Source organism: Sorex fumeus, unplaced genomic scaffold, assembly GCF_029834395.1.
Source record: "Sorex fumeus unplaced genomic scaffold, SorFum_2.1 ptg000030l, whole genome shotgun sequence".
NCBI classification, from domain to species: Eukaryota; Metazoa; Chordata; class Mammalia; order Eulipotyphla; family Soricidae; genus Sorex; species Sorex fumeus.
The window spans coordinates 11,917,356-11,982,766 of NW_026606087.1; the positions used below are offsets into that span (position 1 = coordinate 11,917,356).

Here is a 65,411-nt window from a genome sequence, read left to right on the forward strand (position 1 = left end):
TTACTTTTGGGTATACTTTTGTTTTTCTTATGTGCCATTTTTATTAGAAACTTGCATTTGTAATAAAACCTGTGTGATTAGAAGCAGTAAGCATATAGCAGAAATAATTACAGCCTCCCAGACCACAGTAGTGCTGAAGGTAGGAATCATTTTGGACTTTCTGATGGATAGTTAGAGTCAATGAGATTCAAGTTAGTGTAAGGGAGTACAATATCATATATAGTCTGAAAGTAGACAAGAGCAAGATGTATGCATCACTATTGAAGCATAGTATGATTTATTTATATTTGTAAAGATCATTCTGACGTCACTGTCACTGTCTCTATCCTCCCATTATTCATCAATTTTCTTAAGCAGGCTCAGTAACATCTCCATTGTGAGGCTTTGTTGTTACTATGTTTGGCATATCGAATATGTCACGGGTAGCTTGCCAGGCTTTGCGGTGTGAACGAGATACTCTCAGTAGCTTGCCGGGCTCTCTGAGAGGGGCAGAGGAATCGAACTCGGGTTGGCCATGTTGGCTGCGTGCAAGGTGAAAGCCCTACCCACTGTGCTATTGCTCCAGCCCCATTTTGATGTAAGGGAGAAAAAAAGATTATAGTAGGACAAGAATGAAAAGATTAAGTATCTACTGGGAAGCTAGCATAGAGCATGATTGACAAGACTGAGATACTTGAGGGCAGACCAAGAGAAGCACACATGTTTGAAATAAGTACATAAACCTAATAGAATTTTCTTGAGGGAGTAAAGCAAGAAGAGAAAAAAGTTTACATTTAAACTTTAAGTTGGGCTGGAGCAATAGCACAGTGGTAGGGCGTTTGCCTTACAAGTGGCCAACATGGCCGACCCGAGTTCGATTCCTCCGCCCCTCTCGGAGAGCCTGGCAAGCTACCGAGAGTATCTGGCCCGCCTGACAAGCTACCCGTGACGTATTCGATATGCCAAACACAGTAACAAGTCTCACGATGGAGACGTTACTGGGCCCGCTCAAGCAAATTGATGAACAACAGGAGGACAGTGTCTGACAAACTTTAAGTTTAATTATGTGTGGTAATTTATTATCCCAAGAGCCAGTTAGCCTGACACCTTTGACTTTGTCCCTGCAGAGTAATTGCAGAGAATAAATCAGGTAAGACTATTCAGGTAGCCTCCAAAGTCGCGAACAATAGATGTCTTGGTCTTTTTAATCAACACAACCTCCATACTCCTCCTTCCTCCAGTCACATATGCCGTATGTAATGAGTTAGTACAAAGAACAAAGACATTAAAGATACTACTGAATGTTGGTTGGTGCAGCGTAGGCATAGGGGACATGAGTATATAAGCAGTAGGGTTGAGATTGTGGAAACGTTCTGCTGCTTTTAACAGAATATTCTCATAAGGCTATGTGTGTTAAGACTCCTGTTAAGTCTTTTACAGGACTATGTTTGTTCTCTATCTCACTTGACTTTTCATGATACTGTCCATATTAACAGGCCTACACTTAAAGTATGAATTCCTACAATTAGGTTTGTGAGTGGTGATAAAATTAATTTAGGGTTTTTTTTTCTTGAATGAGGGAAGAACAGATTGGTAGGAGAACTAATATATTTTGAATTAAACTTGAAATTTCTATTTGGAGTGGCAAGTAAACAATTCGATACATCAATCTTTGGTTATGTAAAGATACTAATATCTTTAAGATTACGAAGTAGATAAATGTTTTTCAAACCAATTCAACTAGATGAAATGACTTGGGAATACATTATTTAAAGGAATGAAAAGGAGATTCATTTGATACTATAAAACTTCAAATTTAGATAAAGAAAAGGATTCAATAATAAGGAATTAAGAGAGTTGGGGAATCTAAGTGAGAAAGAAGAGAAACCTAGAGGGAGTGTATCTGGAAGACAAGCTAAGATAGTTTCAAAAGAAAGAGTGATCAACTGCGCAAGTATTGCTGATGGGTAGAAGTAGGAGAATGCTCCTCCACTATTTGGAGCATCAAAAGTGACTGACAAAGAATGTTTAACTGTAAAACAAATCTGAATATGACTGATCTAAAATAAAAGCAGAAAATCAACATAGAAACGGGAATAGGCAAAGCTAAGGAATTTTCTAGTTTGAAAAAAAGCCAGAAAAGTTTGTCACAAACTACAGGAAATGGCATCACAGAAGAGTTTTTCATGGCGGGATGATGAGACTATTTTAGTATCTTTATTTTAATGATCCCAAAAAAGGAAGAACATGGTTTCATGTTAAAGGGATCCTGCAGGAGGGGTCAGTGTTTGATAGACAGCTATGAAAATGAAAAACAATTTGAAAATGAGAGAATATGCAGTTTGGTGGGAGGTTTGAAGCCCAGGAGATAGAGGTTGCCTTTGTTATTGTTACCTTTTGTTCAGCCTCTCATTGTTCACTTCACTTGAGATTAAGAGTAAAAACCTCAACACTCCATTTTAAGAAAGGAATCTCGGCCTTGGATGCAGTTTAGTGATAGTGTACTTGTTTCACATGTGCAGCCCAGGTTTAATTCCTGGCACAGCAAAGGGGGGGAAAATTGAAGACAAAAAAGGGAGTCTAAAAGAGAAAAGAATCAAGAAGAAACAAAACTGAATATGGTAAATATAGTAGTATACTTTGTTCTGGAAGCCAGAGTTAAGAATTATAGCCATGTCCACTTGCTGACATACCAAATTCCACAGGATGGGTATGTCGTTCCTAACGTTCTCCCTTCCGAAATCCGACACGCCATTTTGTTGGTAAAGAAGCAAACAGCACCCGGCCCAGACAAGGTCAGACCTGAACACCTGAAGAACCTGCCGTCAGTACTCATCAATACACTGGCTCGGCTCTTCACTCGCTACCTGTCTGAATGCAAGGTTCCGTCCCAATGGAAAACCAGCAGGACCGTACTACTGTTCAAGAAGGGAGACATCCATGACATTGGCAACTATCACCCGATCTGCCTATTGTCTGTCATCTACAAGTTGTTCACTCGAGTCATCCTGAATAGGATTGGCAGAACACTAGATGAAGGACAACCATGCGAGCAAGCAGGGTTCCGCAAAGGATTCAGCACCATCGACCATATCCACACGGTAACCAAGCTCATTGAGGTTTCTCGGGAGTTCAAGATGCCGCTCTGCTTAACGTTCATTGATTTAAAGAAGGCCTTTGATTCTGTTGAGACGGAAGCGGTCATTGAAGCCCTAGCCAATCAGGGCATTCAAGCCCAATACATCAGGATCCTCCGTGAGCTGTATTGCGGATTCACTACCAGGATCTCACCATTCTACAAAGAAGTGATCGTTGATGTCAAGAGAGGGGTGCGGCAGGGTGATACCATTTCACCGAAACTCTTCAGTGCCACCCTCGAGAACATCATGCGACGACTGGAATGGGAAGGAATGGGAGTGAAGATAGATGGTCGGCAACTACACCACCTCCGCTTTGCTGATGACATTGTTTTAATAACACCAAACATCAGCCAAGCGGCACAAATGCTGGCCGACTTTGACCGTGAGTGTGGAAAGGTAGGACTACAGCTGAATCTTACGAAGACAATGTTTATGAGAAACAGCCTTGTTCCTGACGCCCCATTCGCTCTCAATGGAACGACCATCTCCGAATGCAACAGCTATGTGTACCTAGGTCGAGAGGTCAACATGAGAAATGACCTGGCACCCGAGCTGCGCAGGAGGAAGAGAGCGGCTTGGAACGCCTTCAAGAACGTCGAAGAAATAGCTAAGAGGACGAAGAACCTCCGGCTCCGGGCACATCTCTTTGATTCCACTGTTCTTCCTGCATTAACATATGCCTCAGAGACCTGGGCTCTACGCAAACAAGATGAGAACGCCATTCAGGTCTCCCAAAGAAGAATAGAAAGAGCTATGCTTGGAATAACACGTTTCACTCAAATGAGAGAACGAATCCGGAGGTCTGACATCCGTCGACGATCAAGGATCAGGGACGCTGTCTCATATGCCAAGGTGTCGAAAATCAGATGGGCTGGTCACGTAATGAGATTTAAAGACGACCGTTGGACTAGAGCTGTTACTGATTGGATTCCACGGGATGTCAAGAGACCGCGTGGCCGCCCACCTACCAGATGGTCAGACTTCTTTGTCAAGATCATGAACGATCGGTTTGAGGCCCTCCATGTTCCCGGAGCGAAGAGATGCCATTGGGCTACACTAGCACGCGACAGGGACAAATGGAGACGTTACTGGCGCCCGCTCGAGCAAATCGATGACTAACGGGAAGTTAAGTGATTAAGTGATTACAAATCAAAATATAAGTTGAATGCATTCCTAATAGTTTGCAGTGAGCTTTTTTGTTTTTAAATGTTTTTGTTTTCCAGGGGATGTGGGCTCCCAAGAATTCTTCAGAGGACCTAGGACCTTTTTTGGTGTTGGTTGATACACGGTCTTTTAACTGCTTATTAAGGCTAGGGCCTGAGAATACAGTGAAGCTCAGGCCTGTGGTGCAGTGCCGAAGATTACCTAGCTATCCTGGTGGTGCTGGGGGCTTGTGACTAAGCATTACAAGAAAAATAACAATTTGGAAAAAAAAAAACCTTTATTTAGCCATATCAAGATAAATTGGAAATTTGTTTTCTAATGTAAATTTGAATTCTTAAGTGATTAAGTTAAAATGAAATTAGAAATTAGTTCTAAAATGTAAGTTCAGGGGCGTCTCCGTCCACTCTGCAGGTTCGCGGCCAAGAGCGTCTCAGCGGGTCAGCGGCCTCCACAGGCCCACTCCGGGATTGGAAGATGGTCAGACCTCAGACCGAACAGCACCATCACCGCCGGCATCTGCGGGGCCCTTTTCCTCATTTACTTTGACCGCAAGAGATGGAGTGACCACAATTTCAAGAACCTGTGGGAAGCCAAGAGCCCTCTCATAGACGCTGGCTGTGGTTCCCATGTTAGGGACATTGGTGACAGTCTCCCAGGGACTTCCTGACCTCAGCAGATGTCTGATCCATAGCCACATACATTAGGCTGACAGTTATCTTATCTGGCCTTATCTATAGTGACCTCCAGGATGCATCTACTGCCCTAAGACCCTTTGATATACAAATGTAAAGCTCAGGATCCATCTACTACCTTAACACCCTTTGATATACAAATGTTTACCTTGAATGCTATGTAAAACTCTTGTTGCTAACCTTACCATGTATGGTTATATTGCGTCTGCTTGTGACTGGGCTATCCCAGACCCTATATAAACAGCCTATATCCCTCAATAAAGCCTGTCCCTTTTTCTCTCTGTTTCTAAACTGTACTCTGTCTCTTGTGCCTTGTATTCATTCAGTTGGTCCCTCCTTGCACCATCAGATCAATCCTCGGGCAACTCCGAGGGCCAGAGAGTGGTTAGCCAACACCCGCCCCCCCCCCCCCCACAAGAACCAAATGCGAAAACAAAGAAAGAAACAATAGCTTGCTAGCTTGCTAAGGAGAGAGCTGGGCTTTCTAAGTTACCTGACCTTAAAGATGCTGAGGCTGTTCAAAAATTCTTCTTTGAAGAAATACAGCTTGGTGAAGAGTTACTAGCACAAGGTGAATATGAGAAGGGTGTAGACCACCCGAGGAATGCCATTGCTGTGTGTGGGCAGACACAGTAGTTGCTGAAAGTGCTACAGCAGACTTTTCCACCGCCAGTGTTCCAGATGCTTCTGACCAAGCTTCCAACAGTTAGTCAGAAAATTGTCAGTGCTCAGAGCTTGGCTGAAGATGATGTGGAATGAGAAACAAATGTCAAGTTAGTAATCTCAATTAAAAAATATTTTAAACTTTTAACGCGGAAGATGAACAGCTCTGGGGAGAATATGGCAGATATATTTTTTGTGGAGAGTCATACACTGAAATCTACCAAAGTTTAGTTTTACGTTGTGTAGATACATTTGTCTCATTTATTTTTTCCAGTGAAATGTGTATTTTGATTGAGAGCTTTTCATTTTATAAATACACTATGAGTTACTGAAACACCATTGATTTTTGTTTATTCCTAAAATGTGTGATAAGGTGAGCATACAGTCTGACATAATTTGCATTAAAAATAATCTATTCATCAAATTTTGAAAAATAGGAAAGCACAGTAGAAGAGAAAGCTGAAGAATGCACATTTTTCAAGCTGAAGAATGCACATTTTTCAAGCAAAGTATGTCCTGCTGTGTATCCAAAAATGGGTGGAAACTTGGTAAGTGTCAGAGCTCAGCAGTGAAATCTGTGAGGCCATTTTATCCATATGATCTCTGAAATAATGTGAGGTGTGCTGCTATGCTGATTATAATTCCCATCCTGTGTCTTTCTTTTTTTTTATTTTTGCTTTTTGGGTCACACCTGGTGATGTTCAGGGGTTACTCCTTGTTCATGAACTCAGGAACTACTCCTGGCCATGCTCAGGGGACCATATGGGATGCTGGGGATTGAACCTGGGTTGGGCCGAGGGCAAGGCAAACACCCTACCCGCTGTGCTATCACTCCAGCCCCTCCTGTGTCTTTCTTAAATCAATGAATTTAAAGGTGTTCTGGGTTTTAGATGAATATGTATAGTTATAACAGATAGCACTGTAATTAGATCTATGCACCTTTCTGATCTAGCCATGTGAACTTTGCTAGTTACTCTCTGTCCAGTTAAATTTTCTTGTTTATAAAATGGTCTGCTGATTCAGAGAATTGTTCTTCTCAGCTTCTACTTCTAATTTGTTAACGTGGTTCTGTCGGCATCTTCAAATCCAACTTTACCCTCAGGGGTAGGTATACTTGGGCAATTAGACCTTGCCAGGGGAGGGTTCTGTTTTTTTTTTAATGCTCTGAATTTTGCATGTTTGCCCAACTTCTATTTTTGAGTTGATCTTATTTTTAAAGGTATGACAGATTGGGGCCAGGGAAAGAGTTCAGGGGTGTGCAGGAGTTAAAGCACTTCATATGGTGGCCCCTGTTATGATTCCTGGCACTGTAGGTGGTCCCTGAAGCACAGCACCAAGAGTGATTCCCAAACACTGCTGACTGTTGCCCAGAGAGTCCAAACCCCATGCCCAAAAAAAGGTGTAGGTGACACTAATTTTCACTGAAATCATAAGGTTCTTCACTTATCTTGTAAATTAATTTGGAATTTTGTCTTTAAGTTAACTGGGATGATAGTGCTTGTAATTTTTTTCTTTGCATTTATATTCAGTGTATTTCCTTAATCTTTTTCCTGTTTGTTTCATTTATCTTGTTGGTGAGAACAAGGTGTAGTCTTGTAGCTGAATACTTGTAGAGAATGGAGCTAATGAGACCTGTGATTTTCAAAATGACATTCAGCATCAGATCTGAGAATAAAGACCCTCAGTGTCATCTGTGAATTGATCAGCAAATAAATAAATAAATAAATAAATAAAATGCAAGTTCAAATTCTTAAGTGTTTAAGTAAAAGTGAAGTGTATAAATTTTTGCCGAATAGAGAATAGAATATTGCATCCTAATATTAAAGTTGAATATTAGCATGCAGTATTAAGATGTAATAAAAATTTCTATTTTCAGTTAGTAAATTTCTCTATAAAATAAAGTGACAAGTAGAAAACTTTTATTATTATAGCTAAAACAAATGTTAAATGTACCTAATCTGTAACGAGCTAGAATAGTTCAATAAGAAAAACAAATAAACTGTGCTGACTAAAATAGCACTGCAACACTGTAGCACTGTCTTCCCACTATTCATCAGTTTTCTCTAGCAGCACCAGTAATGTCTCCAATGTGAGACTTATCGTTACTGTTTTTGGCATATCATATATGTCATGGGCAGTTTGCCAGGCTTTGCAGTGCGGGCGGGATACTCTCTGTAGCTTGCCAGGCTCTCCGAGTGGGGTGGAGGAATCGAACCCAGGTCGGCTGTGTGCAAGGTAAACACCTTTTCCACTGTGCTATACACACTTAAACGTTATACATAATAAAAAAGTAAAGATTCTCTATCTTAATTTTAAAATGGGAAAGGGTCGAGTTAAAATAATTCACATGTCAGTGGACATGCAAATGTTTAACATTGAAAAAATAAATTTCTCATTTTTTATCAAGAATATTGAATTAGCTTTTCAACTTTGATTGGTTTTAGTAATTTCACTTATAAGAATTTATTCTAGTGGAACATGGCCATATACACAAGAGATAAAATATTGTTACAGATATTAATTTATTTATGCAATTTTGCAGTGCTGAAAATCACAGCTCAGGGCTATATATATGCAAGACATGCAGTTCACCACTGAGCCTCAGTCCCAGCCCAACACTTGTTTTTATACACAACCCCCCCATACACGCTGAATAATATAATAAAGAACCCATAAAATGTAGCAACATGCCACTATGTAAAACCATTTTCAATGTTGTCTATATAAGAGTTAAGATTTATTACATACATACTTATCATTTAGTATTAATAAGAGCAGGTGCTATGAACGTTACATTTATACTTGTTAACTGCTTTAACACTCACACTATTAAGTAGGTCTTATTCTACTCTGAAAATTTGTAGTTTATAGATGTGCAAAACTAGCTACAGAGAGGCAAAGTAACAAACATGCTTCAAGCTATAGGTGGATATGTAGCAAATTCAAACCTTAATATTTTGACAGTTGACCTCAGACTCTTGGCCACTATACTGGCAGTGTTATCTACATTTGATAGGTATTACTGTTGCAATATCTACATTAGGTAGATATTATTTACTGTATAGTATTAGTTTAAGAAATATTTTACATACACCCATATCAATTCATTAAAAAGTATACCTTTTACTTTTTGGTAAAAAAAAAAATAACTGAAAAGAGTATATTTCATAATGAATTAAAAACATCTCAATATGTGTAGAATAAATTTAAATGTCTGTATAATGAACTTTTACTTTATTTCTATTGTTATTTAATTTTTAAAGAAATTAATTTTAGTGTTGAGACAAAGCATTGCTATTTATATTTACAGCTGAGGAACATCACTCACCCTATTAACAAAGAAAGAAAAGTTACTAACAGAATTTAACTCAAAATCTTTAAAATAAATCATGCAATGAAATTTTAAAGGGAATTTGACAAGGGTAGTTACATTCCTTCAATTTTAAATTAAAAGTTATTTTACACTTTGGTGTTGGAGTCCATGAGTTTCTGCTCTTTGAAAAAAGATTCTGTGACAGGTTTAAAACTTTGATTCAAATCACAAACCCTTAAACACTTCCTTGTGTTGGCAACATGTATTTTTCCAGGACCCTCCTCAAGGCCCCCATGACCTCCTTATTCCTCAGACTATAGATGAGGGGGTTTAGGGAAGGGGTGACAATAGTGTAGAAAACAGAGATGATGTTGTCCTGCTTAGTGCTGTGCAGGGAACTGGGCAGGACATACATGAATGTGGCAGCTCCATAGAACATCCCAACAACTGTGAGGTGAGAAGAGCATGTGAAAAGGGCCTTCTGCCTCCCCTCATTGGAAGGCATGCGGAGCACAGTAAACAGGATTAGCGTATAGGAGGCTAGGATAGCAGCAAGAGGAGGCAAGAGGAAGGTTACACCCATGACATACACCAGGAGCTCATATCTGGATGTATCCGCACAGGCCAATTTCAGCAGAGGTGGGATCTCACAGAGCAGGTGGCTAATCTTCCGTGACTTGCAAAAAGGATAGTGCATAGTATACAAGGTATATACTAAGGCACTGAGGCATGCCAGGATCCAGGATGTGGCCACCATGAGCCAACAGATCTTTGGTCTCATGAGGACCATGTAGTTCAGAGGATGACAAATGGCCACATACCTGTCATAAGCCATGAAGGCCAGGAGCAGGTCCTCTGCACCCCCCAATGTCAAGGCTAGAAACATCTGAAAGGCACAGCCCCCAAAGGAGATGGTGTTTTCACCTCGCAGAAAATCCACGATGGTCTTAGGAGTGACCACGGATGTGAAGAGGAGGTCCATGAGTGAGAGTTGCCCAAGTAGGAGGTACATGGGCACATGAAGCCGGGCATCCAGTGTGATGACCAGGAGCAGCAGACTGTTGCTGGTCAGGGCCAACATATACAAAGCAGTGAATGTGGCACAGAGCAGTTCAGGAAACCCGCTGTCATTAAGGATTCCCACCAGGATGAAGCCACTTCCCAGAGTAGAATTCCAGGGCTCCATTCTCAATCACTTCTTTGGTTGCCTAGAACCAAATGGATTCTCAGTGAATGTTTGGTACAATGGTTTTTAGGATATGTTCACAAAACATGGTTTTATAATATCTGAGGCGCCTGAGGATGGAGAATACAAAGACATGATGTCTTTCCTACAGATGACTAATTTTATCTCTAGTAATTAAGAGGTTTTTTTAATTACCTTAATTATATCTTTTAAGAAATAACAAAGGGACAAATAGGCATCAAAGTTAAAGTACCTGAATGGTAAGTGATTAAATCATAAAAAGTTTCAAATTTAACTTGATCACATAATTTTCTAATAAGATGACATCATTATCTCTTAATAATAAAACAATATCCTAGCACCCACATTTTAATTATTTTGCCTATTTTTATATGTAATATTTGAATAGTAATTTAAATACTGAATCTTTTACACAGACCAAATATGAATGTGAAATTCAAAAAGCAGAACTGTTATTTCAGTAAAACACATCCACTACTTTTTTTCATATAATTTATTTCACATTTCTTTCTAGCTGTAGAGACTAAACTCTTTGAAAGAGCCTAGTTAGTCAACTTCTCATAACCAGATCCACTATCTTCCAGTATCTGAAGAAAGAGATTCTAAGCTGCTACTATGATATGGTGTATTTGAGATGGCATTGTTTTTAGAGCTAAGGCTTTAGAATCAATGAGAACACAGGTGTTTTTCTAAATTTTAGTTTAGTTTAATTTTTTAAAGCAATTTATGACGAATAGTATGAGGGAACTCAGGAAAGGTACCAGACAAAACAATAGTTCAGGAAAATCAGTGCTTAGATTTAGGAAAAAATGACAAGAGAATATTGTAGTCAAACTTGTAATCTTAGCTTCACTCCTTTATGCTTGTCCTAAATCCTTGCTCCCTTTTCTGAAGTTCAAGAGTATGCACACAGAATCACTAGATTAAAGGGCCAAAGGAATAGGAGGGAAAAGGCTCTTCTTCCTCTGAAAGTTACTAAGAAGTGTGGTGTCCTGTGTAGAAAGAAGTTAGAAAAAGGAGAAAGACATGAAGAATAGAGTTTTCTGCATCTTGGGAAGTGTACAGAAAAATTCATCTTTGAACATGGGTTTAAAATCACTAGCCCCCCAAATTTTATATCTACTTATTTGCATTATCTGGAGCAATGGCACAGTGGGTAATTCGTTTTCCTTCACGTGGCCGACCCAGGTTCGCTTCATTTGTCCCTCTCAGATAGCCCAGCAAACTACTGAGAGTATTCCACCCACATGACACAACCTGGCAAGCTCCCCATGGTGTATTCAATATGCCAAAAACAGTAACAAGAAGTCTCACAATGGAGACATTACTGGTGTCTGCTAGAGCAAATTAATGAACAACTGCAGAACAGTGCTACAGTACTACTTATTTACACAGGCCCACAGACTGATTTTTGAAAACCACAGTTTTCAACAACAGTAAGTGGACCTCTCATAGCCACCGCCACATTGACTTACCCACAAGCCCTGCTCTCCAGATTTATGAACTAAATCTCTAGTTGATGCAAGCCTAGCAGCTGAAATTCATGGACACACTGGTTCCTGACACTGTGTTAGCTGAGATCCCATGGATGACTTCAGGAGAGGGGAAGGCTGAGTTCCCACCCTGCCAAAGCTCTGACAACCTCATTCACAACCCACTGATGCCACTAAAACAACATCCTAGTCCCAGAACTTCACTAAAGATCTCTGCAGATTCATCCCGAAGTTTCTGGAGCACATAGCCACATCCATCAAATATGATATCTCCAAAATCCACAGTGCTGAAATTCCAATAGGAACACAACAAATTAAATGAGAAAGTTACAAAGAATCCAGGTAAATTAAAAAAAAAAACAAAAAAAACCCACAATAACAAATAAGCTCAACTTGAAACTAGTTTAGTAAATTCTTAGATTAATCAGCTCCATGGTGAGACATAACAATTTTCACAAATTTTCTTTCACTAAAGTATTTAAGATAATTCCTTTAACCATTTGGTTGTAACAAGCAATATAAAACAAAGAAAATGGGGATATTGATGGGGAGAAAAATCAGTCCGGTGGTGGGATTGGTGTTGGAACATTAAAAGTCATAAAAACTGCATTATAAAAGCAACTGTGTAAACCATCATGTCTAAATAAAGTTTAAAAAAGTAAATGAAACATCTTTCTCTTAAATACTCATCATTTCCGTATAGTGTGGCTTATCTGGAGATTTTACTATTTTCTATTAAAATCTTGTAGATGCACAGGATTTTAGTGGTCAAATATATTAGTGAATATGATAGGCTTATATGCTTGCAGAGGACCATTTCAAAATATTTATTAGCAGGTAAGTTCAAATGTTTACCAAAGATCACTTTATCAGTAGATTTTCAATATGGACTGATGTGCTGACCACGAGGCAGATACTCAAACATGGAGTGTACCACTGATCCTTTCATCAGTCCCTGAATGTGCTATCGCTTTCAGGTCTACAAAACCAAGAACAGGGACAGGAAACAGACACAGAATGAAAAGCTCTAGAGAATCTAGAAGAGAGAAGACTAACTGCTTGGGCTCTAGATTGCAACTCCACTGTCCTTGAGGATTCATTTGAGACACAGAATTCTTACCTTAGTTGGGGCAAAACCCAGCTGCCAGACAACACAAATTACCCTAAAGGTTGTCTGAGGATCCAGGATGCTCCGGAAAAATGAGAAAGAAGGGGAGGGGTTTCCCCTTAGAAGGATCCAATTTGTATAATTTTCGTCAAATTGGTTAGGTTCAAGGAATCTGATCAAGATAAACAGGACCCTTCCTGTTCCTTCTCTTCCTCTACTGGTCTTTTCTGGAGATGTAGTAGATACAAACAGAAATTTTTTCAGTCCTTGAACAGTTCTATGGAGCAAGTAGATGACTTTCCTTTTCTGTCACCTGTGGAGATCTTTCTGCCTGACACCTGTGGAGATTTAGAAGCTGTTTCTATCACCCAGAGACCCAGGGAGAAGGAGCATCTCTCAGAGTGAGTTCTTAGGACCAGATGCTGAGACTTTCTCTCTTTCTCAAGTCTCAGAGCAAAGCTAAGTATAGTAGGAGACTAGAGGAAGTAGATATTGGGGAGGGCTGTTCAGAGGAGACCCTGCCATACCTGACCTCACTGTCCCCAGGGCGAACAGTGAGCCAGGTTCTGTCCTGAGGGAGGATGCTTTATCTCCTTATCCCATGACACCATTTCCCGACTCTTGTTCTGCTCCTTCCTTCAGAGGCACTTGTCTTCTCAGACAAATGGCTTCCCTTGCCTTACACTGAGCCAGAAAACAGAATGGTAGCCATTCCTCTGGGCATGTTTCCCAGCCCATTCTACTATGCCTAAAGAACTCAGATGTACTGATTCGTGGCTTATTTATTTTTTCTTTATTTTTTAAAAATTTTTATTAGTGAACCACCATGAGGTACAGTTGTAGACTTACAAATTTTTGTGCTTGGGTTTCAATTATACAATGATCAAGTACCCATCACTTCACCAGTGTCCATTTTCCACTGCCACAGATCCCAGTATCCCTGGCCCCCTGCCCCCCCCCCCCCGTCCCACCCTGCCTCTGTGGCAGGGAATTCCCTTTTGTTCTCTCTCTCAAAGAGTGTGTGACTAGCCTCCAAGCTATGGAGTAAACCTCCTGGTACTTATCTCGGCTATTCTTGGGTGTTAGTCTCCTATTTTGTTACTTTATGTTCCCCAGATGAATGCAATCTTTCTATGTCTATCCCTCTCTTTCTGAGTCATTTCACTTAACATGATACTTTCCATGTAGTACCACTTGTATGTAAATTTCATGACTTCATCTTTTCTAACAGCTGCATAATACTCCATTGTGTAGATATACCAAAGTTTCTTTAACCAGTCATCTGTTCTCCGGCAGTCAGGTTTTTTCTGGCTATTGTAAAGAGAGCTGCAATGAACAAACAAGTGCTGATGTCACTTCGACTATACCTTTTTGCCTCTCTGGGATATATTCCCAGGAGTGGTATTGCTGGGTCAAATGGGAGCTCAATGTCTAATCTTTTGGGAATTGTCCATACTGTTTTCCAAAAGGACTGAACCAGTAGGCATTCCCACCAGCAGTGAAGGAGGGACCCTTTCTCGCCACATCTGCACCAATACCGGTTGCTTTTGTTCTTTTGGATGTGGGCCAGTCTCTGAGGTGTGAGATGATATGTCATTGTGGTTTTGATCTGCATCATCCTGGTGAATAATGATGTATAACATTTTCTCATGTGCCTTTTAGCCATTCGGATTTCTTCTTTGAGAAAGTTTCTGCTCATTTCATTTCCCCATTTTTCATGGGGTTGGTTGTTTTCTTCTTATGCAGTTCAACCAGTACCTTGTATATCCTTGATATCAACCCCTTGTCAGATGTGTATTCGGCAAATATCCTTTCCCATTCTGTAGACTGTCTTTGTATTTTTTTCACTCTTTCTTTTTATGTGCAGAAGAGTTTTGGTTTAAGATAGTCCCATTTGTCTATCTCTGTTTTCACTTGCTCGGCCAGTGGTGTGGCATCTTTGAAGATACCATTGGCTTCAATGTCATGGAGGGTTTTGCCAACCTTGTCTTCAATGTACCTTATGGATTCTGGTCTGATGTTGAGGTCTTTAATCCACTTTGAACTTACTTTTGTATATGGTGTTAGGCAGATATCTGAGCCCATTTTTTGCATGTAGCTGTCCAGTTTTGCCAGCACAATTTGCTAAAGAGGTTTTACTTACTCCACTTCACATTTCTTGCTCTTTTATCAAAGATTAAATGATCATATGATTGAGGGGAGATGTCAATATATTCAACCCTGTTCCATTGGTCTGCAGCTCTTCCTTTGTTCCAGTACCATGCTGTTTGAATTATTACTGCTTTGTAGTAGAGTTTGAAGTTAGGGAGTTTGATTCCTCCCATTTTTTCCCCCAAGAATTGCTTTAGCTATTCGTGGGGGCTTATTGTTCCATATGAATTTCAGGAATGTTTGCTCTATTTCTTTGAAGAATGTCATGGGTATCATTATGGGGATTGCATTGAATTTGTACAATGCTTTGAGAAGTATTGCAATTTTTACAACGTTCATGCTCCTGACCCAGGACCAGGGTATATCTTTCCATTTTCTTATGAACTCTTTAATTTTCTGAAGTAGCATTTTGTATTTTTCTTTGTACATGACCTATACTTCCTTAGTTAGACTGATTCCTAGGTACTTGATTTTCTGGGGCACAATTGTGAATGGGATTTTTTTTAAATGTCACTTTCTTCTCTCTTTTTTAATCATCAGGAAGATGTGGATCTAAACCACAGTGAGATACCATCTCACACCTCAGAGACTGGCCCACATGCAAAAGAACAAAAGCAACCTGTGCTGGCGCAGATTTGGCAAGAAAGGGACTCTCCTTCACTGCTGGTGGGAATGCCAACTGGTTCAGCCCTTTTGGAAAACAGTATGGACGATTCTCCAAAAATTAGATTTTGATCTCCCATTTGACCCAACATTACCACTCCTGGGAATATATCCCAGAGAGGCAAAAAATATAGTCGAAGTGACATCAGCACTTGTTTGTTCATTGCCGCACTCTTTATGATAGCCACAATCTGGAAAAAACCTGAGTGCTGGAGAACAGATGACTGGTTAAAGAAACTTTGGTACATCTACACAATGTAGTACTATGTAGCTGTTAGAAAAGATGAAGTCCTAAAATTTACATACAAGTGGTACTACATGGAAAGTATCATGCTAAACCAACTGAGTCAGAAAGAGAGGTACAGACATAGAAAGATTGCATTCATCTGGGGAACATAAAGTAACAAAATAGGAGATTAACATACAAGAATAGCCAAGATAAGTACCAGGAGGATTACTCCATGGCTTAGAGGCCAGTTGGTCATGCTAGGGGAAAAGGCAGCTCAGATAGAGAAGGGAGCACCAAATAAAGGGTATTTGGAGGATCCTCGCAAGATGGGAGATGCATGTTGAAAGTAGACTATAGACTGAACATGATTGCCACTCAATGCCTCTTTTGCAGACCACAACACCCAAAAGGAGAGAGAGAACAATAGGAAATGCCCTGCTACAGAGACATGGAGGTATGGGGGGATGGGGGTGGGAGGAACACTGGGATCCGTATGGGCACTGGATGGAGGGATGGGTATTTGATCATTGTATAAGTGAAACCCAAGCACAAAATTTTGTAAGTCTATAACTGTACCTTATGGTGTTTCACTAATAAAAATTTAAAAAAAAAGAAATTTTCTAGTTTAAAAAGAAGCCAGAAAAATATGTCACAAAATACACGTAATGGCATCATAGAATAATCTTTCATGGTGGGATGATGAGAATATTTTAGTATCTTTATTCTAATAATCCAAAAGGAGAGGAAGAACATTGTTTCATATTAAAGGGATCCTGCAGGAGAGGTCAGTGTTTGATAGACAGCTGTGAAAAAGGAAAACAATGTGAAAATGAGGGGATATGCAGTTTGGTGGGAGGTTTGAAGCCCAGGAGATAGAGGTTGCCTTTGTTATTGTTACCTTTTTTTCAACTTCTCATCATTCACTTCACTTGAGATTAAAAGAGTAAAAACCCCAACACTCCATTTTAAGAAAGGAATCTCGGCCTTGGATGCAGCTCAATGATAGTGTACTTGTTTCACATGTGTTGCAAAGCCCAGGTTTAATTCCTGACATAGCAAAGGGGAAAAAAATGAAGACAAAAAAGGAAGGCTAAAAGAGAAAAGAATCAAGAAGAAACAAAACTGAATATGGTAAATATAGTAGTATTCTATGTTCTGGAAGCCAGAGTTAAGTATTATAAAATTTCTCATTACAAATCAAAATATAAGTTGAATGCATTCCTAATAGTTTGCAGTGAGCTTTTTTGTTTTTAAACGTTTTTGTTTTCCAGGGGATGTGGGCTCCCAAGAATTCTTCAGAGGACCTAGGACCTTTTTTGGTGATGGTTGATACACGGTCTTTTAACTGCTTATTAAGGCTAGGGCCTGAGAATACAGTGAAGCTCAGGCCTGTGGTGCAGGGCCGAAGATTACCTAGCTATCCTGGTGGTGCTGAGGGCTTGTGACTAAGCATTACAAGAAAAATGACAATTTGGAAAAAAAACCTTTATTTAGCCATATCAAGATAAATTGGAAATTTGTTTTCTAATGTAAATTTGAATTCTTAAGTGATTAAGTTAAAATGAAATTAGAAATTAGTTCTAAAATGTAAGTTCAGGGGTGTCTCCGTCCACTCTGCAGGTTCGCGGCCAAGAGCGTCTCAGCAGGTCAGCGGCCTCCACAGGCCCACTCCGGGATCGGAAGATGGTCAGACAGAACAGCACCATCACCGCCGGCATCTGCGGGGCCCTTTTCCTCATTTACTTTGACCGCAAGAGATGGAGTGACCACAATTTCAAGAACCTGTGGGAAGCCAAGAGCCCTCTCATAGACCCTGGTTGTGGTTCCCATGTTAGGGACATTGGTGACAGTCTCCCAGGGACTTCCCGAACACTGCTGACTGTTGCCCATGCCCAAAAAAAGGTGTAGGTGACACTAATTTTCACTGAAATAATAAGGCTCTTCACTTATCTTGTAAATTAATTTGGAATTTTGTCTTTAAGTTAAATGGGATGATAGTGCTTGTAATTTTTTTCTTTGCACTTATATTCAGTGTATTTCCTTAATCTTTTTCCTGTTTGTTTCATTTATCTTGTTGGTGAGAACAAGGTATAATCTTGGAGCTGAATACTTGTAGAGAATGGAGCTAATGAGACCTGTGATTTTCAAAATGACATTCAGCATCAGATCTGAGAATAAAGACCCTCAGTGTCATCTGTGAATTTATCAACAAAAAATAAATAAATAAATAAAATGCAAGTTCAAATTCTTAACTGATTAAATAAAAGTGAAGTGAATAAATTTTTGTCAGATTGAGAATAGAATATTACATCCTAATATTAAAGTTGAATATTAGGATGCAGTATTAAGATGCAATAAAAATTTCTATTTCCAGTTAGTAAATTTCTCCATAAAATAAAGTAACAAGTAGAAAACATTTATTATTATAGCTAAAATGTACCCAATCAGTAACAAGCTAAAATAGTTCAATAAGGAAAACAAATGAACTGTGCTGATTAAAATAGCACTGTAACACTGTAGCATTGTCCTCCCATTGTTCATCAGTTTTCTCTAGCAGCACCAGTAATGTCTCCAGTGTGAGACTTATTGTTACTGTTTTTGGCATATCAAATACATCTTGGGCAGTTTGCCAGGCTTTGCTTGGGGGCGGGATACTCTCATTAGCTTGCCAGGCTATCTGAGAGGGGTGGAGGAATCGATCCCAGGTTAGCTGCATGCAAGGTAAACACCGTATCCACTGTGCTATACAAATTTAAATGTTATGCAAAATAAATAAGTAAAGATTCTCTATCTTAATTTTAAAATGGGAAAGGGTTGAGTTAAAATAATTCACATGTCAGTAGACATGCAAATGTTTAATATTGAAAAAATAAATTTCTCATTTTTTATCAAGAATATTGAATTAGCTTTACAACTTTGATTGATTTTAGTAATTTCACTTATAAGAATTTATTCTAGTGGAAAATGGCCATATACACAAGAGATAAAATATTGTTACAGATATTAATTTATTTATGCAATTTTGCAGTGCTGAAAATCACAACTCAGGGCTTTATATATGCAAGACATGCAGTCCACCACTGAGCCTCAACCCCAGCCCAACACTTGTTTTTATACACAAGCCCCCCATACACACTGAATAATATAATAAAGAACCCATAAAATGTAGCAACATGCCACTATGTAAAACCATTTTCAATGTTGTCTATGTAAGAGTTAAGATTTATTACATACTTATACATACTTATTACATACTTATCATTTAGTATTTATAAGAGCAGGTGCTATGAACATTACATTTATACTTGCTAACTGCTTTAATACCCACAACTATTAAGTAGGTCTTATTATACTCTGAAAATTTGTAGTTTATAGATGTGCAAAACTAGCTACAGAGAGGCAAAGTAACAAACATGCTTCAAGCTATAGGTGGATACATAGCAAATTCAAACCTTAATATTTTGACAGTTGACCCCAGACTCTTGGTCACTATACTGGCAGTGCTATCTACACTTGATAGGTATTACTGTTGCAATATCTACGTTAGGTAGATATTATTGTATAATATTAGTTTAAGAAATATTTTACATACACTCATATCAATTCATTAAAATTATACCTTTTACTTTTTGGTAAAAAAAAGAACTGAAAAAGTACATTTCATATTGAATTAAAAACATCTCAATATGTGTAGAATTGTATAATGAACATTTACTTTATTTCTATTTTTATTTAATTTTAAAAAAAATTAAATTTAGTGTTAAGACAAAGCAATGCTATTTATATTTATAGTTGAGGTACTACACACCCCATTAACAAAGGAATAAAAGTTACTAACAGAGAGTGACTCAAACCCTATAAAATAAATCATGAAATGAAGTTTTAAAGGGAATTTGACAAGGGTAGTTACGTTCCTTAATTTTAAATTAAGAGTTTTGGTGTTGGAGTTCATGAGATTCTGCTCTTTGAAAAAAAGATTGTGTGACAGGTTTGAAACTTTGATTCAAATCACAAACCCTTAAACACTTCCTTGTGTTGGCAACATGTATTTTCCCAGGACCCTCCTCAAGGCCCCCATGACCTCCTTATTTCTCAGACTATAGATCAGGGGGTTCAGGGATGGGGTGATAATAGAGTAGAAAACAGAGATGACGTTGTCCTGCTTAGTGCTGTGCAGGGAACTGGGCAAGATATACATAATTATGGCTGCTCCATAGAACATCCCAACAACTGTGAGGTGGGAAGAGCATGTGAAAAGGACCTTCTGCCTCCCCTCATTGGAAGGCATGCGGAGCACAGTAAACAGGATTAACGTATAGGAGGCTAGGATAGCAGTAAGAGGAGGCAAGAGGAAGGTTACACCCATGACGTACACGAGGAGCTCATATCTGGATGTATCCGCACAGGCCAATTTCAGCAGAGGTGGGATCTCACAGAGCAGGTGCCTAATCTTCCGTGACTTGCAAAAAGGATAGTGCATAGTATACGAGGTATATACTAAGGCACTGAGGCATGCCAGGATCCAGGATGTGGCCATCATGAGCCAACAGATCCTTGGTCTCATGAGGACCATGTAGTTCAGAGGATGACAAATGGCCACATACCTGTCATAAGCCATGAAGGCCAGTAGCAGGTCCTCTGCGCCCCCCAATGTCAAGATTAGAAACATCTGAAAGGCACAGCCCCCAAAGGAGATGGTGTTTTCACCTCGCAGAAAATCCACAATGGTCTTAGGAGTGACCACAGATGTGAAGAGGAGGTCCATGAGTGAGAGTTGCCCAAGTAGGAGGTACATGGGCACATGAAGCCGGGCATCCAGTGTGATGACCAGGAGCAGCAGACTGTTGCTGGTCAGGGCCAACATGTACAAGGCAGTGAATGTGGCACAGAGCAGTTCAGGAAACCCGCTGTCATTAAGGATTCCCAACAGGATGAAGCCACTTCCCAGAGTAGAGTTCCAGGGCTCCATTCTCAATCACTTCTTTGGTTGCCTAGAACCAAATGGATTCTCAGTGAATGTTTGGTACAATGGTTTTTAGGATATGTTCACAAAACATGGTTTTATAATATCTGAGGTGCCTGAGGATGGAGAATACAAAGACATGATGTCTTTCCTACTAATGACTAATTTTATCTCTAGTAATTAAGAGATTTTTTTAATTACCTTAATTATATCTTTTAAGAAATAACAAAGGGACAAATAGGCATCAAAGTTAAAGTACCTGAATGTTAAGTGATTGAATCATAAAAAGTTTCAAATTTATCTTGATCATATATTTTTCTAATAAGATGACATCATTATCTCTTAATAATAAAACAATATCCTAGCTCCCACATTTAATATTATTTTGCCTATATTTATTTGTAATGTTTGAATAGTAATTTAAATACTGAATTTTATTTTTTTGCTTTTTGTGTCACACCTGGCTATGCACAGGGGTTACTCTTGGCTCTGCACTCAGGAATTACTCCTGGTGGTGCTCAGGGGACCATATGGGATGCTGGGAATCGAACCCGGGTCGGCTGCATGCAAGGCAAATGCCCTACCTGCTGTGCTATCTTTCCAGTCCCTAAATTCTGAATCTTTTACACAGACCAAATATGAATGTGAAATTCAAAAAGTAGAACTGTTATTTCAATAAACCACATCCACTTCTTTTTTCCATATAATTTATATTCACATTTCTTTCTAGCTGTAGAGACAAAACTCTTTGAAAGAGCCTAGTTAGTCAACTTCTCCTAACCAGATCCACTACCAAATATCTGAAGAAAGAGATTCTAAGCTGCTACTATGTGATGGTGTATTTGAGGTGGCATTGTTTTTAGAGCTAAGGCTTTAGAATCAATGAGAACACAGGTGTTTTATTTTTTCATTTTAGTTTAGTTTAATTTTTTAAAGCAATTTATGACAAATAGTATGAGGGAACTCAGGAAAGGTACCAGACAAAACATAGTTCAGGAAAATCAGTGCTTAGATTTAGGAAAAAATGACAAGAGAATATTGTAATCAAACTTGTAATCTTAGCTTCACTCCTTTATGCTTGTTCTAAATCCTTGCTCCCTGTTCTGAAATTTAAGAGTCTTCACACAGAATCACTAGATTAAAGGGCCAAAGGAATGACAGGGTAAGGGCTCTTCTTCCTCTGAAAGTTACTAAGAAGTGTGGTATCCAGTGTAGAAAGAAGTTAGAAAAAGGGGAAAGACATGAAGAAGAGAGTTTTCTGCATCTTGGGAAGTGTGCAGAAAAATTCATCTTTGAACATGGGTTTAAAATCACTAGCCGCCCAATTTTTATGTCTACTGATTTGCATTGGCTGGAGTGATAGCACAGTGGGTAGTGCATTTTCCTTCACGTGTCCGACCCGAGTTCAATTTCTTCGTCCCTCTCAGATAGCCCAGCAAGCTTCTGAGAGTATTCTGCCCGCATGACAGAACCTGGCAAGCTCGTCATGGTATATTCAATATGCTAAAAACAGTAACAAGAATTCTCACAATGAAGACATTACTGCTGCCTGTTCGAGCAATTCGATGAACTGGAGAACAGTGTGCTACAGTACTACTTATTTACACAGGTCCACAAACTGATTTTTGAAAATCACAGTTTTCAACAATAGTAACTGGACCTCTCATAGCCATCACCATATTGACTTACCCACAAGCCCTGCTCTCCAGATTTATGAACTAAATCTCTAGTTGATGCAAGCCTAGCAGCTGAAATTCATGGACACACTGGTTCTTGACACTCTGTTAGCTGAGAACCCGTGGATGCCCTCAGGAGAAGGGAAGGCTGAGTTCCCACCCTGCCAAAGCTCTTGCAACCTCACCCACAACCCACTGATACCACTAAAACAACAGCCTAATTCCACAGCTTCACTAAGGATCTCTGCAGATGTATCCCGAAGTTTCTGAAGCACATGGCCACGTACACCAAATATGATATCTCCAAAATCCACAGTACTGAAATTCCAAAAGGAACACAACAAATCAGATGAGAAAGTTACAAAAAAAATCCAGCTAAATTAAAAAACAAACAAAACAGAAAAATGATAACAAAGAAGAGCCAATAGAAACCAGTTTAGTAAATTGTTTGTTCAATCAACTCCATGGTGAGACATAACAATTTTCACAAATTTTCTTTCACTAAAGTATTTAAGGTTGACTTTAGGTTGACCTTGCAACCACTCACTCCCCGTGGCGTACCCAATATGCCAAATACCAGTAACAATGATGGGTCTCATTATCCTAAAGAGCCAGCCTTGAATATAATCTCAGGGCTAGGATGAAAGAGAAATTACTGGGGCCTGCTCGAGGCAATTGACGAATAACAGGATGATTTGTGATTTGTGTGTGAAAGTATTTAAGATAATTCCTTTATTTGGTTGTAACAAGAAATATAAAACAAAGTGCTTGCTAAGGATGCAGTTTGGGAGAATGGGGATATTGATGGGGAGAAAAATCAGTCAGGTGGTGGGATTGGTGTTGGAACATTAAAAGCAATAAAAACTGCATTATAAAAACAACTGTGTAAACCATTGTGTCTAAATAAAGTTTTAAAAAAGTAAGTGAAATATTTTTCCATTAAATACTCATCATTTCCGTATATGGTGGCTTATCTGGAGATTTTACTATTTCCTATTATCATCTTGTAGATGCACAGGATTTTAGTGATCAAAAGATATTAGTGAATATGACAGGCTTATATGCTTGCAGAGGACCATTTCAAAATATTTATTAGCAGGTAAGTTCAAATGTTTACCAAAGACCACTTTATCAGTAGATTTTCAATATGGACTGATGCGCTGACCAGGAGGCTGATACTCAAACATGGAGTGTACCACAGATCCTTTCATCAGTCCCTGAATGTGCTATTGCTTTCAGGTCTACAAAACCAAGAACAGGAACTGGAAACAGACACAGAATGAAAAACTCTAGAGAATCTAGAAGAGAGAAGACTAACTGCTTGGGCTCTAGATTGCAACTCCACTGACTTACAGGCTCCATTTGAGAGACCGAATTCTTACCTTGGTTGGGGCAAAACCCAGCTGCCAGACAACACAAATTACCCTTAAGGTTGTCTGAGGATCCAGGATGCTCCGGAAAAAAGAGGAAGAAGGGGAGGGGTTGCCTCTTAGAAGGATGCAATTTGTATAATTTTTGCCAAATTGGTTGGGTTCAGGGAATCTGATAAAGACAAACAGGACCCTTTTTATTCCTTCTCTTCCTCTACTGGTCTTTTCTGGAGATGTAGTAGATACAAGCAGAGATTTTTTTCAGTCCTCGAACAGTTCTATGGAGCAAGTAGATGACTTTCCTGTTATCACACCTCTGGAGATCTAGAAGCTTTCTGCCTGACACCTGTGGTGATTTAGAAGCTGTTTCTATCACCCAGAGTCCCAGGGAGAGAGAGAGAGCTGCTATCAGAGTGAGTTCTTAGGACCAGATGCTGAGACTTTCTCTCTTTCTCAAGTCTCAGAGCAAAGCTAAGGATAGTAGGAGACTAGAGGAAGTAGATATTGGGGAGGGCTGTTCAGAGGAGACCCTGCCATACCTGACATTACTGTCCCCCGGGCCAACAGTGAGCCAAGTTCTGTCCTGGGGGAGGATGCTTTATCTCCTTATCCCAAGACACCATTCCACCCTTCTTTGTTCTGCTCCTTCTTTCAGAGGCACTTATCTTCTCATCCAATTGGCATTTCTTGCATACACTGAGCCAGAAACAGAATGTAGCCATTCCTCTGGGCATGTTTCCCAGCCCACTCTACTGTACCTAATGAACTCAGAGGGCCTGACTGTTTCAGCCTACAGAATGTACTTATTGGTGGCCTATTTTTTTTCTTTTTTAAAAAATTTTTGTTACTGTGTCTGGCATATCGAATACTCTCGGTAGCTTGCCGGGCTCTCCGAGAGGGGCGGAGGAATCGAACTCGGGTCAGCCATGTTGGCTGCATGCAAGGCAGACACCCTACCCGCTGTGCTATCGCTAGTGAAACACCATGAGGTACGGTTATAGACTTACAAATTTTTGTGCTTGGGTCTCAATTATACAATGATCAAGTAACCATCCCTCAACCAGTGTCCATTTTCCACCACCATAGATTTCAGTATTCCTCCCATCCCCCTTCCCCCATCCCCCCTTCCCACCCTGACTCTGTGGCATGGCATTCCCTTTTGTTCTCTCTCTCCTTTTGGGTGCTGTGGTTTGCAAAAGAGGCATTCAGTGGCAATCATGTTCAGTTTATACTCTACTTTCAGCATGCTTCTCCCATCCTGTGAGGATCCTCGCAACACCATTTATTTGGTGCTCCCTTATCTATCTGAGCTTCCTTTTCCCCTAACACGTGTGGCTGCCCTCCAAGTCATGGAGCAAAATTCCTGGTGCTAATCTTGGCCACTCCTGGGTGTTAGTCTCCCATTATGTTACTTTATGTTCCCCAGATGAATGCAATCTTTGTGTGTCTATCCCACTCTTTCTGACTCATTTCGCTTAACATGATACTTTCCATGTAGTATCACTTGTATGTAAATTTCATGACTTCATCTTTTCTAACAGTTACATAGTACTCGTGATTCGTCGTGACATAGTACTCCATTGTGTAAATGTACCAAAGTTTCTTTAACCAGTCATCTGTTCTCGGGCACTCAGGTTTTTTCCAGATTCTGGCTATTGTAAAGAGTGCTGCAATGAACAAACAAGCGAAGATGTCACTTTGACTACACGTTTTTGCCTCTCTGGGATATATTCCCAGGAGTGGTATTGCTGGGTCAAATGGGAGCTCAATTTCTAATTCTTTTGAGAATCGTCTACACTGTTTTCCAAAAGTGCTGAACCAGTGGACATTCCCACCAACAGTGAAGGAGTGTCTCTTTCTTGCCACTTCTACACCAACACTGGTTGCTTTTGTTCTTTTGGATGTGGGCCAGTCTCTGAGGTGTGAGATGGTATCTCATTGTGGTTTTGATCTGCATCTCCCTGATCATTAATGATGTAGAGCATTTTCTAATGTGCCTTTTTGTCATTTGGATTTCTTCTTTGAGAAAGTTTCTGTTCATTTCATCACCCCATTTTTAATGGGGTTGAATGCTTTTTTCTTGTTGAGTTTAACCAGCATTTTGTATATCCTTGATATCAACCTCTTGACAGATGTGTATTGGGTGAATTCCTTTCTCATTCTGGAGACTGTCTTTGTATTTTGGTCACTGTTTCTTTTGAGGTTCAGAAGCTTCTTAGTTTAAGATAGTCCCATTGTCTATCTCTGTTTTCACTTGCCCAGCCAGTGGTGTAACGTCTTTGAAGATACCATTAGCTTCAATATCATGGAGGGTTTTGCCGACTTTGTCCTCAATGTACCTTATGGATTCTGGTCTGATGTTGAGTTCTTCAATCCATTTTGATCTTGCTTTTGTACATGTGTTAAGCATAGATCTGAGTCCATTTTTTTTTTGCATTGTAGCCATGCAGTTTTGCCAGCACAGTTTGTTAAAGAGGCTTTCCTTACTCCACTTCACATTTCCTGCTTCTTTATCAAAGATTAGATGATCATATGCTTGGAGGGAGATGTCAGTATATTCAACCTGTTCCATTGATCTACCGCTCTGTCTTTGTTCCAGTACCATGTTGTTTTAATTATTACTGCTTTGTAGTAGAGTTTGAAGTTAGGGAGATTGATTCCTCCCATTTTCTTTTTCTCAAGAATTGCTTTAGCTATTAGTAGGGGCTTATTGTTCATATAAATTTCAGGAGTGTTTGCTCCATTTCTTTGAAGAATGTCATGGGTATTGTTATAGGGATCGCAATGAATTTGTACAATGCTTTGGGATGTATTGCCATTTTGACAATGTTAATACTCCCTATCCATGAGAAGGGGATATCTTTCCTTTTTCTCGTGTCCTCTTTTATTTCCTAAAGTAGCATTTTGTAGTTTTCTTTGTACAGGTCCTTTACTTCCTTAGTTAAGTTGATTCCTCGGTACTTGACTTTCTGGGGCACATTTGTGAACGGGATTGTTTTTTTCATGTCACTTTCTTCTCTCTCACTGTTTGTGTATAGGAAAGCCATCGACTTTGGGGTATTGATTTTATAGACTGCAACTTTACTACAGGAGTCTATTGTTTCTAGAATTTCTTGGTAGAGGTTATAGGGCTCTCTATGTATAGTATCATATCATCTTCGAATAGTGAGAGCTTGATTTCTTCCTTTTCTACCTGAATGCCCTGAATATCTTTTTCTTGCCTAACCACTATTTCAAGTACTTCCAGTACTGTATTGACAGCACAGGAGAGAGTGGGAATCCTTGTCTTATCCCTGATATTAGAGGGAAGGCTCTCAGTTTTTCCCCATTGAGGATTATGCCTGCTGTAGGCTTGTGGTAGATGGCTTTAACTATATTGAGGAAAGTTCCCTTTATACCCATTTCGGCAAGAGTTTTCATCATAAAGGGGTGCTGGATCTTGTCAAATGCTTTCTTTGCATCTATTGATATGATCATATACATTTTATCTTTTCTTTTGTTGATATTATGGAGTATGTTGATAGATTTCCAAACGTTAAGCCATTCTTGCATCCCTGGGATGAATCCTACTTGGTCATGGTATATGATCTTTTGATGAGTCGTTGGATTCTATTTGCTAACGGTTTGTTGAGGATATTTGCGTCTGTGTTCATCAGGGATATCGGCCTGTAATTCTCTTTCTTTGTGGTATCTCTGTCTGCTTTTTGTATCAGGGTGGTATTTGCTTCCTAGAAACTGTTCAGAAGTGTTTTTGATATTTCAATTTTGTGGAAAATCTTAAAGAGGATTGGGAGTAAGTCCTTTTTAAAGATTTGAAAGAATTCACTAGTGAATCCATCTGGACCAGGACTTTTGTGCTTGGGGATACTTTTCATTACCATTTCAATTTCTTTGATGGTGATAGGTCTGCACAGGTATTTCAGATCTTCTTGGTTCAGCCTTGGGAGTCTATAGGAATCTAGGAATTTATCCATTTCTTCGAGGTTTTCATTTTCTGTGGCATAAAGCTTCTCAAAGTAGTCCCTGAGGATCCTTTGAATTTCTGTAGTTTCTGTTGTAATGACCCCTTTCATTTCTGATTTGGTTTATTATGGTTTTCTCTCTCCCTTTCTTTGTGAATTTTGCTAGAGGCTTATCAATCTTGTTTATTTTCTCAAAGAACCAGCTCTTGGTTTCATTGATCTTTCAGATTGTTTTTTGGGTTTCCATCTTGTTAATCTCTGCTCTCAGTTTTATTATTTTCTTCCTCCTCTTCGGGTTGTGCTCCTTTTTTTTGGTCCTTCTCCAAGCTCTTAAGCTGTGAGGTTAGGTTAGTTATGTGGGCTCACTCCTCCTTCCTGAGGAATGCTTGTAGAGCTATAAACTTTTCTCTTAACACAGCTTTTGCTGTGTCCCATAAGTTTTGGTAACTCAAGTCCTCATTTTCATTAGTTTCCAGGAATCTTTTGATTTCCTCTTTGATTTCTTTTCTAAGCCAGTCATTGTCCAATAATGAACTGTTTAATTTCCCGGTCTTTGATTGTTTTTTGTTTTTGTTTTTGTGTGTGATTTACTTCTAATTTCAGTGCATTATGGTCTGAGAAGATTGTTGATACAATCTCTGTCTTCTTAATTTTATGGAGGTATGTTTTGTGGCTCAGCATGTGGTCTATCTTGGAGAATGTTCCATGCATGTTTGAAAAGAATGTATATTCAGCTTTTTGAGAATTAAGTATCCTGTTATTAAAACATCAGTCAAGCGGCACAAATGCTGGCCGACTTTGACCGTGAGTGTGGAAAGGTAGGACTACAGCTGAATCTTACGAAGACAATGTTTATGAGAAACAGCCTTGTTCCTGACGCCCCATTCGCTCTCAATGGAACAACCATCTCCGAATGCAACAGCTATGTGTACCTAGGTCGAGAGGTCAACATGACAAATGACCTGGCACCCGAGCTGCGCAGGAGGAAGAGAGCGGCTTGGAACGCCTTCAAGAACGTCGAAGAAATAGCTAAGAGGACGAAGAACCTCCGGCTCCGGGCACATCTCTTTGATTCCACTGTTCTTCCTGCATTAACATATGCCTCAGAGACCTGGGCCCTACGCAAACAAGATGAGAATGCCATTCAGGTCTCCCAAAGAAGAATAGAAAGAGCTATGCTTGGAATATCACGTTTCACTCAAATGAGAGAACGAATCCGGAGTTCTGACATCCGTCGACTATCAAGGATCAGGGACGCTGTCTCATTTGCCAAGGTGTCGAAAATCAGATGGGCTGGTCACGTAATGAGATTTAAAGACGACCGTTGGACTAGAGCTGTTACTGATTGGATTCCACGGGATGTCAAGAGACCGCGTGGCCGCCCACCTACCAGATGGTCAGACTTCTTTGTCAAGGTCATGAACGATCGGTTTGAGGCCCTCCATGTTCCCGGTGCGAAGAGATGCCATTGGGCTACACTAGCACGCGACAGGGACAAATGGAGACGTTACTGGCGCCCGCTCGAGCAAATCGACGACTAACGGGAAGTTAAGTGATTAAGTGAAGTGATTAAGTATCCTGTATATATTGAATAAGTCCCTTTCTTCCATTGTTTCCCTCAGATGAAGTATGTCCTTGCTAAGCTTGAGTCTGGTTAATCTATCAAGAGGTGATAAAATGGTGTTGAAGTCTCCCACTAGTATTGTGTTGCTATCAATGTCTTTCTCCAAGTCTATGAGTAGTTGTTTAAAGTACTTTTCTGGTCCCTCATTAGGTGCATATACATTTAGTATTGTAAGCTCTTCCTGTTGTACAGATCCCTTAATCAATAAGAAGTGACCTTCACTGTCTCTTGTGACTTTCTTCAGTCTGAAATCAATGTGGTCTGATACCAGGATGGCTACCCCAGCTTTTTTTTTATGGGAGCTGTTTGCCTGTAGGATTGTTTTCCAGCCTTTGACTCTGAACCTGTGTTTGCTTTGACTATTGAGATATGTTTCTTGGAGCCAGCAGACTGTTGGACTCAATTTTCTAATCCATCCTGCCACTCTATGTCTTTTAATTGGTGCATTTAGTCCATTGATATTAAGAGAGATTATTGTTATGGGGTTTTGACCCATTTTTTCTGTTGAAATTTGGTGTATTTGAGGGGCCTGTCTTGTCTTAAAGTAGCCATTTAGTTGTTCTTGTAACCATGGTTTTGAGTCTATGAAGTTCTTAAGCTGTTATTTGTCTGTGCAACTGTATGTTGTTCCTTCTGTTATGAATGAGAGTCTTGCTGGATAAAGTATTTTTGGTGAAACATTTGTTTCATTGAGTATTTTCACTATATCCCACCACTGTTTGGGGGCCATGAGGGTTTCATCAGGCAAATCAGCTGTGAATTTTAAGGATGCTCCTTTGTAAGAAATTTATTTCTTTGATCTTGCTGCTTTCAGAATTTTGTCTCTATCTAAGTTTTTGGTCATTTTTATCAGGATGTGTCTTGGGGTATTCTTATTAGGATTTCTTCTAGCTGCTGCCTTTCAGGCCCTGTGATGTGATCATATGTTTTCTTCAGCTCTGGAAATATCATAGCAATGATGTCTTTGACAGTTTCTTCTTCATCAGGGTTTTCTTCCTATCCCTCTGCGACTCCAATAATTCTTATGTTACCCCTCGTGGCTTCATCACGATCTTCTTTTGCCATCTGTTCCCAAATTGTGAGTCTCTTTTCTATTTTCTGCTCTTTTCTGGAGAGTCTCTGGACTTCATCTTTGAGCTCACTGATCCTGTCCTCAGCAGCTGTTACTCTACTGCTGAGGCCTTCCACTTAGTTTTTCATTTCACCTACCAGGTTTTTCAGGTCTTACATTTCCATTTGCATTTTCCTCATTTCTTTTTTTCTTTTTTTTTTGCTTTTTTGGATCATACCTGGAGATGCACAGGATTTAACTCCTGGTTCATGCGCTCAGGAATATCTCCTGGTGGTGCTCAGGGGACCGTATGGGTTGCTGGGAATCGAACCTGGGTCTGCCACATGCAAGGCAAATGCCCTACCTGCTGTGCTATTGCTGCAGCCTCAGCATTTTCCTCATTTCTACCTTCATTTTTTTGATGTAGGAGTACTGCTATTTATTCAGACATTGATTAGCTGATTGAATTGTGCATTAACTCCACCTTACCTTTTTCATTTTTTATAATTTTATTTAATTTTATTTATTGAATCACCGTGAGAGCAGTTAAAAAGCTTTCAGGTCTAACTCTCGGCCATACAATGAAACACCCGTACCTTCACCAGTGCCCATTCTCCACCACCAAAAACCCCAGTATACTCCCATTCCACACCCTCCCCCTACCAGTGGGGCAGATGATTTCCACATTACTCTCTCTTGTAGATCACATTCAATATTTTGACACCAGACCCACCATTATTATTTCAGATTTTACCCGAACACTCAGATCTGCTGAAAAGGCAACAGTAGACAATTTGTTTTCTATTGCTGGTTATGAATAACATATGATGTCGCTTGGCTGCAGTAGGGCCATGTGATTTTGAAATTCCGAAATTTTAACACTTAAATCTGGAGGGATTTCTGCCAAAAGCCACTGGGTTTTGAGATTTGCTCCTGAGTCTCTGGGATCATGGCCGTTGAGCAGCTTAATCAGGAGTGAGAGAGGCCATTTATGGGTGATGATTTGGGGTCTATTGGAATGGGGAGACCAGGACCGGCTCCACTCCCATCCTGTGAGGCCCAACAAGTTTCGTCACTGCGGGCCGAGACCTGACTGTACAGTGGCCTCTGGAGGATGACGGCCATCATTTCTACCTTCAAATCCTCTTGTCTTTTATTGGCATTATTTTCCATTGTTTCTTTTAGCTCCCTAAGCATCTTCAGTAGCTCCCTTCTAAATTCCTTGTCAGAGAGGCTGTCTAGCACTTCATTACTGTTGGTGTCTTCTGGGCTAGCCTCTTCAATAAAAAAAGCTTGCTGGACTTTTGCATTGCTTTACCATTGTGACCAGTGTGGTTTAGACCTTCATGCTCACTGTTGCTATTCTGCTTGAGATGCAGAATGAATTGAGATGGGCTTAATAAATTATTGGCTAATGTGTTTCTGGTGGTTAAGCTAACCTAGTGAAAGTTCCATCTAAGAGGGTAACTTATGGTTCCTATGGGATATGTAGTGGGAAAATAACTCACTGCCACATTAGCAGCCACAGTTCCGGGAAAGCACCCTGGCGCCAGTCGGTTACCTGGTTGAATGAGGAGAGAGTGCCCCTAGTGGTTCAACTTTGTTTCAGTGTGGTGTGCCTCAATCCCTGTTCCCTGCAGACCAAGGGTGAAAACCGGCCATTCTCAGGGGATCTAGTTAGCCGTGCAGGGTGGCCTAGCTATAAATTGTTGACTGGAAGAAAGAATATGGAAGCAAGCACCTTTTTCATAATCAACCATATGCTCGAGATCATAGATGAGTTTTGTGTCATATTTGGACCACTGTTTCCACAATACAATAGTCCTTCCCACCAAGGACTATTACCAGTTTAGTCTAACACTGCTCTAGACTCTGTAGTGTCAGCATCTACTTTGGGAATCCAGTGTATCTTAGCAGGAGTTTGTGTGTTTTGGTTACTGTTTGTTGCCACTTGTGATACTTGAGGAGAGAGTAAGTTACTGCTCTTCTAAAAGAAAGTGTAAAAACAATAGCACACACTCCTGAATCTTTTGAGGAGTATTAACGTTAACAAAGATCATTTGAATGCTCCCAGATATAAAAGACACCCAATCCACTTGAGATGGGGAGGGGTAGATAGTTTAAAGGGCAGGAGCACGTTCAGGAGATGTGGATTGGACTTGTAGCACTACAAGGGCATTTAAGCACAGTCCTGGAATAATCTTCATGCACTGAACTAGGAGTAAAGCCCACACCCAACAGGATAAGGCCCTCAAAAAAAATGGAAAAAAGTAGTTGATTTTTCAATGGAAGAAATAGGGAAAGGTAGAAATTCCTTCAAAGTGTTGAAAGGATACAACTGCACACCTTGAATTCTGAGTATAGCTAAACCAACATTAAAAAGTGATGATGGGGTATCGGAGTGATAGTACAACAGGTAGGGCATTTGCCTTGATATGGTCAACCTGGGTTTGATACCTGGCATCCCATATCCTTCTCTGAGCAAATCCAGTAGTTATTCCTGAGTGCGGAGCCAGGAGTAACCTCTGAGCATCACTGGGTGAGAACAAAGAAGCCAAAAACGCGAAAAAAAAAGGGGGGGATGGCATTGCAGAAGGGAGAGAAAACCTAAAGAAGTGAACTATAAGTGATATTGTGGCATTGATAATGGGTATTGGACACCATGGTGGTGGTATGGTGAATAACTTTGAACATCCATACTATAAACCTTAACACTGTTATAATCATGTAATCATGCTACCTGACCATAGCAAAATAAAAACAAAAAGCAAGGACAATGTTATCTCCTAGACCAAGAAAGGTTAAACACAATAAGCAATTAGTCACCACAAATTAACATTTTATTGATTTCTTTTCATAATTCGATTTGTCACTCCTTTAAGTTTTTTTTTTGAGTCAAGTGATGTGAAATAAATTTGTTATATGGGGGATGGGAAAGAACCTGGGGATATGGGTGGAGGGAAAAGGTCATTGGTGATTGGATTGTTATAAGAATATTGTATGCTTGAAAAAATTAAATTATTAAAAAAAACTCTGAAAATCACAGTCTCAATACACCATCCTAAAATGAGTAAGGACAAATGAAAAACAAAAAATAATTTACTTCTAATATCTGTGCCACCCGAATAATATAATTTCTGTGAGTAGAAATGTGATGCCCAGGCAATGTCTATATTACAACAAGCAATGAGAACAAATAAATTATTTCAGTAAATGAGTCGTCACGTTTAATTAATTGATAAATTCGCTTATAAATATATTTGTAATTTAAAAGAGTAAAAATGTTTGCAGAAATAAATAGAATTGAAAAATATTTTTCCATGAGTACTTGAAGTCTACAAAAGAAATTTGATGTTTTTTTATTTAAAATTAGCTTGTCTATGCTTGAGGAATGGATCCCCTACCCTGCAAATGTGAGACCAAGTGTTTGATCTCTGGTGTTGTACCTCTACAGTCTGGGATGCCTATGCTGCCACAAATGTGCAATCTCTGGAACACAGTACTGGAGTAACTGAAGTGTGGGAGTAGCTAAAGATGTACAAGAACACGCAAGGCAACCAGGAATGTGACCCCAGAACTATGCGTATGAGCACCACTGCAACCTCCAGTCAGCACTACAAGTAGGATATATATGAGTACCACAAGAAAAGGTGTTCAACCGTAGTCATCACAGCAACATAAAGAAGGGGAAGGTGAAATAAAAAGTGTTAAATTGTGCAATTTGCTTCTATCTGGATGGATCTGCACAGTATCGTGCTGCATGAAATTTGAAGGAGGCAGGTATTTACAAAATTATCTACTTCCTATGTGAGATATAAGAAATGCTCTAGGGACTAGAGTGGTAATAGTGCAGCAGGTAGGAATCTTGCCTTGCATCAGTCAACCAGGGTTCAATCCCTGGCATCCCACAGGGTCCCCTTAGCTCTGCCAGGAGTAATTGTGATTGCAGAGGCAGGAGTAAGCTCTGAGCACAGCCAAATTCAGCCCAAAAGCAAACAAGCAAACAAACAAAGAAACAATAAAGGAACAACAAATGGCCAAAAGCAGTAGTAGAAAGTGAGAGCTGGTTTATAGAACTGAGCTACCACTACAGGGCCATGGGGAGTTGGGCAGGAAGGGAAGTGGGGGACATTGAGGCAATGGTGGTGTGAAACAGACTCTCTTGTGGAAGGTGTGTGTGGAACCCTATCATTACAGGTTTGCCAATCATGATGTCTCAAATAAAAAATTTTAAAAATAAGTTAATGAAGGAATTCCTATTTCCTTTTTTGTTGTTTCATTTGAGGTTACATGGATACAATGGTGTTTTTAGTTTAATTACATAAGGCCTGTAGGGTCATACCAGGTGGTGCTCAGGGTTAGTCCTGGCTTTGTGCTCAGGAGTCTCTTCTGACAATGTTCAGAGACCCATACGTGGTGTCCGGGATTGATCCAGAGTTAATTTACTCAAGCCCTGCCATTTGCCTCATCTGTTTATTATCTTAATCATTTTTCCCTTTTTTTGTAAAAGTAAATGACTTTATGCATGTTATATCAAGGATTTTAATCAAGTTTTTGACTGATTAAATGTATTCTTGCATCAATTAATATTGTATTGCTCAGTAATATATCAATTGTATGCATGTATCATAATTTCTTTATATATTCACTAGTTAAAAAGAATTTGTGTTTTTGTTGTTGATTGTGAAGAATGTCATTATTATCATTCATGAAAACATTTACAAAACATTATAATCTATTCATTGCGAAAATACCTGGGAATGATCTTACCTGGTTGTATGACAAATTCATGATTAAGTTTATAAGATTACCAAACAGCTTTCTGTAAATGAACAATTTTACCCAACTCAATTTTCCTTCTGATTTTTCCTTTCTTTATCTGTACAATATAGGAAATTAAAATTCTGATAAAAAATAAATGAGATATTGCTTAAATTCTTAAGTATCAAGTTTTTTTTAACTAGTTAAATTAAAAAGAAAGAATTTTGGCAAGTATACAGGGTTATTTATACAGGTACAGAAGCTGCAGTCCAGATAGATAGTTATCTGGGGAATGAGGAAACAGACTTGGTAGAATACAATGACCTGAAAATTGCAAAGGAAAAGTTAGGAGTATGGAATTATGTAAATATATTAACACTTCCTCATCCAATAAGTCCGATCATATAGCTAAATAATAAACATAAAATTGCATAGGTAATTGTTAAATTGTTTCTGGCCCTCATCTCTAAAGAGATACAAAATTAGAACAACAATGGCAAAATGGGAATATAAATGAAAACTATATACATTTTGTGGCCCTCTTGGAGAGCCCGGCAAGCTCCTGAGCATATTCTACCTGCATGGCAGATCCTGGCAAGCTCTCTGTGGCGTATTTGTTATGCCAAAATAAGTAACAACAATGCGTCTCATTCCTCTGACCCTGAAAGAGTCAATGCCTTCAATAAGGCACCATTGGGAAGAGAAAGGAGAGGCTGCTAAAATTTCAGGGCTGAGATGAATGGAGACCTTACCAGCGCCCGGTCAAGCAAATTGATGAACAATGGGATGACAGTGATATAGTGATAAATGAAAATATCTCTTACATTTTATTGACATGTTACTTTAATGACAAAGAGAGTTTATATAAAGAAATAGCACTAGAAATAATATAGAAGGCAAGAGCTCCCATATAATGCTAGTTAGAATATAAAGCATTTCTAAATTTGCAAAAAGTAAGTTGGTTCTTGTTACAAGAAATTTAAACTCATATCAAATCAGACCCTCACAAAAGAAAATTGGGCACTGGGTATCAAAACTGAATGAAACCAAGTGGACATATATTTATATATATAACATGATAAAATATTATATATAATATATATAACAATGATAAAATATTAATATAGTATATTAAGAATTAAAACTTGTCAAAACTATTTCAAAACTATTTATTGGGGTCTAATCGTTTTGTTAGGCCCCTAAGTGCCTTACATTTATTCTATTGCTCAATCCTCTCCAAAACATCATAGGATCATCATAAGATCTGTTATAATGAACATGTTTAATGTATCTAAACTCATAGAGTTTAATGTATTGTCTCAAGATACACAGATAGTAAAGCCAGAGGATACCGGGATAAAGCCACTTGCCTCACATACTGCCAATCCTAAAAGATTCCCTTACATCACATACGGTAATCCAAGCACTATGAATGGTCACTCAGCACAGAACCTGGAATGGCTTCTAAGATCAGGTGTGGCCCAAGCCTTCCCACGCAAATAAATAAAATACAGACATGTAGATGGTAAAGGTGGGCCGAGACTCAGATTCAGACATTCTGTCTTCCTCCCTCTCTTCCACAAGAAGCTACCTTTTAAATAAGGAAGAAGGTTCACCAAATTTTAAATGACAAAAATACAAGATAATGTATACGTAACCATTCAATAAAATGCACTGCACTGCATTGCCCTCCCATCGTTCATCGATTTTCTCAAGCAGGAACCAATAACGTCTTCATTGTGAGACTTGTTGTTACTGTTTTTGGCATATCAAATACATCATGGTAGCTTGCCAGGCTTTGCTGTGTGGGTGAAATACTCTCGGTAGCTTGCCGGGCTCTCAGAGAGGGGTGGAGGAATCGAACCTGGGTTGGCCACATGAAAGGCAAATGCCCTACCTGCTATGCTACTGCTCTGACCCCAATAAAATGCATATATTGATAATAAGAAATTAAAGGAAACTTGGTGATTTCAGACTCATTTTAAATGTCTCAACTTTCTCAAATTTTATAAAGAATTGTTTTAATTTTATAGATTATCGTTAGCTTTGGTATAATGGTTTAGTATGTAAATTCAGCCATATGGTATTTATTTTTTTAAAGTATTTATTTTTTAAAGTATTTATGCTTTTAAAGAAGAAAGTAAAAGTTTTCACTAATCACTGTTCTCAGAGTAATGTTAACTCTGTGAGTCAGGGTATTTTAGTTTCTTAACAGATTTAGAATCTCAGTTTCTGTTATAAATCTCCATATACCAGAAATAAAATGCTAAAAAGGGACATAACTATATGCATATAATTATATGTTTTCCTGGACCAGAGTGATAATACAGTGGCAGGGCATTTTCCTTGCATGCAGCAGACCATGTTGGATCCTGGGCACCCCTTATGGTCCCCAAAGCCCCACCACAAGTGATTCTTGAGAACAAAGCCAGGAATAAGCTCTGACAACCCACAGGTGTGGCCTCAAATCAAAACCAAATAAGAATATGATCTCCATCATGATACCTCAATATAAATAAATAAGTTATTTCTAACTACATTATCAGTTAATAAATTTATTTATAATTAAATTAACTATGCAAAAAGGATTTAAGCTACTGGTGATTATTTTTGATGTTTAAAAACACTTCTAAATATATATATAGGGTCAAAATCTTAAATAAAAGCAATATGCACAACAGATGCAACTTGTTAGCATATTTCTAAAGCATGTTATATATCTGATGGCTTTTACATTCTTTTTTACGCATTCCTATATTCAAATTTTAATTTTATTAATAGGTGACATAAAAATGCCAAATACATTCTCTTTCATATATCTCACCATGGTTATTATCTTCACACAATCAACTTTGATTGCTCCTTAAGTCTAAACTATATATGTGCTATACAAGGTTTTTTAAACTAATTGTACCACCATTAACCCAGTAAGCAATACATCTTAAATATAATTTATAAGGATATTTCTTTGCATTAATTGTCTAAGAATGTAATTTAAAGGAGAGGAGTCCTCCTTTGAAGGTGAAGTCATTGCTGTTTAATAAACCTAAATCTACTGCTATATATCCCTGCTATATGACATAAAAATTAAAGTAGTCCCCAATCACATCTACTTTAAAATTGTATAGATTCTGTGCTGATCTATACCAGAAGAATATATTTTCCCATTATTCTCCTCAAGGCCCCCATGACCTCCTTATTCCTCAGACTATAGATGAGGGGGTTCAGGGATGGGGTGACAATAGTGTAGAAAACAGAGATGATGTTGTCCTGCTTAGCGCTGTGCAGGGAACTCGGCAGGACATACATGAATGTGGCAGCTCCATAGAACATCCCAACCACAGTCAGGTGAGAAGAGCAGGTAAGCAGGGCTTTCTGCCTCCCCTCATTGGAAGGCATGCGGAGCACAGTAAACAGGATTAATGTATAAGAGGCTACAATGACAGAAAGAGGGAGTAAGAGGAAAACCACACCAGTTACATATACCAGGAGCTCATATGTGGACGTATCTGCACAGGCCAATTTCAGCAGAGGTGGGATCTCACAGAGCAGGTGGTTGATATTTTGGGACTTGCAGAAAGGAAAATGCATAGTATACAAAGTATGTCCCAGAGCACTCAGGCATGACAGGATCCAGGATGTGGCCACCATGAGCCAACAGATCTTTGGTCTCATGAGGACCATGTAGTTCAGAGGATGACAAATGGCCACATACCTGTCATAAGCCATGAAGGCCAGGAGCAGGTCCTCTGCACCCCCCAATGTCAAGGCTAAAAACATCTGAAAGGCACAGCCCCCAAAGGAGATGGTGTTTTCACCTCGCAGAAAATCCACGATGGCCTTAGGAGTGACCACAGATGTGAAGAGGAGGTCCATGAGTGAGAGTTGCCCAAGTAGGAGGTACATGGGCACATGGAGCCGGACATCCAGCGTGATGACCAGGAGCAGCAGACTGTTGCTGGTCAGGGCCAACATGTACAAGGCAGTGAATGTGGCACAGAGCAGTTCAGAAAACCCGCTGTCATTAAGGATTCCCACCAGGATGAAGCCACTTCCCAGAGTAGAATTCCAGGGCTCCATTCTCAATCACTTCTTTTGTTGCCTAGAACCAAATGGATTCTCAGTGAATGTTTGGTACAATGGTTTTTAGGATATGTTCACAAAACATGATTTTATAATATCTGAGACGCCTGAAGATGGAGAATACAAAGACATGATGTTTTTCCCACTGACAACTAATTTTATCTCTAGTAATCAAGAGGTTTTTTTAATTACCTTAATTTTATCTTTTAAGAAATAACAAAGGGACAAATAGGCATCAAAGTTAAAATACCTGAATGTTAAGTGATTAAATCATAAAAAGTTTCAAATTTAACTTGATCACATAATTTTCTAATAAGATGACATCATTATCTCTTAATAATAAAACAATATCCTAGCACCCACATTTTAATTATTTTACCTATATTTATATGTAATGTTTGAATAGTAATTTAAATACTGAATCCTTTACACAGACCAAATATGAATGTGAAATCAAAAAGCAGAACTGTTATTTCAGTAAACCACATCCACTTCTTTTTTCCATATAATTTATATTCACATTTCTTTGTAGCTGTAGAGACAAAACTCTTTGAAAGTATCTAGTTAGTCAACTTCTCCTAACCAGATCCACTACCATCAAGTATCTGAAAAAAGAGATTCTAACTGCTACTATGAGATGGTGTATTTGAGATGGCATGGTTTTAGAGCTAAAGCTTTAGAATCAATGAGAAAACAGTTTTTTTACTTTTTAAAATTTTGTTTAGTTTAATTTTTAAAGGAAGTTATGACAAATAGTATGAGGGAAATTCAGGAAAGGTACAAGATGAAACAATAATTCAGGAAAATCAGAGTACTTAGATCTAGGAAAAAATGACAAGAGAATGTTGTAATCAAACATAATCTTAGCTTTACTTTTTTATGCTCATCCCAAATCCTCGCTCTCTTTTCTGAAGTTCAAAAATATTCACAAAGAATCACTAGATTAAAGGGCCAAAGAAATAGCAGGAAAAGGACTCTTCTTGCTCTGGAAGTTACTATGAAGTGTGGTACTCAGTGCAAGAAAGAAGTCAGAAAAAGGACAGAGACAAGAACAGAGTTTTCTGTATCCTGGAAGTGTCCAGAAAAATTTATCTCTGAACATGGATTTAGAAGCACTAGCTTGCAAATTTTTATGTCTATGATCTGCACAGGTCCATAGACTGATTTTTTAAAACCAGATTTTTCAACATTTTCAACAATAAGCGAGTGGACCTCACATAGCCAATGCCATGTTGACTTACCCACTGGACCTGCTCTTCAGATTCATGGACTAAATCTCTAGGAATGCAAGTTGAAAACATGGACACGGTGTTCCCCGACGGTATGTTACCTGAATACCCGGGGCGACCTCAGGAAGAGTGCAGGCTGAGTTCCCACCCTGCCAAAGCCCTGGCACACACACCCACGCCCCATTACTGCCACTATGCCAACAGCCTAACTCCACAGCTTCGCTAAGTATCTCTGCAGATTCATCCTGAAATCTGGACCACATAGTCACATGCATCAAATACAACACCTCCGAATTCCAAAGTACTAAAATTCCAGTAGGAACACACCAAATTAGATGAGAAAGAAACACAGAATCCAACTAAACTCAACAAACAAAAATGAAAACACAGAAGCTTGACTAGAAACTAGAAAATTTCTTTTGTGTTGATATTTCAAACACAGTAACAAGTCTCACAATGGAAATGTTACTGGGCCCACTCGAGCAAATTGATGAACTACGGGAGGAAAGTGCTATAGTCCTACAGTGGTGAGATATAACAGATTTTTAATTTTTTTTACTAAAGTATTTTAGGTAATTCCTTTAGCCATTAGGTTGTAACAAGTGATATAAAACAAATTTTTGTGTGCCTCCTAAGGGTGCAGTATGAGAAAATGAGGATAATAATGGGGGGGGGGGGATCACTCAGGTTGTGGGATTGGTGTTGGAACATTAAAAGCCATAAAAACTGCATTATAAAAAACTGTGTAAACCATGGTGTCTAAATAAAAGTTTTAAAAAAGTAAGTGAAACATATTTCCATTATTCTCATCATTTCCGTACACTGTGGCTTATCTGGAGATTTTACTATTTTCTATTATCATCTTGTAGATGCACAGGATTTTAGTGATCAAAAGATATTAGTGAATATGACAGGCTTATATGCTTGCAGAGAACCATTTCAAAATATTTATTAGCAGGTAAGTTCAAATGTTTAGCAAAGACCACTTTATCTGTAGATTTTCAATATGGACTGATGCGCTGACCAGGAGACTGATACTCAAACGTGGAGTGCACCACAGATCCTTTCATCAGTCCCCCAATGTGCTATTGCTTTCAGGTCTACAAAACCAAAAACAGGGACTGAAAACAGACACAGAATGAAAAGCTCTAGAGAATCTAGAAGAGAGAAGACTAACTGCTTGGGCTCTAGTTTGCAACTCCACTGTCCTTGAGGATTCATTTGAGACACAGAATTCTTACCTTAGTTGGGGCAAAACTCAGCTGCCAGACAACACAAATTACCCTTAAGGTTGTCTGAGGATCCAGGATTTTCCGGAAAAAAGAGGAAGAAAGGAGGGGCGGGGTTACCCCTTAGAAGAACCTAATATGTATAATTTTTGCCAAATTGGTTGAGTTCAGGGAATCTTATCAAGATAAACAGGGCCCTTTCTGTTCCTTCTCTTCCTCTACTGGTCTTTTCTGGAGATGTAATAGATCCAAACAGAAATTTTTTCAGTTCTTGAACAGTTCTATGGAGCAAGTAGATGACTTTCCTGTTCTCACACCTGTGGAGATCTAGAAGCTTTCTGCCTGACACCTGTGGCGATTTAGAAGCTAACTATCACCCAGAGTCCCAGGGAGAGAGAGCTGCTCTCAGAGTGAGTTCTTAGGACCAAATGCTGAGACTTTATATCTTTCTCAAATCTCAGAGCAAACGTAAGAATAATAGGATACTAGAGAAAGTAGATATTGGGGAGGGCTGTTCAGAGGAGACCCTGCCATACCTGACCTCACTGTCCCCAGGGGCAACAGTGAGCCAGGTTCTGTCCTGGGGGAAGATGCTGTATTTCCTTATCCCATGACACTATTTCCCCCCTCTTGTACTGCTCCTTCTTTCAGAGGCACTTATCTTCTCAGCCAAATTGGCTTCCTTTGCATACACTGAGCCAGAAAACAGAATGGTAGTCATTCCTCTGGGCATGTTTCCCAGCCCACTCTACTGTACCTAATGAACTCAGAGGTCCCGACTCTGCCTCACCCTATAGGATATACTTATTGGTGTCCTATTTCTAAATTGTTGACTAGAAGAAAGAATATGGAAGCAAGCACCTTTTTCATAATCAACCATATGCTCGAGATCATAGATGAGTTTTGTGTCATATTTGGACCACTGTTTCCACAATACAATAGTCCTTCCCACCAAGGACTCTTAGTTGAACTCTGCTCTAGACTGTATAGTGTCAGCATCTACTTTGGAAATCCAGTGAATCTTAGAAGGAGTTTGTGTGTTTTGGTTACTGTTTTTTGCCACCTGTGATACTTGAGGAGAGAGTAAGTTACTGCTTTTTTAAAAGGAAGTGTAAAAATAATAGCACACAGTCCTGAAGCTGTTGAGGAGCATTAACATTAACAAAGATAATTTGAATGCTCCCAGATATAAAAGACACCCAATCCACTTGAGAAGGGGAGGGGGAGATAGTTTAAAGGGTAGGGGCACGTTCAGGAGATGTGGGTTGGACTTGTAGCACTACAAGGGCATTTAAGCACAGCCCTGGAATAATCTTCATGCACTGAACTAGGAGTAAAGCCCACACCCAACAGGATAAGGGCCCTCAAAAAATTAAAAAAATGGAAAAAAGTAGTTGATTTTTCAATGGACGAAAGAGGGCAAGATATAAATTCCTTCAAAGTGTTGAAAGGATACAACTGCACACCTTGAATTCTGTGTATAGCTATACCAACATTAAAAAGTGATGACAGGGGGACCGGAGTGATAGTACAACAGGTAGGGTGTTTGCCTTGATGTGGTCAACCTGGGTTTGATACCTGGAACCCCATATCCTTCTCTGAGCAAATCCAGTAGTTATTCCTGAGTGCAGAGCCAGGAGTAAACTCTGAGCATCACTAGGTGAGAACAAAGAAGCCAAAAAAGCGAAAAAAAAAGGGGGGGGGGAGATGGCATTGCAGAAGGTAAAGAAAACCTAAAGAAGTGAACTATAAGTGATATTGTGGCATTGATAATGGGTATTGGACACCATGGTGGTGGTATGGTGAATAACTTTGAACATCCATACTATAAACCTTAACACTGTTATAACCATGCTACCTGATCATAGCAAAATAAAAACAAAAAGCAAGGACAATGTTATCTCCTAGACCAATAAAGGTTAAACACAATAAGCAGTTAGTCACCAAAAATGAACATTTTATTGATTTCTTTTATTGATTTCTTTATTGATTTTCTTTATTGATTTCTTTTTTCATATAATTTGATTTGTTACTCCTTTAAGTTTTTTTGAGTCAAGTGATGTGAAATAAATTTGTTATATGGGGGGTGGGAAAAAACCTGGGGACATGGTGATTGGATTGTTGTAAGAATATTGTATGCTTGAAAAAACTCAATTATTAAAAAAAAAAAACTCTGAAAATCACAGTCTCAATACACCATCCTAAAATGAGTGAGGACAAATGAAAAACAAAAAAATAATTTACTTCTAATATCTGTGCCACCTGAATAATATAATTTCTGAGAGTAGAAATGTGATGCCCAGGGAATCTATATTATGACAAGCAATGAGAACAAATATATTATTTCAGTAACTGAGTCAGCACGTTTAATTAATTGATAAATTCACTTATAAATCTATTTGTATTTTAAAAGAGTAAAATTCTTTTCAACTAGTGATGTTCACATATAATCTCGTTGTAGTGCTCACTGGAGGTTGCTGTGGTGCTCATATGCATAGTCTGACCTAAGTGCCCAGCTTTTATTCTATTCCTCAACCCTCTCCAATACATCTTAGAATCATTATGATACATTAGTAGCATATTAAAGACAGCAAATATAAGGATAAAGCCACTTGCCTCACATCCTGCCAGCCCTAGTAGATTCCCTGACATCACATATTGTAATCCAAGCACTATGAATGGTCACTTAGCACAAAACCTGGAATGGCTTTTAAGATCATCAGGGTGTGGCCCAAGCCTTCCCACTGCAAATAAATAAAATACAGACATGTAGATAATAAAGGTGGGCAGAGACTCATATTCAGACACTCTGTCTTCCTCTCTCCCTTCCACAAGACGCTACCTTTTAAACAAGGAAGAAGATTCACCAATTATTTACTTATTTATTTTTTGCTTTTTGAGTCACACCAGGCAATGCACAGGGGTTATTCTTGGCTCATACACTCAGGAATTATTCCTGGTGGTACTCTGGGGACCATAAGGATGCTGGGAATTGAAACCAGGTCAGTTGCATGCAAGGCAAATGCCCTACCCGCTGTGCTATTGCTCCAGCCTCAGATTCACCTAATTTTAAATCACAAAAATACAAGATAATGTATGTATGAAAATTCAATAAAATGCATATATTAATAATAAGAAATTAAAGGAAACTGTTGGTGATTTTAGACTCATTTTAAATGACTCATTTTTCTCAAATTTTATAATGAATTGGGGTTTTGTTTTTTGTTTTGTTTTGTTTTGTTTTGTTGCTTTTTTGGGTCACACCCAGCGATGCACAGGGATTACTCCTGGCTCATGCACTCAGGAATTACTCCTGGCGGTGCTTGGGGGTCTATGTGGGATGCTGGGAATCAAACCCGGGTCACCCGCATGCAAGGTAAACTCCCTACCCACTGTGCTATCACTCCAGCCCCTATAATGAATCATTTTAATTTTATAGATTATCCTTAGCTTCAATATTGTGGTTTAGTTACATCAATTCAGCCATATAATATTTGTTCTGCCTTTAAAGACAAAAGCGTACGTTTTCGCTAAGCACTGTTCTCAGAGTAATGTCAACTCTTTTGACAGTATTTTAAAATTTTTTAACAGATTTAGAATCTGCTTCTATTATAAGTCTCTATATATCAAGAAATAAAATGCTAAAAAAGGGACACCAATATATGCATATACTTATATATTCTCCTGGACTAGAGTTTAGTACAGTGGGCAGGGCATTTTCTTTGCATGCAGCTGACCATGGTTGGATTTTAGGCACCCGATAGGGTCCTCAAAGCCCCACTCCAAGTGATCCTTGAGCACAAAGCCAGGAGTACATTCTGAAAAGCCCCAGGTGTGGCTTCAAATCAAAAACAAAAAAAGAATATGAGCTCCATCATGATACCTCAATATAAATAAATAAGTTCTTTCTAACTAAATTATTAGTCAAATAATTAACTGAAAAAAGGATATAAGCTACTGGCAATTATTTTTGAAGTTTGAAAAAATATTTTTGAATATATGTAGGGTCAATATTCTAAATAAAAGCAATATTCACTACAGATGCATCTTATTAGCATGTTTCTAATGTGTGTTATATATACGATGACTTTCACATTCTATTTTTTTCAATCCTATATTTAAATTTTAATTTTATTAACAGGTGATATAAAAAAACCAGATTTAGTCTTTTTCAACTATCTCACCACAGATATTATCTTCACATAGTCAACTTTGATTGCTCCTTAAGTCTGGACTATATATGTGCTATACAACATTTTTTATTTAAACCAATTGTACCACCATTAACCCAGTAAGCAATACATCTTAAATACAACTTATAAGGATACTTCTTTGAATTAATTGTCGAAGAATGTAATTTAAAGGAGTGGAGTCCTCCTTTGAAGGTGAAGTCATTGCTGTTTAATAAACCTAAATTTACTGCTATATATCCCTGCTATATGACATAAAAATTAAAGTAGTCCCCAATCACATCTACTTTATAATTGTATATATCCTATGCTGATCTATACCAGAAAAATATATTTTCCCATTACCCTCCTTAAGGCCCCCATGACCTCCTTATTCCTCAGACTATAGATGAGGGGGTTCAGGGAAGGGGTGACAATAGTGTAGAAAACAGAGATGATGTTGTCCTGCTTAGTGCTGTGCAGGGAACTGGGCAGGACATACATGAATGTGGCAGCTCCATAGAACATCCCAACCACTGTCAGGTGAGAAGAGCATGTGATAAGGGCCTTTTGTCTTCCCCCACTGGAAGGCATGCGGAGCACAGTAAACAGGATTAGTGTATAAGAGGCTACAATGACAGAAAGAGGGAGTAAGAGGAAAACCACACCAGTTACATATACCAGGAGCTCATATGTGGACGTATCTGCACAGGCCAATTTCAGCAGAGGTGGGATCTCACAGAGCAGGTGGTTGATATTTTGGGACTTGCAGAAAGGAAAATGCATAGTATACAAAGTATGTCCCAGAGCATTCAGGCATGACAGGATCCAGGATGTGATCACCATGAGCCAACAGATCTTTGGTCTCATGAGGACCATGTAGTTCAGAGGATGACAAATGGCCACATACCTGTCATAAGCCATGAAGGCCAGGAGCAGGTCCTCTGCAGCCCCCGAAGTCAAAGCCAGAAACATCTGAAAGGCACAGCCCCCAAAGGAGATGGTGTTTTCACCTCGCAGAAAATCCACGATGGCCTTAGGAGTGACCACAGATGTGAAGAGGAGGTCCATGAGTGAGAGTTGCCCAAGTAGGAGGTACATGGGCACATGGAGCCGGGCATCCAGTGTGATGACCAGGAGCAGCAGACTGTTGCTGGTCAGGGCCAACATGTACAAGGCAGTGAATGTGGCACAGAGCAGTTCAGGAAACCCGCTGTCATTAAGGATTCCCACCAGGATGAAGCCATTTCCCAGAGTAGAATTCCAGAACTCCATTCTCAATTGCTTCTTTAGTTGCCTAGAACCAAACAACTTCTTCATAAATATCTTTTTGAAGGATTTCACCTTATTATTTTTGTATTGACTCAATTCACAAGGGGATAACTATTTGGAGTCTCATGAAATTTTCCCTTTGTAATTTTGTTTGCCCTCTGTCTTCTGAATATTTGAATTTGTTCATTTAATTATGGTAATTTATAAATGGGAAACGTGGGTAATAACAATTTATTAATTCTTGTAAATAAGATTTTAAAAATAATCAGTCCAAGTAAGTATGTAGAGAGAGAAATATTTATCATATTCAAAATAAAATATTATACTAGAAATTGCTTTTAAAATATAACAAATTTTTATATGAAATATAATTTGGATTCCAATTCCATTTAAGAATATTTTGTTTTAATAATAAAGTCTATTTTGCCTTCTTCCCTAGATTTACCCTCTACCTTCACTTCCAGTCTCATTAATAACTTCCAGAGGAAACCTTTTGTTTTTTAGAACACTTCATCTCTTGTGTTCTTGAACTGTTGCTCACATCTTTGAGGAATATACTGTCAGTCTCCTGGAGGGAAAATAATTTTATACTGAATAAATGGTCATAGTGATAAAGATTGCGGAGGGTAGAAGGCAAAAATACAAATGATTGTCAATAAACTGCTAGTTTATAATAGACTGTACCCTCAGAAAGAACAAGGAAATAAGCATTAAATGTAATTTTCATAGATAATATTTATGTTTGAGTTTTGTAATAGAAGGGATAAATTATGGAAAATACTTAATGAAAAACTCTCAAAACCATTCTGTCACCTGAGAGTCAAAGGAGGACCCTGAACAAAAGAAGGATTTTATTCTATTTCACAATATAAACACTATAAATAAGGATACTAAACTCACCAAACCTTGATATATACAGTATTACTTTTAAAAAGTTTGAGAAGAAAATGGGAAATTTGAGGGAAAGTCATGTTAGACAATGTACATCTAACTTGTCTTTATGAATTTAGTGTTTTCAAAGTTATATGGAGAATTTTGGAGGTACTCTGAATGAGAAAAAAAATTACCATCCAAGTTTTCATCTTTCTCATATATCATCTGCTCCCACAATTCCTTTTTTCTGTTTATGTTTTCTTGGAATTAAATAGTATCATCAGTAGGTCATAAAATCAGTTCATAAAATTCTTACGCTTAAAGTTCAAACCCAGACCCTTTCATTCTAGGATATATAGATTTGAAATATATAAGTAAATTGTTTGGATGCAGAAACCCATCACATAAACTTGTACATATATCCACTGGTTATGATTGATATATAAAGAAAGATATATACTATGAGCCCATTCAGTGAGGTTTTGGGAAAGTAAACCTTATATAATCACTTTCATTTCACTTAAAGAAACTATAGGTTGAGCAAGAACATAAAGTTACTAAGAAGTAAAGGGTCAGGATATAATAGCAAAGAAAGGGAATAACATTGTGAAGGTTAAGAACTAAAGCTAAGTATATAGATACCCTCCTCACCTTTCCACCACATGAAGCCTGGATATTAAGTCATCCTGAAAAAATAATTTGCAAAACTGTGTTTCATCATTTATTGGATCTTAGATTTTTTTATATGACAAAACCTATACTATATATTTAAAATAATAAGTATTGTCTGGGACACCTTTTATTTTACTGATTGACAATAACAACAAACTCAAAAGCAATTTTAATAGTGTTTCAGATTAAGACAATTTTAGGCTTTTTATTTCTGCATTGGCGAAAGGAACAAGAAAATAATTAACTGGGTATTTTTGTTCAGATTTCTTTACCAAGAGTCACTGTCACTGTCACAGTCCTCCCATTGTTCATTGATTTGCTCAAACAGGCCCAGTAATGTCTCCACTGTGAGACTTGTTGTTACTGCATTTGGCATATCAAATATGTCATGGGTAGCTTACCAGGCTTTGCTGTGCGGGCTAGATACTCTTGGTAGCTTTCTGGGCTCCTCAAGAGAGGTAGAGGAATCGAACCTGAGTCGGCCGGGCCACCTGTGTATAAGTCAAACGCCCTACTGCTGTGCTATGGCTCCAGCCCTAACCAAGAGGATTTTCAGAATGAACAAGCAGTATTATGTAGAGCGTGATTTTTAGTGATCAGTCACTCCAGATCCTGTCTGTCAAACTTTTCTCTCCTAATCAACCCCACACTCTTACCTTTGTTCCGTTTTACTTAGAGAAAATATAAGAAACACAGAGAACACATACTAGGCCTATGGAATAAGAGTCCTCTTTCTGGAAAATAACTGGTGGTGGGAACCTTCAGACCAAGAGAAGTCATTAGGGACAGCTAATATATGGGACTTTGAACTTGATAGAAAATGATTAGATAGAGTCAATGAATATGATGAAAATAACATTTTGGAACTATATATTCATGTTATGTCCCTAGACCATTGCTCGGCATAATTTTAAAATGCCACTGACTTCAATTGGACTTTTTTGTGACCTTGGACTTTACTGTGTCTTTTAGTGTAGGGAAGGGGAAGTTCAATTGAGTTTAATTTATTCTCACTTGATTATTGCTTGGTTAAGGACACACATCAGATTAGTAAAGTTATGATAATTTGGATCAAAATAAAAACACTGGCACTTCTATGTAGCTCTAATATCAAGAAGTACAGAAATCACAGATCTAGTTGGTTGGATACTGATTGTGAGTTGCTCATTTAAGGGTGCCTTTAGAGTATGGAAGGGAAGACATAAGCTAATAAGCCTAAAATTAAAGAATCTGAGAGCAGAGAACTGAGCCCCTGTTTACTTCTCAAGACTTCCAAATTAACGAAACTTTCACAACAACAAAAAGAAAAATAGAATCCTTACCTCATGTGGAGAAAAGTTATAACACTTTACTTTTCCTTTTGAACTTTAAAAATCTGCCAGAACTATTTTTATCACCCTGTACTTCATTTGAAGGATGAAAATATTCAAGAAGATGAAGAAACAGCAGCAGTTCTGTTATGAGAAAATTTAAGGTGGTCTGACTATTTCTGATGTCAGGGGTTAGAAACTCCTCCAGCCACTGCCATTACAAGTCCTTTCTGGGGTAGAGATAGGCACAGTGAGCTAAGAAATAAAGCAGGATCCTGGGGAAATACAAAACTGCAACTGCATTAACTTCTCGTGTCCATTATCCCAAAGACAAAACTTTCACGGTGTTGGCATAGTTCTGATCATTCTGGGTTCAAATACTCAGGACTTTTAGTGCTGGTGCCCGTGATAAAATATAAGCACAGTAAGAATTTGAGTGAAAGATGCCCAGCAAAGATACTATTATACCTGGTCTTGCTGTCCCTGGGGCAGCAGTGAGCTGGGGCCCTGTCCTGGGGGAGGCATCATGGTCTTACCTTGTCAGCTGATGTGAGCTTTCCTAAAAGTGCTGCGTTAGGAAACAAGATTTTAATGAATCCCCTGGGCTAATCTTCTGGTCTCTAAATCCTATGAACTACCAAATGAGCTCTGAGGTCTGAGAATCTGTTTGCTTGTATTGATTTACTATGGCTTTCCCCCAGAACTTGACTAAAAAGACAGAATTAGCAATTGACCTAAGAATCAAGCATTCCTTGGCTAGCTGCTGATAAAATTATAAAGAATGTCTTATGGGTTCTGTAAATTCCCTTGTTTCCTATCTCTTCTCTGTGCCTCTAACTTGGGCTATTATCAGCTAAACAAAAAATCACAAATCATCCTGTTAATCGTCGATTGCCTCGAGCAGGCCCCAGTAACGTCTCCTTCATCCTAGCCCTGAGATTATATTCAAGGCTCTTTCGGAGAATGAGACCCATCATTGTTACTGGTATTTGGCATATTGGGTACGACACAGGGAGTTTGCCAGACTCTGCCGTGTGGGCAGGCTACATTCGGTAGCCTGCCAGTTTGTCCAAAGTAGGAATGAGATAATAAGATGTCATAATAGGATGTCGCGCGGCCGTGAAAGGAACAGCTAAAAGGAATTGAATATTTTAGTTTATCAGCTAAAAGGAATTGAATATTTTAGTGCTCTAGTTTATATATTTACTGACCTTTAATTGGCATCAATTCATTAATATATAGTGCCTTACTAAATTTATAATTAATTAATTTCTTCTTTCTTTATCTACAATGATTGAGCACATGTGTGAAAGTGAATAAATGTTTCTCTCTGTTCTCTGTGTCCAGTAGGCTCCATTGTGAAGAGCACTGGGGTGATGAATCAACATTCAGTTCTGTCCATAACTGCTTCAGTTCAGGTCATTCTCCTTTCTCATTCAATGTTTTGCCCATCTCTCCACATTCATGAGTTTCTAATCACTGATGTTTCCAGTCAAAGCAAGGACTATTGATGGAATAAAATATTTATTCTTTTTCAATTTTTAGAAAATGATAAAGAAATAACATTCCTTTTTCATTCTCTCAAAATATTTTTAATTTTAAAATTGTTTTTAAAATTGTTTTTTATTTTAATGAATCATCGTGATATACATTTGCAGACTTACAGACTTTCATGATTACATTTTAGCCAAAGAATGTTCAAGTACCAATCCCTCCACCAGTGCCCGTTCTCCACCACTAATTTTCCCATTATCCCTCCCCCCACCTCCACCTCTTTCCACCTCCTGCTTCTGTGGCAGGCACAATCTCTCTTTGTCCCTTAAAAATTATAACATGAATAGTTTAAAAATTATTGTAGGAGAACAATAAAATAAATATCATAAAGCATCTTTTGATTTTTTCCTCTTTTTATTTGTTATTTCATTAAAATACCAAGCTTAGTATTAAGAGAGATAGTACTGAGGTTAAGGTGCTTCCCTTGAGCATGCTTGAACCCAATTAAATCCCCATCATACATATGATCACTGAGCACTGAGAGGAATGATTCATGACCACAGAATTAGGAGTAGGCCCTGAGTACAGTTAGATGTTACCCCAAAATCAAACGATGATGATGATGATGATGTTGATAATGATGATGATAAAATACTGACATTATTTCACTAGCGTATTTTTGTCTCCCTAACAATTTTCATTTGTCTTACTGCCACTACTATCGTGTCTTATTATAACATTCCACTTTTACTTAAAACCAAGAAAAGGTTGATGTATTTTTAGAAACCTACAGGTATTTGGAGAGGGCATTCTAGGCAATGGAACCTGAACAACACATATCAGACACAAAAGGGAAAGTTCTCCCTGTATACTATGTTTTAAAAATAATAAATTAACTGTTACAGAAGTGGAATAAAATAAAAAAGGAATTTAGTTTTGGGTCACAGCTGGCAGTGCTTAGAGCTTACTTTTGGCTTTGTGTTCAGGTGTCTATCATGGATGTGGTCTGGATACCAAATATGGTGCCAGTAATCAGCTAGAGTCTGCATTGTGCAGGGTAAGTGCCTTGATGTCTGTACTTAAGGGAAATGTTTTAACAAATTGCTTAAATTGTTTTCCTTAACTTTCTCTACTGCCAGAAAGCATGAATAGTTTTCAGGTTAGCCATTCAGAAGCAGTTCTTCCCATAATGAAAGAACTTGACTATATTTGGGGAAAATAATCATATTTTTCTATACTAGTTTACGTTTTTGCTTTGGTGATTTCTAAGGTCCTTCAGTACATCTGCACAATGAACTACTACACAGCTGTTAGAAAAAATGAGGTCATGAAATTTACCTATAGATGGATACACTTGGAGAGTATCTTGCTGAGTGAAATGAGTCAGAAGGAGAGGGACGGATACAGAATAACTGCATTCATTTGTGAGATATTTAAAAAAACAGTATGATACTAATACCCAATGCCAGGGAAAATAGGCCAGGGGCACTGGTCAATGGTTGGTCAATGTGTGTGAGATGGATGGTAGTTAAGATAGAGGAATATCCATTATGACAAAACTAGTTGGAAATGATTGATCACCCTGGACAAGTACTAAGTCTTGAAAGCAGGTGAAAGAATATACATGATAACCTTTCAGCAACTGTTTTACAAATCTCATTTTGTAAAATGAGAAACAGAAAGAGAGTGAGAGAAGAGAGATGCCTGCCATAGAGACAGGCTAGGTGGGGGTTGGGGGATGGTTTTGAAAAGGTGGGAGGGAAACTTAGGACACTGGTATTGAGAGATTACACTGGTGGAGGGATTGATGTTGGAACATTGTATGCGTGAAAATCAATTATCTATCTCTATCTCATGGTGATTCAATTAAAAAAAAGTATTTTAAGAAACAGGTTTCTCTTATCTGGTAAAGTCATTATCTTGCATTGTTGATACTTAGTTGAAGATAGGTTATCTGAATGACTATTCAGCCACATGTGCATCCTGTGGAAGAAAATTATCCAGAACAACTATGAGAGGGACATAGCCTAATAGAATGTTTGGTTGAGATGATGCACCCAGCAGACGAATATACTATTAACAAAGGGGAATCAGATATGATGCTGATAGAAGTTTTGCACGTCAAAATATTTTTTGATAGAATATCCAGTGTTAATGGTTTAACTCTGCTATCCCAATTTTTTGTTTTGAAGCCCTAACCCCCATGATCCCAGAACATGAATACTCATCGAGGAGATAGGTTCTTTGAACTGGTGATTAAGTTAAAATGAGTCCAGTAATGTGGCCTAACCCAATCTGATTTGTGTCTAAGAAGCAGAGGAAATTTTAACACATAAGTAGATACCAGGAAAGTATATGCACAGAGAGAAAAACATGTGAGGGCATAGTGAGAAGACTGACATCTAAAAGTCAAGGAGCAGACTCAAGAGAAACCAACCCTGATAACATTATAATACTTTGATTGCATTTACCTCTTGTTCTCTCATCATCCTATTCCTTCCCTTTTCTTCTCCTGTCCATCAATCCCTCTCTATCTGCCTCTATTTCTTTTACTTCTACTCCCATTGCATCCCAATTCAGTGATTAATTTTACCTGCCCAGAATATTTTTGGAGTTTGTGTACAAAAGCTATTTTCAGTACTCAGAACTTATAATGGCTTTTTTATAGCATTATCTCTGGTTATCAAGCTCAAAGATTTCTATATTTGGCCTAAATTTTGTATCATTGTTCTCCTAAATTCTTGAGATGTCAACTTTCTATAGATTCACAATACTAAGAAGAAATAAAATGATTTTACCTACATTAATTTCATTTGGGGAGGTTAGTAGCACTGTAGCACTGTCTTCCCGTTGTTCATCGATTTGCTCAAATGGGCACCAGTAACATCTCACAACAAATTGTGAGACTTGTTGTTACTGTTTTAAAAATGCATAAATAAAAAAGAAGTACCAATCAACAAAATGAACCATTTTCTAGTTCTTCAAGTACATAATGCGAACTTAGTCCTTAGTTCTCTACAATCATTTTATGTGTATATTTGTGTGTGAGAGAGAGGAACAATAAAACAAAAATGAGTAAATTATAAATTATGAAAATAAAAAATATTAAAATGCTTCCTGTATTTATTTCTGGAGGAGAATTATTATATTTAATTTTTATAGTGCCATGCAATAAAACCGCAGGACCTCACACATGCAAGTAAAGTGCTGTATTGATTAGGTACATCCCATTTCTTTATTTGTCTTTAAATACTTCTCAAAAAGTACATATATTTTAAAATCATATTATAGTTTTTTTATATGTCTACATAAATAATATATGGTTATCAGTCTGAAAACTCATCACAGTCTTATGTAATATAAAAATATTATTATTCCATATTTTTCTAACATAAAGTTCTTTTTTAATTATAAAATACTTCTCACATTATTCAAATCATAATCAGAAAAACAAACATTAAATATGTCTTCTTAGTTCGGAATTAAATCCCTTATCTCTCCATCCACTCACAAATGAAATATCTAAAAGCACTCACATTTGTTGGTGTAATGAGATACTATAGGCAGTTAAAAGGATAAGAAGAGTACAAAAAACAATTAAGTGACAGAAAATTTGACCTGTAATAAGTAATAATTAATCAAGAAATGTGATGAAATAAAATTTTATGCTATCTACAAAAAAATCTGTATAGTAAAGTTTGTTTGTCTCAGACAGAGAAAGGTTTATATAATTTTTCCTGTCAGAGACAAGGTACACACACAAACACACACCCTTAACGCATAACACAGAGAGAAAAAGTTGTACATACTTACATACTCTTTCACACCGATACAAGATACATAAACACACACACACACACACACACACACACACACACACACATACACACACACAAGAAAGCTTGGAGAAGAGGAAAGAAGAGCTCTAGGAAGGACCATGGTATCATACAGTTAAATTCATTGCATGGAGGCCTTGAGAGTAATGTAAATGTTAGATAATTCATTCACTTTAGGGGTAAATAAGGCAAGTTCAAGTACATAGTATTTCATACTCTCTCTAGGAGAGCTCAGAAAGCTACCAAGAGTTATCCCTCCTGCCTAAGTTCATCTTAGGGAGATTAATTTACAGCAAAGCCTGGTAAGTTACCCGTGACATATTCAATATGACAAAAACAGTAATAAAAAGTCTCACAATGAAGATGTTACTGATGCCTGCTTAAGCAAATCCATAGACAATGGGGGGACAGTGCTACAATGCTACAGTATTGCATACATTACATCAGATACTCCTAAATATAGACAGAATACTGCATTTTGGTCTATGACTGTCAGTTTAATTAGGAAGATGAAGGAAAAACTTTATGACAAATAGGGTTTCCTAGTTCAGTTAGTGGGTAAAGAATGCTAGAACAATGCTTAGGGAGATTAACTAATTTTTGTTCTAAGTCTAATTTTGAGGGCAGGTTTACTCTTCTGAGAGGGCATTTCCCTTCAGGATGAACTGCAGAGAGAACATAAGAAAACAAAAGAATGCAAACTCCTCCCACAAATGAATGTAATCATTCTGTGTCTGTCTCTCTCCTTCTGACTCATTTCACTCAGCATCATACTCTCCATTTACTGTCCATCCATTTTTAACTAAATTTCATGCCTTCATTTTTCCTAATGACTGCATAGTATTCCATTATGTAGTTGTTGCATAGTTTATTTATCCAGTCATCTATTCTTGGGAACTTGAGTTGTTTCCAGATTTTGATATGAAGGGATGGGTGTTGGAACGTTATGTGACTGAAACCCAATTATGAACAACTTTGTAACTGTGTATATCAATGTGATTCAATAAATGTTTTAAAAAATAAAAAATAAACATTGAAAAAGAAAAAGAATGCAAACTCCTCTTAGAACAGAACATAGCTCTCTTGTTTGAAAGATCACAAAACATGGCCATTGAAGTTTCACTCACTGCTAATAAGATAAAACAAAAATTATATACATCTCTTCCTCCTTTTTAACTGTTCAGCTTTTCAGAAGACTCTACAATATCCTAATATAACTTCAACATAACTAAATAACTTTAGTATTCATTCTTTTTTTCTAAATTACTAAAGAAATACTTAGGGCTTTATCACATTGTATTAGAACAATGTATTAGACTTTATCACATTGTATTGAATTTAAAGATCATCCGATTAAATTAACCATTTATTTTATAAGAAAAGATTTTTATTCCAAATAGAAAATGAATATATTAGGGAGCCAAAGCAACAGTAAAATAGGTAGAGCATTTGCCTTGCATGCAACTGACCAATATTTAATCCCTGGCACCCCATATAGTCACCCAAGCCCACTAGGAGTGATCTTTGAACACAGAGTCAGTAGTAAACCCTGAGTACCATCAGTATGGCACCAAAACCAATAAATAAACAAATAAACAAATGAAAAATAAGAAGGTACTAGATCATAGCCTAAAACTTCACGGATCACAGTCCTCCCGTTGTTCATCGATTTGCTCGGGCGGGCCCAGTAATGTCTCTATCATGAGACTTTGTTGTTACTGTGTTTGGCATATCTAATACATCACGGGTAGCTTGCCAGGCTTTGCCGTGAGGGCGAGATACTCTCGGTAGCTTGCCTGGCTCTCCGAGAGGGGCGGAGGAATCAAACTCAGGTTGACTCAGTCTGCTGTGTGCAAGGCAAACGCCCTACCCGCTGTGCTATCACTCCAGTCCAGCCTAAAACTAAATAATAAAATTACTATGTCAAAGCACCTATTCCGTATCTTTTCCTCTTTGACAATGGTCTACTTTCAATTCTTATCCTCAACTATATTTTGGAATTTGAAATATTTCTTATATTTTAAATATTTTCACATTTTGGCATGCCATTATGGCAAGAGTCTCTTGATAGGTTTTGTATAATTCTTTATTAGTATCATTAATCAATCTTAATTATAGCTTCAACATTGGAATTTAAACATTGGCTTTAACCAAGAAGTTTCAAAATGAATATACAAGATAATATTAGAGATATAAGTGATATGAATGCAATAAAAGCTATAATGAAGACAAATAGTAAGTGGCAGGGATCCTATCTTAGAAAGTATTTGGAGAAGCCTTCTGACTGATGGCTTTTTTTGTAAGAATGCACTCAGCATATTAAGTATGGGTCAAATAAGTCAAGACACGGCATTTGAGATAAAGAGTTCAGTATTAGTGTTTGAGTATTGGATGAAAGAACTTTACCTTTTGAGGAAAATAAAGATATCATTGTAGCTAAAATATAATCACTGTAAACCTTTCAGAAATTTTGGTACCTGGGGCTTATTAAGCATGGAGCAATGGGTGTTGGAACATTGTATGACTGAAACTCAATTATGGACAACTTTATAATTATATTTCACAGTGATTCAATTTAAAAAACACTAAAATGATAAAAAAAATAAAATTCTCTTTATATACTATACATCACAGATATGGCAGCTCTAACAAATTATGTACAACATAAGTCCTTGGGTAGTTATGATTAGTGATCATGAAATTACCAAGATTGATTTTCTATTAAATTGTTGTCTTTCAGAATAGGTTTCTAAAAAAGAAGTTCAGATCAGGTCACTCTCAATTTTACCTGAATGAAAAATTAGTTGATCTGTATCAAATCCTATGCAGAATATGATAAAAAAAAAGTTTAATCTTGTTTAAACAATTAAACCACGCATAATTTGTTTCCAGCTTTTTCACATTCCTTTTTAATCTTAGCTAATCCTCTTGACCTTTAATCTTGAAATAGTCTTCTTTAGGTATTTATTTTGTCCTATTGATTGCTTCTTACAAAAAAATCCTATTAATAAATTAACTTCATTTAAGTAGAATCTCTTCAAATATTTCTATTCTTCAAATTATTCTTCAAATAAGTTATTTTACTAGTTGTTGATTCACACAGTTTTTTTAAAAAAAAATTATTCCTCATTTATTTAGATTTAAACCAGTTTTCTCTTCATTTGTGTTACCTTGTTAGTGGGTGTCAATTTCTTTTAAGGAAAGCATTAAGTTTTTACCCATTGTAACAATTTGGATACTGTATTTGCAGAGTAGCATATGTAATGAATATTTGTGAAGAATAAAATCAGCTGAGGCCTAAAAAAAAAAAAGGAAAGGAAAGGAGGAGGAGAGCAGAGCTTTTGTTATTAACAGTACTTCAGAAGTTGAAAAAGAAATGTCAGAAGTTACTACCTCTGAAATGGATTATTTTCCAATGAGCTTTCTGAGAGCTCCCTTCACATCCTTATTCCTCAGGCTGTAAATGATGGGGTTCAACATGGAAGTCATAACTGAATAGAACACAGAGATGACCTTGTCTTTTTCACTCATTGTCTTGGAGTTAGGTCTCATGTAGGCAAATATTCCAGAGCCGTAGTAGAGAACCACAACAGTGAGATGGGAGCCACAAGTAGAGAACACCTTGAGCCTTCCCTCCCCTGACTGCATCCGAATCACGGTGGAGATAATGTGACAGTAGGAGACAAAGATGAGAGAGACTGGTGCTAAGAGGATGACCACACCCATTGAAAAGAGAGCCATCTCAGCATCATAGGTGTCTGCTGAAGCCAGCTTCAGGAGTGCAGGTGGTTCACAAAAGTAATGATTAATTAAATTTTGTCCTTGATAGGGCAGACAAAGTGTATAGGCACTATCCACTGAACAAACAAGTGCCCCACTGATCCAGGACACAATGGTCAACTGGACACAAACCTTCTGAGTCATGATGGTGGAGTAATGCAGAGGCTTGCAGACAGCCACATAGCGATCATAGGACATCACAGCCAGCAGAACACATTCTGTACACCCAGCTAGGAGGAAGACAACTATCTGTAGTGAGCATCCAATGAAGGAAATAGATTTCTTTTTCACAAGGAAGTGGACCAACATCTGGGGCACAATGCTTGTGGAGAAACAGAGATCTGCAAAGGACAAGTTTTTGAGGAAAAAGTACATGGGAGTGTGAAGTCTAGAGTCAAACTGGATAAGGATTATTATGATCAGATTTCCAAATACTGAGAGAAAGTAGATGATTAGGAAAATACAGAACAGTAAGATCTGGATCTTTGGATCCTGAGAAAGTCCCAACAAGATAAATTCAGTCACAGAAGTATGGTTTCCTTTTCCCATTGAGGTTTATGCCTGTTTACCTGTCATCAGAAAGAGAAAAAAATTGTTTTGAATGTTTGATTTCACAAATTTTTATAAATAATCACAATGTTAACAAGTATGTCTTAAATTAACTTTTAACTCCTTCTTACTAGCTGTTTATTTGAATTGGGATACATACATACATTTGTTTTTACCAATACACATAGTTTTTAAGCATAGTCTCCCAATTTTGATTCACTTAGTGGCTGAATATCATAATGTGACTTCTCAACTAATCATTAACTTAGCATATTTATATTTTGCTAAGTTATGATGAAGATACATTAGAGTAACTGTATTTGTATCTATTTTTTGTTTGTTTTCACACCACATTTGCTAATACTCAGGGATTACTCCTGGCTCTATGCTCAGGAATTACCCCTGGGGGTGCTCAGAAAACTATATGGGATATTGGGGATCTAATGTGGGTAACTATGTGCAAGGCAAGCACCTTACCTCCTGTATTATCACTTTAGCAACAATTTCCTTTTCTGTTTCTATTATACACTTTGTGTTTACTTGGGTTAATAGTCTGAGAATGAGGAAAACTTGTTAAATCAATAAAAAGTCTTTTTTATTTTACATTTCAAACTAAAAATACAGATGCTAGTCACAATTTTGTTTGAGGTTCAAATATGATTTAGGATATCAAACATAACTTGCAGTCATTAGTTATTTATTTTTTATAGTATTTTATAAAGAGGCTTCTTAAGTAACAATCCAAGCAAGGTTAAAAAAAGACGAAAGAACTATGCACCAGAATCATGGTACTTATAAAAAATAGTTCACATGACAGGGGCTGGAGAGATAGTATAGCTGGTAAAGTGTTTGCCTTGCATACAGCCCACCCACATTCAATGTTGCTACTTCATATTTTCCAAGAGCACCAGGAATGATCTCTTAGAAGCAGGAGTAAGACCTTAGCACCCCTAGATGTGGTCCAGGAAGAGAGAAAGAGAAAAAAAGGAAGGAAGGAAGGAAGGAAGGAAGGAAGGAAGGAAGGAAGGAAGGAAGGAAGGAAGGAAGGAAGGAGAGAGAAGGAAAAGGAAGGAAGGAGAATGAGAGACAAAAGGAAAATGAGAGAAAGAAAATGAGAGAAAGAGAAAGGCAGGAAAGTAGGCAGGCAGGAAGGCAGGCAGAAGGAAGGACAAAGAAAAAAATCGGTATGAGGCCAATATATCAACAAAGAAAATGTGTGAAAACCACTGAGTCCTAAAAGATTAGGCACTCACTACATAGCAGATAAGAATGAGTGTGATTCAAACATTCAAAAAAACATAATTTCTAGGAGAGGAGTAGTCCTAAAAGCAGAAAATTTAGGATCTCATTTAGGATGTCTTTAACACAAAAGAGAAATCAAATGGCATATGATGAATCACTTTTCTTTTTAAACTAAACAAAAACTGTAACAAACATTTTATATATTCTTACAAGTGTCATATTCTTAAAAGAGTAAACTTTATTAATTCCATAAAACAAAATTTGAAAGAATTATAAATATTAATGCAAATAATCAACGAAAATTAATACTACATTTAATAAATAAAACAAACAAGTGGGATTTATTTTAGGAACACCAGGTTGATTCTTTATAAGAAATCCCATTAAGATACTATGTAGTAAGTTGAGAACATAATTGTTATGTTGGCATTTCAATTCAGTTGGGAAAGGTTTATTAAATAGCTTAATTTATTTTACCATTCTTTCACAAAATTAAATGCTATATCATTATGCCATAATACAGAACAAAATAGATTAAAGATGGAATTTTTATATGTCCAAAACCAGAATACAAAAATGTAAGAATATAAGGGGAATGGAAGTTGGGTCAATTAGGCTAAAAGGATAAAAGTCTGATGAGGCATAAAATTGAATCCTCAGTAATGGATTTAATGCAGTATATATGTTTTAAATAGAAATCACTGCATTGAATATAAAATATGCTAACTAGCTGTATATCAGTATATACTTAAAACTTTCATAATATTAAAATACAATGTCATATCATTTTGAAAATTTTTATGGGAGCTACAGAGATGGTACAAGAGTTAAGTCACTCGCCTTGCAATTACAAAGATAAATACAAAGAATTCTCTATCGGTTTTTTATTCTCCATCAATGTCTTATCAGATAAGAAAAAGAAAACTTGGGGATGGAGCGATAGAACAGCGGGTAGGGCGTTTGCCTTGCATGCGGCCAACCCATTCCCAGCATCCTATAGGGTCCCCGAAGCACTGCCAGGAGTAATTCCTTAGTGCAAAGCCAGGAGTAACCCCTGTGCATCGCTAGGGTGTGACCCAAAAAGCAAAAAAAAAAAAAAAAAAAAAAAAGACCAAGCAAACAAAAGAAAACTGATAATGTTACCAAATACATTAAACATAGAAAAAACAGATTTCTGGGTACATATTTGTTGCTTTAGTTATTCAACGGGTATTATGCCTTTGAATATATATTTTTAAATCTTTCACATTAAAACATGTACATTTCTTTTATCCTTTTCTTATTAGTATTTATTTATTTTGTTGACAAAACTTTCACCTTCTTTTATTGACAAATACATTTATGACTGAAAGTTTCAATACGAGTCCCCCAATTTCAAGTTAACGTCAGATCCTGAGAGTTTTCTGAAACCTCTGTTTCACTCGTTAAATCTGAGGTTTTTCAGGCTTATTTCTTAGCTTTTTGTGATCTTTTCAAAACTTCTTCATTTGGTTCTTATGAACCTAATGTAATTTCATGAGTGTGAAGTCATTTAATAATTTTATTTATTATATATACATATATTTTAGCTGCTAGGAAAAACAAGAAAAGTCACAACATTTAAAGTTTCTAATTATAGCCAATTCTTCCACATCTGGGTCCTCTACCTTTCTCTTAGGTATTTTCTATACCATATTCTTAGTTGGGAAAAATTAATCTTAAATTCTCTTCCCAAATCCAACTAGTAAAATCTTATAAGGTTTGTATTTTCTCTGATAATATATTAGAGAGAAATGAAAAACTTTAGAAATATTGGTTCAGCTACTAATCTTGCCAGGCATACATTCCTGTAAGCCTGTTAAAATCGATCTTTTTCTCTCAGAGTAATTGTTGTTTCAACAATAATGATATTTGCTTATATTCTTAATACCATGAATTTCATCTCTGGCTATTTCTTCCACAGTTATAATCTCCATTTTCCCCTTTACTACACAATTTCCTGTGCTTTTGACTTTATAACAACCAAGTAACAAGTGTGTTTGTCATTTTATCCTAAAATTTTCAAAAACCAAGGCATAAACATATTTATGATCTTACTCTAAAATTCTCAAAAATGTGCTTTGCATCTCTCCAGTGTATCTTATTTTGTAGAATTCAAAGTGACTTCTTAATAGTCAAAAAGTATTCATTTCACTTTAAGTTATTCTACTTAATCTATCAAATATGATTAATCTTAAATTTTTATTGTCCTTAACCTCTTAATCCTTATTTCATTCTGGTGATAACACCTTTTATTTTTCTTAAGCATATTTTTTCTACCCAATATATATTATCGGCACTTTTCTGTTTTCTTCATTTTCTTTTAAACTGCTGCTTGATTTCATCTATTCCTCTTAAAAGCTATCAATTAACTGCTGATTACTTCTAAATCTCTAGAGTGACAAGCTTTTTAGAAACTTCTGACTCAGATATCAAACTTCTTAACTTCACTAACAAATATTTTATAAATATACATACAGTAAAAATGATGTAGTGAAGATAGTGATCATGACTGTGATATTTATGACACCATAAGTTATAAGGACACAGCTAGGTTAAATCTGAATAATGTTAATTAACAAATTTGTCATTTTGAGTAATTTAAGTTATATAAACCTCAATTTCTACATCTTTAAAATAATTCAGTTACTAATTTCTCCACTTTCTTCAAGGATTAAATTAAATACTATATAAATATTTACTCCTTCTTAGCCTTTGATCAGAGATAATATGCATAGTACCACTAAACTCAAAATTTAAGGTGGTGATAACATATATCAATATTAACTACAGAGACCATTACCTAGCACAGGAACAAAGAACTAATCTTCATTATTACCTTTGTGACATCAGTAATAATGACAATGTGTCATATTCTTCTCAGATAAAAATACGTTATTTTTACAGTCAAGGAAAGGGCTCCAGGAGCTAAGAGCACAAGTACTGCAAGTCCCTTTTCCACCAGTGCATGATAATCAAAGTATAGTTGGGTGCAGACCCAGAGCACTGCCAAGTGTGTGTGTGTGGTGGCAGGGGGAGGAGAGGGGGCAAGAATTTTTGCATCAAATTGTATAACAGATTCTACTATAGTGACTTGATCAACTATGTCTCTTTAACAGTGCTTAATATTTTGAGATTTCACCCTTAAGCGGTGCATAAGGACCCATGTGGTGCAGGGGGTTCAAGTTCAGGGTTTCAGCATGCAAAGCATGCACCCCTGCCCTTTGAGCAATCTCCCCAGTACCAACAGTTACCTTTCTTATGATACTGTGCATGCCTGATTATGTAACAGGCAAAAAGTTCAGCTCTTTGGTTTTGTTATCTTTATTTACTGTGATACTAGAATCAAAACCAGAGACTTATATATGCAGAGCATTCACTCTATCATTAAACTACATCCCTGGCCCATTATTTGAATTTTATATAAAATGAAATAAAATGATATATGACTTCTTATAAAGTTAAAGTTAACAATAGTATATGAAACATCCTGATCTTCATGCTCTTCGTGCTCTTCTTCATAAGAAGGAGGAAATGACTTGCTGAGTTTTATAGAAACAGTATTAGAGTCTAGATAGTTTGACCTCTGGCCATTCCACTGCTGGTCTTGGATTGTGTAGCAGTAAGTTGGAAACGCTCCCCAGCTCTTTGCTTAGAAGTTGTGACTCATGTACAAAGTGAGTTACTTAAGAGAAACCTGAAATTTACTTGGAAAAATCTGAAATTCAGACTATTTGGAATAATTCAAAAGCTTAGGAATGCTAGTTTTCTAGAATCTTAGTAAATTGAAAGATTAGTAGCAAAGATCATAATGAAATTATTTATACAGCATATATAGTTTTATCACAGCAGAGCCTAGCAAGCTCCCTGTGGCGAATTTGATATGCCAAAAACAGTAACAAGAAGTCTCACAATGGAGACATTAGTGATGCCCGCTCAAGCAAATCGATGAACAATGGGAGGACAGTGCTACAGTGCTACTATATAAATATGGCTATTACTTTGTATGTCATTTACCTACGTTTATCTTTAAAATTAAATATATATGATTTAGTAATTGATATGGATCATTAACATTGACATACAAGTTTTTCCATTAAGTTCCAAGACTACCAAAATACCCCCCTGTCGTTTTTACAATTTCTTATTTAAAATTCTTTTTTTGTTTTGGGGCCACACTCAGTGGTACTCAGGACTTACTCCTGATTCTATTCTTAATAGTTGCTTTGTTCAAAGATCACAGTCCTGGAAGTGCTCAAGGGACCATGTTATAGTGACAGCGTTAGGGCTGAACTGGGTTGACTGCACACAAAACAAGTACCTTATCCTCTATTATATCTCTGACCTGATATTTTTGGCTTGATTGGGGGATATAGATGACAACTAGTGGTGATCAGTGCTTACTCCTGGATCTGGACTCAGGGATCACTCCTGGCGGTGCTTGAA

General features: G+C 37.7%; 5 protein-coding genes and 1 pseudogene across 5 annotated transcripts; 1 reads left to right on the top strand and 5 right to left on the bottom strand.

Moving 5' to 3' along the window:
* LOC130025410 (mitochondrial import receptor subunit TOM20 homolog) overlaps positions 1-6,002 on the top strand; it is an 11,387-nt pseudogene extending 5,385 nt beyond the window's left edge.
* Positions 6,003-9,186: 3,184 nt separating this feature from the next.
* Positions 9,187-10,137, bottom strand: LOC130025179 (olfactory receptor 2AG1-like). Its single transcript, XM_056116126.1, has one exon. The coding sequence runs from the start codon at positions 10,135-10,137 to the stop codon at positions 9,187-9,189; it is 951 nt and encodes a 316-aa protein (XP_055972101.1).
* Positions 10,138-19,820: 9,683 nt separating this feature from the next.
* On the bottom strand, positions 19,821-20,771 carry LOC130025254 (olfactory receptor 2AG1-like). The gene has a single exon (XM_056116206.1). The coding sequence runs from the start codon at positions 20,769-20,771 to the stop codon at positions 19,821-19,823; it is 951 nt and encodes a 316-aa protein (XP_055972181.1).
* A 17,579-nt stretch (positions 20,772-38,350) lies between these two features.
* Positions 38,351-39,289, bottom strand: LOC130025253 (olfactory receptor 2AG2-like). Its single transcript, XM_056116205.1, has one exon. The coding sequence runs from the start codon at positions 39,287-39,289 to the stop codon at positions 38,351-38,353; it is 939 nt and encodes a 312-aa protein (XP_055972180.1).
* Positions 39,290-46,255: 6,966 nt separating this feature from the next.
* On the bottom strand, positions 46,256-47,194 carry LOC130025411 (olfactory receptor 2AG2-like). The gene has a single exon (XM_056116364.1). It carries the CDS (start codon positions 47,192-47,194, stop codon positions 46,256-46,258), a length of 939 nt encoding a protein of 312 aa, XP_055972339.1.
* Positions 47,195-58,781: 11,587 nt separating this feature from the next.
* On the bottom strand, positions 58,782-59,744 carry LOC130025321 (olfactory receptor 2D3-like). Its single transcript, XM_056116280.1, has one exon. It carries the CDS (start codon positions 59,703-59,705, stop codon positions 58,782-58,784), a length of 924 nt encoding a protein of 307 aa, XP_055972255.1. The 5' UTR covers positions 59,706-59,744.
* Between the last annotated feature and the right edge of the window lie 5,667 nt (positions 59,745-65,411).

Bases quoted from the DNA above. Each gene is read 5' to 3' on its own strand.
- LOC130025179 (XM_056116126.1), bottom strand. From the start codon at position 10,137: ATGGAGCCCTGGAATTCTACTCTGGGAAGTGGCTTCATCCTGGTGGGA.
- LOC130025254 (XM_056116206.1), bottom strand. From the start codon at position 20,771: ATGGAGCCCTGGAACTCTACTCTGGGAAGTGGCTTCATCCTGTTGGGA.
- LOC130025253 (XM_056116205.1), bottom strand. From the start codon at position 39,289: ATGGAGCCCTGGAATTCTACTCTGGGAAGTGGCTTCATCCTGGTGGGA.
- LOC130025411 (XM_056116364.1), bottom strand. From the start codon at position 47,194: ATGGAGTTCTGGAATTCTACTCTGGGAAATGGCTTCATCCTGGTGGGA.
- LOC130025321 (XM_056116280.1), bottom strand. From the start codon at position 59,705: ATGGGAAAAGGAAACCATACTTCTGTGACTGAATTTATCTTGTTGGGA.